This window comes from Argiope bruennichi, chromosome X1 (assembly GCF_947563725.1).
Source record: "Argiope bruennichi chromosome X1, qqArgBrue1.1, whole genome shotgun sequence".
Taxonomy (NCBI): domain Eukaryota; kingdom Metazoa; phylum Arthropoda; class Arachnida; order Araneae; family Araneidae; genus Argiope; species Argiope bruennichi.
The window spans coordinates 102,951,323-103,023,411 of record NC_079162.1 but is presented as its reverse complement, the minus strand read 5'-3'; the positions used below and the strand labels follow the sequence as shown (position 1 = coordinate 103,023,411).

Below are 72,089 nucleotides of genomic sequence, written 5' to 3'. Positions count from 1 at the left end.
ACTTATTTTGTGCATAATATATAAAAAAAGACATCTAACCATTTTGAGTTTCTTAAAAAAATGCTTTATTATTATTATTAATAATAATAATCATTTATTGACACTGACTAAATCGGATATTTCAAGGGTAGGAATTTTTTAGATAATACTCTTTTTTTCTTATTAAATTTAAATAAATTATATTATTAACTCAATTATTATTTTAGTTTGAATAGCTTTTAATTTGTAAGTAATCTTCACAGGAAAATAAATATAGACAATATTAACGCCTGATACTCATCGGATTTATTAAAGTTTTTATATTATACAAGAACCAAATATGAGAATTACTTTCATTATTTAACTGAATTATTAAATTAGGTAGAGAGAGTATAAGACTATCTCATACTTCAGCTGCATTTTGAATTAAATCAACCGTTATTTCAAAAGACGTTTATGCTCTGTTTAGAATACTAAATTAAGTATGATACATAAATATTTGACATTAAGAAAATAATCCATATAATTTTAAAGAGGCTAATTCTCATAAAATAAGAAATAATCGGAAATATAATTTCTTAAGTAATTATAACACTGATGTAAGTTAAAATCGTCCATGACAAAGGTGCATCAAAAATCTTTTGACCACAGAGGTGGCGGCAAACATTTTTCAATAAAGGGCGGAGGCAAGCAAAATTTCTTAAATTTTTTATCAAAATAACACAGAAATAAATTTCATATTTATATCAAGTATTTATAAGCTAATTCAATTATAAAAATTAATTATTTGAAATAATCAACTATTTGCATGGCGTTGTGGAATAAGAATTGAACATGGTCCACACCGCACCGGTAGAGCCAGAAATGTAGAAATCATCCAAAAAACAGGGAAGTTGAAAAATTTCCGTAAAAACCGGAGAAGTAAAGGGAATGCTAATTTTCTTAGTACTTCCCCTCCTCCCCTTTTTTATATTTAAAAAAAGCCGATCTCTCTTGAAGTTTGCAAGGATAATATGTCGCAGCTATAGCTCCAAAAATGAAGCAACATCTATCATTTTAGAAAAAAATGAAAGATGATCTGCTGCTCCTACGCCACGATATTCGTCATCCGTGGTTGACTATGACCTTGTTCACAGATAGTCCTGGTTTGGTCCTCTGAATTTTTATGGGCATCAAAACTTGCTGTGTAACAAATGTCCTTAATGTATTCAGTGATATATCGGTAATACTTTCACATACGTTTACTAATAAGGAAATAGCCAAAAAATGTAAGTTAAATCCTACAAAATTGTGGAGCATTATTTTTTATGATCCATTTTTTTAGCAATCGCTTATTAATCTTTAAACTATAAAAACATTTGTAATATACTTTGCGGAAGCTTTGAACAGCCCTATATAAAAATTCCAAATAAATTTATTGCAGGAAATTAATGTGTTCTCAATACGTTGCTACCAACTAACTCGTAAAATTGGCGAGCTCCCATTCGAGGGTTGCTCGCTTTCCTAACTGCGCGGGTCATTACACACTCAAACACCGTAGAAATGCTGTGCTGTTGGCAGCGGGGTGACTCCAATCCCCTTCTCATAGTCCAATAAACCGCATTTTAAAGCTACACCACAATTTTTAGCATCATTTTCATTAGCTACACAGCAATCATTACTTCATTTTCATTATCTTTTGTAGAGCCATCATTGGCTTCTACAGTATGAATCAACCCAACACAGTTTCCATAAGATATTGGTATTTTTAAAGCATATCTATGATCAAGAAATGTTTGAGAATTTTAAAGAAATTATATCAAGTATGGACGTATAGTTACATTTACGAATTAGCACGGATGTACCAAATATAAATTTAAAAAATTTTTAACATGTCGAAGAAAAACTTTCTTGCGAAAATGACTGTAAAGGTATTGTGAAAAAGAATCTAGGTATTTGTGGACTACACATAATTCATAGAGCGTTCCAGCGTAGACACAAGTCTACTGGATGGAAAGTGGGGGCTACTCTAAGAGCAATGTATAAAATATTTATAATTCAGCTAGACATACCGATTTCCTACAAGTTAAAGATTCTTCTAAATTTTCATTGACGTTTTGTTCTAACCACCGGATAGAAAATTTCAGTGCTCTAAAAGTTTTTGACACATATAGAAATACAGATTTCAATCAAAAACTCTGCCTGGGTCTACCATGAGTGATAATATAATAAATGCATGTCATGATAAATTGATTGTGGCTGAAATTTGCTCTTTCTCTTATATTGCTAATATTCTTCAACCATTTCTTTAAAAATATCACACATATGAACGAATGGTCTCTTTTTTATATGAAAATCTTTTCACTCTTTTTAAGCATTTAATGAAGGAGCATAAACGAAGAAGCAAACACATTAGACAAATTTTTTTATAAATCTTGATGATCCTAAAAATCTAAGACTGAGAAAAAATACAGTTATCGGAATAGTGACTACAAGCTACAGGTGGTTATCAATATAATGGAAACACCTGTGAATACAAGTAACATTTTTCATTGCGCTTCGTAAGCCTTAAAATATAATAATAGCACAATTTTTTTATAAATAACACTATGTATATATTATGGTAGGATATGATAACTTTATTGAAATTCTGCAATTGTTTGATTTTTTTTCAAAAGCGTAAAATGTCGGACCTCTCAGATTTTCAAACAGGCCAAATTGTAGGAGCCCGTCTAGCAGGAAGAAGTGCAACCGAAACATCCCAACTTTTAGGCGTTTCTAGAGGCACAGTATCTAAAGTCATGACATCATACATACAGCACGGTAAAGCAAAATAGTGGGTGGAAAAAGAAGCTCAGTGAAAGAGACAGACTGGTATTGAAGGAGATTGTAATGTCTAAAAAGGGAACTGCAACAACTGACAGCAGAGATCAATCCCCATTTGGATTCTCCATTGTTAATGATTGCAGTTAGAAGGTACCTTCATAAACAGAACATTTATGGCAGAGCAGTAATTTCCAAGTCACTTTTTAAAATTCATGAAGGAACATTTATCATTGGCAATTTATTTAAAACATCATTTATTTTTAAAAGTGCTTAAAAATAAGCAATAATTGTGTTTTTTAAAAAAAACTAAACAATCTTTCTGAGCAGCGGAATTCTCATGCGAACCGGGTGCGGAACAATTCAATTATTTCAATATCAAATCGTTTCAATCAAGGAAAAATATTAAATGTATCATAGTAATTATGGTGTTTAAATCCATTTTAGGATGTTATACTTGAAATCTGCTGAACTTCTTTAAAAAACAAATAAATATTTTTCTGTGGGAACTTGGGTGCGAGAAAAATCTTCTTTTCGTACAATGAAACAAGACACTTAGTGCTTCAAGCGATGGTCATTATCAGGCATGGTTTTAGGAGAGCTTTGGTCTACCTCTTTGCGAAATTTAAAACTCTCTGCGTGTGGCCAGTAAGTGCCGCCTCGACTATTTGTGGGTTTAGTTTTGTTTAGCTTAGTTATTTTAATGTCCTGTTTTAGAGCAACACTAGGGCTATTTTGGGGCAGACCTCATAATTTTGAACCGCGGTAAGATGATGAGGACGTCATTTGAGGTAGCAGACCACCTTTCAACCTTCCACACCAAACTAGCGGGAAGATGTTTGGCTCCGACAGATTTACCGTGCACCGGGCCCTCTTACACGACGGTTCTGCGATAGAATCGGATCTCGAACCTGAAACCCCTCGGTTCCAAATACGAGACCCGACCACCAGGCTACAGCGGCCCAAATATTTGTGAGAGGTCTTTTCCTGAAACGTGTGTAGGGGACTCTCCTTGTGCATGAAGAAATTCTTGTTCGAGAGTTTCAATTGGATAGATCGTATCGATTGGTTCTATCGTGATCCAAGACCTGTAATCGAAATATCACCTGAAAATCATATCAAGGATTTGAATCACACGTCCCTTTAAAAAATATTTATAGCTAGTATTTGTGACTTTTTGGAATTGGTTGCATAATAATTGTTCGTAAAATATTCGTCATCTCTACTGTGCAATACAATACATGCTCAATTGAATTATAGTTTTTAACAAATTAAAAATTAATTACTTAACGATTTGACCTAAAACATTTCTTGTGTTTCGGAATATTTTTGATGAAAGTAACAAATAAATCTATTCGTTACTTTAGATTTCTGAGGAGTGCATAAAAAAAAATCCGTTTTATTTATACTAGATTCTGCTTCATATTTTTAGTTTCTGGCATCAACGCGAATCCGCAATCCGCAGTCCGCATTGGCAGTACCCAAATTAAAATAACCGAAACACTGATTTGGCGGTGCGTTACTGATTTGCAGCTATTTAATATGGATCAAGGTACTTTTATATGAATTTTTTATTACTTTGAGCAGGATCTTTTTGCTACCTTTTATTTTTCGTAAGGTTTTCAACCAGTAACATCCGAAACAGTAAAATTAAAACGTTATGTGGTTTGGTTCAGCTTTAATTCAGAAAGTTGACTCATATAGCTCATTAATATGAAAACGGAATTTGTAATCGATCAATAATGTAATTCTCTCTTTATCAAAAATTTTTTTAATTCACACCGTATGAAAAATTTGCTCGTTTTCGGTTTAAACGGATATTTTCATTCATTCAGTTTTGTAGAAATCGAATCAAACGACTTCTAATATTCTTATATAATACTTTTCCCCTTTTCAGTATTTTCATTTGGTAAAAGGGAGTTTAACGAGATATATATGTTTACTTTTTAGGGGTACTCTTTCGTAAAAGGAATTTTAATATTTATTAGATGAGATAATAAATATTTCTTATGCTTTGCTAAAAAAATGAATTGAAAAGAAGTTACAAAAGTTTGCAATCCTAGCATTTTGAAGATTTTAGTTGTACAACCCATTACAGAAATAATTTCATTATAGAAAGTTTCTTAATGGTGGTAAACCACCATTAAGGTTTGTGATATTTTATGTATAAAATTATATATTGATTTTTATTCATATGCTTATTTTCTTCAAAAACTTGTTGCTACTTGAAGATTTTTATTTTTCATGAATGCAGGTAATTTTTTTTTACTTTTCTCTAGGTTTTAACATAATGATGGTTATTCCTTGGAAATGCAGTGATGTTTTACAATTTCGACGATTATTTGTTTTGAAAAAATGTTTGTTTACTGGAGATCCAATGCAGAATGTAAAATTTAAGCCTCAATTAAGAAAAGTTCTGAGAAAGATTACAGTAAGTATTAAACAAGTGGTATTATGCATGTTTTAGTGTGTTACAGTACATTATAATATTTTGAGATTTTAGAATCCATGTAATTCAAGCGGTTGAATTATATAATATTGTTTCATAATACATATTGACACATGTTATTGTGCACCACTGCTCAATACCTTTGTTTTTCTGATGCTGTAATAATACTATTTTAATGCGGAATAGTCTTAATTTCTAAAATGTTCTTGGGTATATTTTTATTTCCTGGCACAGTAAGTTTTTACATTCTAAAAGAAAGATTGCATATTCTTTGTCAAATTTTTCCTTTCTTCCTGTCTACTGCAATTTTTTAAATGAAACATTTACTATTTGAAGTTAAAAATAAAATATGTTCAGATTTTAAAAGTGCCAAAATGAGGAAAATCATGCAACTGCTTTATTTTTAAAATTTAAAGTAATAATGATTAAGATGACTTTTTATTGTTACTTTTGGCAAAAGATATACTATTTCTGGTAGTTGTTCGTATCACTGGCACAATTCTCACCAAGTAGATTTTATTCTCATACACATACAAAAATGTTAATAAATGCTAGTTCTATGAATTTCTAATTCTAGTATGGCAGTAAAAGGTTACCCGCAGGAATAATTCCGTTTGACGTCAGTTGTATCATTTTTTGCAGCTTTATTGCTTGACAAATAGAGAAAGTATCGAGCTTCACATTTTTTTTTTTTTTTTAATGTTTTTATGTTCATTTACAACTTTTTAATTCTAATGAACAATTTCTATAAAAGGTGTCAACTTGTAATATTGAATTATTTAGGGATGTATTGTATAAATGATGTATTGAATAATTATCATAATATATCTTTCAAAAATTATCTTTTGATTTTGTTTTATTGTGTTTATTTTCTTTGCAGATTGAATGGCAGATTCTGTTTATTACTTCATGGACAAAGAAAATGCGATCTTTAGCTAACAAGTTCTTATCAAGTTATATTCGTGAAAAAATTGGTGTCTTGAAAATTTTTAGAAACCACAATACTAAATTGCAAATAAAATGTGACATTCAAAATACCTTAAACCATCAAGGAGATCATGAACTAAATCATGTGCTAATAGGGGAGGATGTAGAACAATTACATAAGAATGGAAAAGTATGTTTTTTAATCATTTATTAAATAAGTTGTTAAAACAAGAATTTTGTTTTTTGTGCAATTTTTATTGCATAAAATCCCATCCAGACATTTAGCAATATTTAGTAACAGTATTAACATTTTGAGAAAGATTGCAAGTAAATTAATAACTGCATTGTTTTCAATGATTACAGAATTCCTTTGTGTTTAAGATAATTTTGAGCAAAATGTTAGCAAATGATATTGATTTGCCAAAATTATTTGTAATATATATAAATTATATAATATTACTGCATATTTTTAAAATGACTTTATTATGAAAACAGATCAATTTTTGTAAAGATGCATAGCTTATCTTTTGTGGCTTAGACTAGTACATTTAAGTTGCATATTTTCATGAAAACATAAAAGCAAATTATATTCCCAATTAAAAGAGAAATTGAACATCAAGGCCATTTATTTTAATATTTTTCTGTTTTTCATATCATAGAAATTTTTACCAGCTCTTTTTGCGTATCATGGCATTATCATCACTTTAAAAAAATTTATATTGTCTTTCAATGAAAATTCTTGTAATGTTTCCTTTCATTTAACCCATCTAAAAATACAAATTTTATTTAGTGGTTTAAAACTAACTAGTTTAAAATTCTAATAAAATTGTTAGGAAAGGGTTTAGATTATATATTTGAAGTTACTAATGTTAATGCAGGTTCAAAAAATGACTATAAAAAGTATTTCAAATAATGAAACTTGAAATTATTGCATAAATTATCTGAATACAGAATAGTAATAAAAGATAATAATGCTTGTGTCCAGGAATTCTAATAGTGCAAATTTTGAATGTTGCTACTGGAACACTTATTCTTAACTTTTTTGAGAATTTTACTTCAGTTTTTTAGTGTACCATTTTAACTAAAATTTCCTGTATTTTCCTTTTATATCTATGATAGGAACAAAGTTTTTGATTTTAAATTATTACAATCAATTTTTTTTAGAATTGGAACTGATATTTTTCTTTACTCTTAAAATCTTTTGAGGGATTAAATCAACTTTTAACTCACACTAACTTGTATCTTTTCATTTATAAGTCCATATTTTTAATATCTGTTACTCTTGACTTGCTAATTTATTAGCAATTTGTTATTCTCTGTGTCAAAACAACAAACACGCTTTTGCTCATTCACTTTGCATTTTTTCTGGCTGAATTCTCTGCTATATTCACCAAACAGTGAATCACAGAAGTCCTTAAGAAATTCATACTCGAAAGTACTTCTTATTCTGAAGTGCTAGTTCCACGATCTATGTTTGACTCGGTACATCTTTTCATGTTGACTTCAAAGTAGATTTTCGCTGGTTGAAATATCTCATATGATTGACTAATATTCAACAAAAAATCCTTTTCATGTTTGCTGTTTACACTTTAGTTCTAGTTTATAATTGAATTTTAAACTGATTTTAAAACTTTGGATTGAATCGGAACTAAGAAAGAAACAATCTTTCCTTTCTTCATTTATCATATAAGAATTTGTATTTGAAACTATTTGGAAAATTATATCTACTGTAATTTTCTTTACCAGTTCATTCAGCAACAAAAAGGTTTTCTTTTTTTTAAAAAAAATTATTTCTATTTCAAAACAAAAATAGTTTTTATTTTAATTTACAATTCTACTAGTACTTGAATATATTCTTTTCATAGGGTTATTGGGGATCATGTTTATATTTGTTCCTCTGTCTTCTTAATAATTTGTTACTTGTTGAACTCTTAAGTTAATAAATATTATAATCTCAAAATTATTAAACAAAGCATATTTCTTGATTTGGAGAAATAATTTTCAGGAATATTTAGAATATTGTGAGCACTTTAACAAACAATAGAGTAAGAAACTGAATTTAAAATATGAGGGAAGAGAAGTTCTGAATGAAATATTTCTATAAAACAAATAACCTTTTATACTATTAATCTATTTTAACTTAACAAAATATTGTATTAAGAAGTCTATCTCAAATTATTTTTTCCCTGTAGGTTTTCACTTACTATTTTCTTTCAAAGAAAGCATTTTTATCATTATGGATTTTGCCAATTAAATAATTTCTTTTTAAAAGTCTTTTTTTTTTACATAAGTATGAGAATTTTTTGATTTCTAATGAAAGTCCAGTACTATTTAATTTATAATATGAGCTATTAATTAAGCTATATGAAAAACTTTTCTGGGGAAGCTTTTTGCACTGCATTATCTGAACTCAATTGAATTTTTATTATAAAAATAAGCATGTTTCATATTAAAATATTAACACTTATTCCAATATTTTTTTAACTAAACTCCAAAACATATTTCTGCACTTAAAACTCTGTGTTAAGTTCTAGTTTCTTTCATCAGTTAGTGAATCAAAATTTGATTGCAAAAGGATAGCATTGAGAATACTTTTTTCACAGCTGCAATTTAGATCATTTGGGACCTATTTTGTCTGAATATTTTAGTCCAAATATCATGTTTCTAATCATGTAGTCGAAAACCCCCAATTGGTTAAACAATCATCACAGTCATCTTATCCCAGACGAATCAATATTTTAACAGAATGACAATGGAATTTACTTCATTTGTCATTACTTTTATATTGAATGTAGAATCATAGCTCAACATTGTTTCAAATGCATAAAATATGACTGTTAACTGTGTATAGATTGATAAAGAAAATGGTGTAAAACTAACGGCTAAACCACAGCCTTGTGAATTAATTTCCTTGAGTATTGTGGCGGAATTAATTGAATTGGGAATAAACTAAAATCCTGGAATAATGAACTAAATTTACTGCTATTTGTTTCCAGAATTGTTATATTAGTTAAAAAATCATATTTTCAGAAGTTTTGAAAATATGGGTAATAGCTAATGGGCTTCCAGTAATTACGTGAACAAAAGCAGAAGTAATAATCATGAGAATAGTGAGCTGCTAAATGTTCATGAATCATGCACGATATTGATCAAAGAAGGTTTCAAAGAATGACATGGAAAAAAAAAGGTGGGGGGGGGTAAGTTCTAGATCGAAAGCGATAGGTGAATACAACTTTTTGACAATCAGCAACTATGGAATATAACATTTATTTTATCATAGTAAACAATAGTCATATTTTCTCAAAAATTATTTTACTGTGTTTTTGTTGTTGTTGTATTGTTTACAATATATGATGGATGAATTGCTGTCTGTTATTAATCTTTAATCAAACCCAATTAAGGAAAAAAATTGCAGTTTAATTTCATAAAAAAAATTTTCATGGTACGGAATAATATATATTTAACTGGAATTACAACAGCATTTTATCTATGGAAATCATCACATATGCCAGATGCCGTCCTTTTATCTTTGCAAGATGAATCGAACTAATGATTGGAAATTTAGAATTGTACATTATGCCTTGTTCTAGTAAATATATGTATTTTCACATATGTTCACTGAAAGTGCAATAGTTAAAAAATGTTCATTAATCCATACAAAAATGTCTTATCTTGTTTGTTAATTATTAGATCCATGATACTGATGGCTGGAAAATCTGAAGAAATTGATGCCCAGATAAATGAATTAGCAAAAATGAATAAATAAAAATAATCTTGCTTTGTAATGTTTTTTTTGTTAATTATTAATTGATTTGTATCATAACATAAAGATGTTTTGTTTTATTTCACCCATGTCTTTAATCTAGTGCGACTTACAGTTAAAGAGCACGAGAGTGATCAATATCCCCATCCGGTAGTATGTAAATTTTGTCTTGCTAAGATCCAGGCTAAATAAAGAGAAATTTTCTTTCTTTTTTATATATATAAATATAAACCTTCTTTTAATATGCTATTATTTTGAATAATGTTAAACTTTTGCTTCTTTTCGTAGCCCTTTCCACTTCTTAAAATCATATTGCATTATAACTAGCAAATATGTGCTATTCCCTCTTTTTATATATATATCTTGAATTACATACAGGGAAAAAATAGGCAATATTTCTTCCAGATTTGAGTGGCAACCATGAAAGTGTAAGTTCATTACACATATGTATCTCTGATGTAATTTTCATTGCACTTTTTGCATAGTACATCATTTCTACACTTACACTTTCTTCTAGTTAGATGAGAAAAGGAAAACATTTGATGTTCTTGTTTTGACTTATCCATAAATAGATGCATGTTTTGTTGAGTAAATCAAACCTTGATAGATTCGGAAAAGTTTGTCCAAAAATTGTTACTATAACTAACTTGGATGGATCTATGGTATTAATTTTTGAGTTGAAATGCTTATATTTTCTTCATTTCTATTCTAAGGTCATTTGGACTAGTACTCTTTTCAACGTTTTGAAATAAAATTCTTGACTTAAAACACTATGTTTAAATTTAATTAAAATTTTAAATGCCAATTTCATCGCTTCAAAATTACTTTTTGTTGAAAAATTGTTATTCTAAATCCATTGGTCTTGGCTGTTGGGTTCAAACATCCACATCCACATTTGATTTTATTGTTAATAGAGATAATAGCTGCCATTAGCACCTAAAAGATTCAAGTATCATACTAATATGATTAATTTATACATTACTTCAATTAATTATTTCAAATAATTTTTCATTTAGCTGGAAACAGCTAATATAAAATAAGAAAATGCATGGGGTAACTTTATATCATATATAAACAGAAGAAAAATCTCGGTTTGTGGAGAGTGATTAATCTGTAGATTTCAATACATTAATGAAAAATATCATTACAAATTATGTATAAAAATATTTTTAAAACTTTTTTAATTTGTCTCTTGCATGAAAAAAAAGCTTCATATCACAAATTTGATAATTTAAAATTGTGAATAACATCATTTCTGTTTAATAACCTTTGCAGAAGTTACCAGGAAGAAATAAAATTCGGATTAATACTGAATTTCAATTTTTTTATAGGGGGAATTATCTTGCTAATTATATTGGCTGAATTTGATAGCACATGCAATTGCCTACTCTGAAAATAACCAATGTACTAAAGTCCATAAGTGTTCTCAAATTCAGTGTTATTATTAATAAACATTGTGATGAAAAACGATTATATTCTTTATCGTTGGGTCTAATTAAGTAATTTAGTTTCCTCATTTACTTGAAAATTTTCTGAACTAAACTATTCATTGCTGGCGCAGAATTGGTGTATTGCATATTTAAAGAAATTTTTATTTATTGAGCATCTACAAATTTCTGTTGACAAGCTGTTCTAGCACAGATCTATCTCAATCGAGTAGCTGGTATTAAATAGATTATGCATTGCTAATAATGTATGGGCAATTATGTATCATAAAGAAGTCCTAGAAAACATTCCACTTATTTTGTGTAACAGTAATCTACTCCTAAGCTTCCAGAGCTCATGGGAAGTGATGAGATTTATGTATGAAATTTATTTACTTTTCTATCTAATATAGAAAATTTATCGTTTAAAAGTTTATTAATTTTAGTTTAATTATTTTGTAGAAATTAATTTTGTGACAATTTTTTTCAACCTTAGAATACCAGTTCAATTTTAATACTCTCATATCAAAAATTTAAAAATTTTATATAAAAATGGCAAATATTGTACATTCTTTTATTTTATTTTCTTCTGTAGGTTGCTGCTGAGTTTAACTTCGGAGCTTCTGCAGGCCAATGCAAAAACGATCTATTGTATCACTGTTAGGATATTTCTGATAACTATCAGATTCTTTTACATTTGATGGAATTAGGCACCATTATACATAAAAATATAATTATCTTTAGAATCATAACATCGGCTTATATTGTTTTAGATATAACTGTTCGTTTTGTAATCGCCTTCAGTGGGATCGATTCTTCTGAAGTATATCAGATATCTTCTATGGCTGCGCATGTTATCCAAGGTTTCTTCCAACACTGAAATATTTGATTTGTTATCATTTTAATGTTATGTTATTTTCAAATATTTTATGGAAAGAAATCAACTACATTTTAATGGTTATATTTATTATTTATTTTTCTATCATTCTTAATACTTTACCATATTTCTGTGTGAAAGTCTCATTAATAAATAGTTTTATTTCATTAAACGAATTTCCAAATATGCTATTAAACAATTACTTAGTATTAATTTAAGCTGCAGTGTGTTTGTTTGGTTTTACATTGTAGGAGACTTTTTTTTAAATTTAATACACAAAATGACCGTGTGTTTAGACTATATATAATTTTTGTAATAACATAATGTTCATGGAAAATAAATCTCTTCTTCATGTGGAAAATACTTTATTTTAAAACTGTTACTGTTTTTTCACTGCCACCTCCTAGCTTCGTTTATTTTTAAAAAATACAAAAAAAAAAAAATTATTCTATACTTTTCAAATCGCCTGCAGCGCCATCTGTTCTAAATTGTAACTAATTTCGCAAGTTTGTCTGCCTGAAAATTTACTGTTGTCCCTAGCACATTACAACAAACGATGTATTTCTATTGCTGCCCGTTTAGTTTTTATTGATTTTTCAAATATACTGGTCATTTCTGAAACACCCGGTATTTTGTTAATTTATTAATTTTTAATCGAGTTATATTAAAATTCGTTTGCACTAGACTGTAATATATATGTAAACTTCATATATATTTCCAAATCGGTCGTTTTTTTTCAATTAAATTTCTTCCTCCCTTTTTTCCATTCCACGATTATTGTTTAGAATATTATTTTAGTTCTTGATCATGGTCCCCCCCCCTTAATCTCGGGGCCCCGGTTCATAGCATCCGTCACACACCCCAGATGGCCGGTCCTGCACATATACACAAATTTTATTAAATACACCGTTTCTTTGGTTTTTATAAGCAATTAAAATTGTTAAACAAATCTAATCCATCCACACTAAATGGAGGCGACTTATTTACTCTTTCTTTCGGCAAAATTCCCATTATCTGTGATAACAAGATGGGTTTTCAATTGAAGCATGTTCCATAAAGATGGGTTGTTTTTCGTGCCAAATCTCTATCACCTAATGGCCAAAAGTTCAAACGTACAGCATTTAGTAGTCCTTGAGGCCTAATATGCAATAATTTCTTGTGTACACTAGAAAAATAAATTTGATTCCAGTATGAGTGAATTCTAATTTCAGTTTTATTCAGTAGATACTAAAAAATGTATTTTATAATGTTTCGTTCTTCTTTAAATATCAACACCACCAAAACTGTCTTCCGTGACGTGATTATGATGGTATATGAATAAGGCTCATTTCACATTTTCCTCTTTCTTCGGGGATTATTTAAATTAAAGGCATTGTAATCGTTTGTACAACCCCAGAATATCTTGCTTTTCTGTAGCCAACATTTCTAAATTAATATATATTTTAAGTATTAAATTAAAATGATTTTCTGTGAAGGAAATAAAATGAAATTTATATCTGAATAATTTTATTTTTTTCCAGTGGTACAATTGATGGATTTATAAAGATACTATAGTAATAACGCTTCCTTTCCCTCTCGCCATGGATTGTCTGATTAAGCGGTTTGAAATACGAAATTATCAAACATCAAATCATATATAAAACAGGCATAAGGAAATATAAAATAAATTTCATTGTGTTAGAAAGCATTATTCAATGTAAAAAACATTTCATGTCTCAGCTTACATCTATAATCATTGTTCCGAAATGCCACTTTTTGCATAAAAAATTGTATTTTTCTTGGAGTTTAATGTAAAAAAGAATTGTAATATATGTTTTTTGAACTGACGGAGGAGGACTATATTTGTGTTATACTTGGGCCAAATATAGACGACGATGAAAATAATTTTCGAAACAAGCAAAAAGTGTGGAGTGCTCTTTACGAATAGGGTAATGCTAATTTTTGATTAAAAAATAACAAAATATATGTGCAATAAATTTCAGCACTTTAATGTGCCATGAAGAATATATTCAGTTATTTCCAAAAATATATCAGACATCCATGATTATTAACCAATGGAAATGTATATTCAGAAGTAGATGACAATTTATTAAAATTACTGGTTATCGAAAGCGAAAGGAGAATATTTTCATTTTGGTAAATCAATTAAAAATAGAATTCGTAAAGATGCATTAAAATATTTATCATTGAGGAGAAATATTTGGTTTCGTCAAGGAAAAAAAAATTACTCTTTTAAAGCAATTTATTTCTTCTTTATATAAGATTATCTACCGCTATTTTTATAAAGTTTGACCTTATAAATATGACATGAGATAACCCTTTTACGTTGCTACAATATTAGTATATATATATCTCGCATTAAAGCAGTTTTTTGGAAATGCTGCTTTAAAAATGAAGGATATTTATCCTCATGGTTAGTCGTACGCTACTCTCCGCACCACTAAAAACAGCGTCTTCTAATTGGTCGCTGCTTTACCTACTGCGTTTTTTGTATTTAATGTATTTTATATTATTTTTTTTTTGTATTTAATGTATTTTAATTAATGCCAACTTCATAGTTGGCTAAAAATTAGTTCATGTAGGGAGGTGTTCACAGTTAGTGAAAAAAATTCCGATGGTAGTACTGGAACATAGATAGACAACAACAGCGTCACTGCTTTTGGACTTTGGAACTGTCTTAACGTTGAAAATTCGTTGTGCTTACATTAAATTATATAGCCTTATAAATACATCCTGGAATTCGTGTTTTCTTTGAAATTTGTAACTACATACTCCATTCTTCTTATATTGAAATTCAGTTTATGATCTTTTCATGAGATTGATTGTTAAGGAAAGATGTTATTTAGAAGTTTCAACAGTGATTTTTTTTTCTAAGGGAAAAAAATGAATTTCACGTTTGTATATAAAATATTGAAAATTTCATATTTTCCGAATTAACCTATGTAACAATAATAATAAAAACAGCTCTAATTCCTGATCATATATAAGTTTTAAAATGTGGTTACGCTTTTATTTTTGTACTCAGTATGTTATATTCATCTCGTATGATCCTGTTCCATCTTTTAGTGTATTGATTCGTTAATTATAAAGTAATTTATTAATGAATTTACAATTTAACTAAATAATGTGCATTAATCTCGTTAAGTATTTTGGATTGATATTTTTAATCAGTTTTTACAAGATGCATTTCTTAAATTCTCAATGAAAATATTATTTAACAAATCCCTTCATTTTTTTTTCCCTGCAAGATATTATATTTTAAATTTGTCTGATATGTCCAGGTTTTAATCATGAAGCTTGAAAAATTTTAATCATCTGGAAGAAATTATGATTGTAGCATCAGTTTTACATGATATATGTTTTAATTTATCCTATATAAATTTTTCAAGACATTAAAATCAGTGTAATAATCATGCTTTGTTAAATAATATTCTTGTTCAGTAAATTTTGCGATATTGTTTTGAGTAAGTTTATTTTAACTTATTGCTGCAAAATCAAATATAGAACTTTAATTTGCTGCAAAGGTTAAAAGAAATTTAGAAAAATTGTTTTCACAAAGGATTTTGGTCTATAGAATTTTCAGTCTTTCACTTATTTTTCGTGCCCAGAATATGAAATTAAGTATTAATTTATTTATTGTTGATGTTTAAAAATATCCTAAAAGATACAAAATAAAATTGACTTATTCAATTAAAATTTTCTGTTGAACTGAAAAAAAAAATTATGATCTGAAAGAAATTTTCTGGAAAATGCATGCATGCAGTTTAACAATTTGGGAAAATACTTTATATTTCTTAAATTTTTTTAAACATATCTTTGGCATACTTGAATTAATTTTTTGACATTGTGAAAATGTCCTTAATTTTGTCTTAAAGAAACAGATATTTTGGTATGAAAAATGATATTTTAAAATTATATGGTTTTGAATGTTTAAATTAACAAAGCAACTAGTTAACTTTTCTTAAATTTGATGCAAATGAAATAAAAAATGCGGTGTAACGGCGCAGAAGAACTGCTTTCTATAACGTGGACTGTATAATAATGTATAACTAAAAGCACTTTTTTAGTTTCATAGCTTCATTTCGCATGCGATGCTTTGTCGCTCTGCAGCTTTTACTAACTCTCGGGAGGATTTGAATCGTAACCACTGTATGCGTACATTTTGGCAATCGCAGCGCCACTGCAGCATAATCAAAGAATTAACACACTCCCCAAGATTAATAAAATAAATAATAAATTTGTAGACAATCCTGTAAATATGCTGTATTTAATACTTCTTTTTATTGGTATAAAAACTTTAGCAATATACAGAAAATGTTGATGCTACTGATAAAATTAATGATACTGATTAATAATTTTTTTATATTGGATATTTTTATTTTCATAAAAATACATAATCAAAAGATGAAAAAAATGTAAATTTTTTCTGCTGATTCTATGCATATATTTGGCTCCCCCCCCCCCCATTTGTCTGAGTATTTCAGCCTAACTTTCGAAAATACACAAAAATATCATTATAATGAACAAAGGAAGCCTAAGATTACAGATATATAACTGGAACAGGGTTAATGTAAGCTCATTCCTATAGTTTTGCATAATTTCATTTTGTTACTTTTGCAGTACTTTATTCATATAATGTACTTCTTACTAATTTCATATAATGTACTAATTTCATTAGCTTTTCCTCTTTTTTCTATTGTGATGTTTTGCTCATTGCTTCTGTTTATACATAAATTGTGCCTCCCTGGATTCAATAAAACGATTTTTAAAAATTGCAAATGGATTGAAATAATTTGATTATAAAAACAATGAAAAAAATCTTTACCAAAAAAAGCATTTTTTATATTTTAATTGTAATATTCTAACATGATACGAAATTTTTTTTGATATATTAGATTCTGATTTTATTCCCAATATTAAATATACTAATTGCTTCTAAAATCTTTTTTTAGATCATAAAAGGGTTTATTAGAATCATAAAGGGTTAAATATCGTACTATCATTTTGGCAAAGAAAAATTTATTTTATCACTTGTCAAGTTATCTTTAACAGCTTGTAATACAATATTGGAAACTTCCTCCATTCAATACTCTGAGTATGATTTTTGATATCTTAAATTTCTAATGATGTTCCAAGAAATAACTAGTTTGTATTTTTTAAGAAACTTTTTTCTAAAATTAAACATTTTTGAAATTTATGCAGTTACCATAATTTAATATAATATTATTTCATATAGGTTTACAAAATTCTTTTAGTAACAAAGAAAATGTGGAATCGAATTGCATAGTTTCTATTTGCCAAATTTTTTGAAGAACTTACCTATTCTTTAAATAGAGCACTCAATTTACACAAATTATAAATATTTTTTTCCAAGAAATAAATCAAAAATCAGATTTTATAAAGGAATTTTTATTGATACATAAAAGCACAAATATTTATTTGTTTGAACAAAAAATACTATTACTTTGCTATGAAGCAAAATTGAAATTTAAAAAATTTATATTGTGGAACAATAAAATCTTCAAATAAAAATATATCAATCATTTATGATTTTCAAAAATTGTGAACTTTAATCCTACAACATTAGAAGATGCTAAAAAAAAAAAAAAAAATCAAAATATTCAGAATACTTATTAAATATTTTCTAAATTAATATAAATTGTGAATGTTATTAAATTTAACATAAACATTCTGAAGTAGTGTTTTGTCTCTGAAAATTATGAAAGTGTAATGAAACAAATACTGTTCAATATTTTTGTGTAATACATCATGTTATTAATGCCTTTATGAAAAAAAATTGATCTTTTGAGCATATTAAAATAGGAATATTATAAAAATATTAGATATACAGTACGAAAATTTTTTTTTGTTGTTTTTAAAAATAAATAACACGTTGAATTTATTTTATACTACATTAAGAACTCGACAACTATTCTCAAAATTAGAAGCTACAATAAGACTAAAATACTCAGTTTGAATGCACAAAACCAAAGTAATACATTTATAACTGGCTTGTTAGAATAATAAATAGTTTTAGGTTTATTAAATCAAATATATAATTTTAAATTTTTACTATTATAAATGAATTTATTTATTAAAATTATTTAATTTATTAATTAAAAGATAGCATTTCATTTCAGGAACCAGGTGAAAGTGAAAACGAAAGAGAATTATTGATTTGATAAGAATAAATTGAAAAACTAATAATAATGCATTTTTTACTATTTAGAACTATTCACTCTTTTTATTACAATAACAATGAAAAATTTTTATACTCCAAGACAGATTAACTTGATAGTACTGTAAAAGTAATAAGTATCATAACAATTTCCATTCAGTAAAAAAGTCTTCATCTGAAAGAAAAAAAATTTGAAAAGAATTTTGCACATTTGAAATTCTTTAAAATAAAAGTTCCTTTTTAAAGTGTTACTTAATTTCACAGGGAGGGGAGGGGCAGTTATTTCATCATCTCAGAATGCACTATCTGGCAGATTATCTCTATGCTGTTATAATTTATTTTTTTTAAAAAAAGGTTTTGATTTTTAATACTCTTTCTTTTTGTATTATCCTACCAACTTCTTGAATACAACAACTTTAAAATCTGATTCTTTTTTCTTCTGTGTTTGCATTGCAGTTTTTGTATACATATATCACTTAACATTACAATAAGATATGAAAAAGGGATTATAAAACAAATATAACAAACTGGAAAAAAGTAAAATATTTTAATAATATTATGAATGCAACAAAATGCAAAATATTAAAAGGATAAAAACCTGTAATATTTCTTTTCTACAATTTTAAATTATTTCTGAAGCCTTACAATAGGCATAACAAATTTTCTGTAATAACACTTATTGGAAAAATAAATAAAATTAATTTGCTCTTAAGCCATTAAATAAAATTAAACATGCTTGTAAATTTCTTATTTTGTTCAACATGTTTAAAACTCTTTAGTATCCGACAATCAATTCTTCTAGTAAAAAAACCATGCATTAGTGAAAAATAACTCAGAAAGTCTTTTAGTTGGAAAACGTTTTAATCAAAATTTTCTATTTTAAACAAAGCGACTACACATAAAACTAAGAATGCTTGTGGAATGATTATATACACATTGATGAAGCAAACCTTTGACTTCAAACTTGAAAATTTACAACCTTAAATTCAGATTCTCATGCAAAAACTAGAAATATACATGTTAAATTACAAAAGCTTGAATCAGTGTTCAAGGAACAGAAGCTAGAATATTAAAATTGAGAAATCCTGAAGCAGTGTTCACAGTGCAGTTTTAGAAACTACAAGTATACACAATAAATTGTGAAGATTTGAATAAAAAATATGTAATAACCCTTAATGTAATATTTAAAAATCATCTTTTTTTTTTTTTTTTTTGACTTGGAAGACAAATCATTATAAATTTTAAAAATATGCGTGATCTGAGGCTGTATTAGCTCTTGCTACCTCATATGTCTCATATTTTGACAAAATGATATTAATTAAGGTATCACCTTGCTTGTAGTTTGCTTCCAATTTCTTTACAGGTTTTTCTTTTTCAAAGGGAATGTTCTTTGGGGTGCAATTATTTCAAACTACTAGAAGTAGAAGCCACCTAGGAAAGGCATGTTTGAGAATTTTCTGCAGCTTTTATGGCTTTACATTTATGTTTTGATATTGACAAACCTTTAATGAATTCTTTACATTGTTCTTCAGAATATTCCAGAATTTCAGATGTAAAGCTCATTATTAAAGATGTTGCACTGGATTTTAAATTTTCTAGTGTTTCATGTTGAGGCTTCTCTTTAATGATTGCTTGCTTTTCTTTAATTCCCTTTTCAGTACTGGGAAAATTAGAAATCCCATTTTGTTGTAGATTAGAAAAAGGCCTTTCTTTTAAGCAAAATGCACGAATATGTTTACACATGTTATATTTGATAGTATAATTTGGGCATGTGCATGTAATTTTATGCAGGTATTTATTGCAAGCCAAATTGCAATTATGTTCTGCATCAAGATTTTTTTACTGTAATTTTGCAGATTTCTCCCACTTCAAACAATGATGTGATTATCCAAGTATTTTCTGACTGAACAAATGTCTGGAAATGTTCTTTCAGCTTATCAGCAATTTTATGTGTTTTTCTACTTGCACACATTTTTTTAGTTAGTTTCCTCTTTGAATAGAAGTCAATCTATTTAATACTTTTAGCCTTAAATTTTTAAGTAAACCGTGTCCAATCGTCCCCCACATTTTCCTTGCAGATCACTATTGCATTTCAAATCTTTGAGCCATCTTTCCATAGTCATATGGGTATTGATTTTGGCATCAATGCGATAACAAGCTGCCCACTACTCTGTTTGGTTACAGTAATTTTTGATAAAATAACCAAAATTATATGTGTCGCCATCTGAAAGAATTTTAAATATAAATATATTTAATAAAGTTTTGAATGTGGCTTCTTCAGTTTCGTTAATCAGCTCATATAATCTATTTGAAATTTCAGGGATTTTTTTCATTTACTATTTTAGTTGCTCCAGATGTTAAACTTTTCTTTAGTGCTCTTTTTACATGCCAGTCACATAAAGCATAGAAGTTTGGTTTACTAAAAATAGAACACCAAGTATTATAGAAGGCTTTATAATCATCAGACATAAAAGCATTAACTTTTATGTCTAAAACCCGAGCTTTTACTTTTTGAAAAAAATATTTAAAAATTGTTTCATGTTGCCTGTTCTACAAAAAAGCAACAAGAAAGCCTTCCCAATTATCATCTTTAATTAGCAGACTGGTCAGTTGAATGTTGTATTTATTTGTACCATGAGTAGAGTCAATGCACAACACTTCATTTCCATATATTTTAAACAATTCCTCCAGGGCTTCATTCATAAAGCACAAAATAAAATCCTCTTTTTCTAAATCAGGAAATTCAGAAATGCCTTCACCTGGTAATTTATACATTAATATTGGATTCTGATCCAATACTAACATTTCATATATCCATGCTTCATCAGAGAGAACATCATTTTCATTTCTAATGGTGTCTCCATTTATTTGATACTTTTTTACAATGTTTCTAATATCCTGAGCAGTTGTTACTGCCAAATGCTTAGTTGGAGAAGATATGCCTGCAATATTATTTAAAATATTTCAAATTCAGACTCCTGTAATCAATTGACCAGCTATCTTCTCCTTTTCTCTTTCACACAACCGAAAATGTTTTATTTCAAATATGTGTCCTACATACGTAGGAAAATATTTCACATGCAACTGGCCTGACTCTTTACAACTTTTTACAGATATGAAAGCTGGGCAATATGAATTTATTTTACATGATCCAGCCAACTTTATATGGCGAAGATCTTTGCTCTTAGAGCTGAAATCTCCACTATAGTGACATGTATACATTGTAGTGTGAGAAGAATACTGCTTTCGGGTTCTTATATAAGATGTTGAAGTCGTTAGTTCAGTCTCTGTCTTCCAGTTTTTGAAATCACTCTAAGAGTTGAAAGTTAAGCTTTCATTTGTTTTAAATAAATTAGGGTTATTTTATAAATATGCATATATAGTTGACTTTTAATAAAAAAACACATTTTTGCATTCACCACAGGGAAATTTTCTTTGAAATTTGCATGAAAAATTTTCTCATGCCTCCTGCAACATTGAATGGAGGAAAAGGATTTTCTGCAGATGGAACAGAGGATTGGAATTCTGAATGTAACATGGATCTTCTTATGCTTTATAAGAGCAACAAATTCATTAAATATTTCTTCACAATGTGGGCATGAAAATGTTGATGCCGACTGGACTGGCAAAGGATTAGGTTCTGCGAATTCACAACTTGAACATTTATATTTATGATACAAAAATTTGTGAAATTTTTTTTCATGTTTTTAGTGATTACTCTTTGTCAAAAACTTCTTTTTGCAGATTTGACAGAGATATATGGGTGGTAATTGCACTAGCATTCGTTTAGGTACTTCTACTTGGTTTGCTGATGGAGAAACAATTGGCACTGGTGTAGATGCTCCTGTATAGTTTGCTGGTGGAGAAACAATTGGCATTGGAATAGATGCTTCGGCATGGTTTACAACATTATGCTCAACTAGTTCCTATTTTTTTAGCATGATTCACAAACAATACATTTGTATTTCATGTATATTTTTCCATGAAAATTTTTCTCATGCCTTCGACAATTACTAATTGTTTGAAATGTCTTAGCACAAAACTGACACGCGATTTTTTCACCCAGAGATATATTAATTAAATATTTTTTATCATTGTTCTAAATTAAATTTGAAACAATAAATTTGGGATGTTGAGCAACAAAGTCGTTTCCAAATGAAAATTCATCAACTTACATAGAAAAAATACAGCAGGATTAAAATGCTTCAGAAAAATGAGGGAGCAAAGAGTTAAGTTAGTTTAGAGGCATAGTTAAAAAAGCTCACTGAAGTGTTTTTCCTCATTTGTTCCTCAAGTTATGCCAATGATTTGGTTGACAAATCTAAACCATATTCTTTTGTTGGGCTAGAATTTTTCAGAATTTCATATAAAATACCATTATTATTTGATGTTAAATTTAGTTCAATAATACCGTATACTCATTTCACCACCAAATCTGTTGTTTTTCTCGAATTTTTATCTCTTTCTGCCTTCATGATGACGCGCGATTTCGCGTGAATTTCATTGGCTCGGATCAAGAATCATTTTATCCATTCGCGGTCTTCTAGTAAACAAATACACAAGAACCGCTTCACACTTACCGGGATTCGATTCGTTTTTTGATTTGAAAGATATAACGGTCTTTTGTTTATAAAAAAGCGAATTTGCGTTTAAAAATACTTTACGGTGGATTTTGTTTTTGAATCTTACTCTCAAGTTTAGACAAGTTTTTATTTGTTTCTCCTCATATTTCTACTCTGTTTAATTCATTTTGTCCGAGGTAAGATTGTTCCTTTATATTTTGTGAATTTTTTCTTCATTGCAAGCTGAGTCGCACATTTGTATCAGTGCAAGACTTTAGTGATGAGTCCTTTCAATTGAATTCTGAAACTCCCGCCTTCAACACGATGCCTCAAATTACTGACATTTATTTTTTGAATGAAAAACCTGCCAAGGACCTTGTGCTAAATTTAGGTCAGAAACATTACGAGGAAATAAACGTTATTTTTTCTAATGCGAATGCTTCTTCTCAAATACCGCTCACAAACCCCATTCTGATGAAACTTTCATAAAGCAAAATATCGACAGACACTCAAATAGCATGAATATGAGATTTACCCGGCAAGGGAAACTAATTTTTACTACAAAGGATCCGGGATGCGCAAAACAACTTCTTAGCTTAGAGCAGATTAACGATACTAAGGTTACTTCAAACGTTATTTGGGAAGGAGTTACTTCTAGATTTCTGCTTATTGATATGCCCACATGTGTTCCACTCAAAGAAGTTGCAGATGAACTGCGACAGTTTAATGATATTGAAATCAGAGAGATGAGACGTTTTGTCAAACAAAATTCGACACAACAAACTTCTCCAATTCTCGTAACAATTCTGGGTACTTCTCTTCCAGATTCTGTTAAACTTTGGCTTACAATCCAGAAAATTCGACCTTTTATCGATCGGCCTAGACAGTGTTCAAAATGTTACAGTTTCCTACACCCATCTAGGATATGTTCGAAAGACCAAGTTTGCCGATTATGTGGAACAGAACACGTTGGAAATTGTCAAAACCCAGTTAAATGCATTAATTGTCAAGGTTCTCATGCAGCAACATCTAAAGCATGTCCCTTGTACGTCAAAGAACAACAAATTTTGGATCTAAAATGTCGTAACCACCTCACTTCGGGGGAAGCACGACGCATATTTAATGCATCTTCTAATACAACTTATGCGACTGTTACTAGATCGAACACGGAACCCATTGACTTTGAAAAATCTTTAAACGACAAAATGGAATCCATCATCCAAAACATCAACAAAAAGATGGAACAACATTTCAACGACAAAATGGAATCCATCATCCAAAACATCAACAAAAAGATGGAGCAACATTTCAATGCTCTATTGGAAATATTTCAAAAGACGGTCGAGTCTATGGTGCAACAGTTAATTCATGTGATTGACAAAGGTGAAAAAATTAAATCTCCATCCAGGAAGAAAAAAGCTTTACTTAATGCTTCGAAAAACTTCGCTAGTTCTACTAGTCAACCCATGCAATGGGACGCTGGTGGCCCTGCTGGGACTTCGGATTAATAATCTTTTTTTGCGCTTTGTTTCCTTTTTGCTGTTTTATGTTTCCTCTCCCACTTTACTGCTTGTTATTTGTTTCTCTTCTTTGCAAAGCGCTGCTTCAATTTTATCTTTCCCAAATGCTTGGATTTTTTTTTTTTTTTTTTTTTTTGTGTGTGTGTGTGTGTGTGTGTGTACGTCACCCCGGTGTTTGGTTGACCCCTTGCAGAGTTTGCAGATTGCTTTTTCCTTTTCTGTTGGTTTAATTTATTAGGATGCATTTTGTTCAGTGGAATTGCCGCAGTATTAGGAATAAAAAAATCTGGCTTGGTATTCCACCCTTCTCAATTTCAGATTTCTGGATTTTTCAAGAAACTTTTCTTTATGCTGAAGAAGATTTTAGTTTCTATAAAAAAAGGTTTTTTAGATCTCACAGGGAAGGCAGACTGGGAGGGGGCCTTTTAATTGGAATCCCCGATCATTTGTCGGCATACATAATCCCTTACGATGTACCTCAAAATTCGGACGTGGAAATACTCACCGTTAAAATCATTACAGCTTCTCTAAACTTTTGTATAGTGAACATTTACGCTCCTACAGGTTTTGACATTGAAATTTTCGGAAACCTTTTTAACTCACTTTCTGAACCAACGTTCATCTTTGGTGACTTTAATTTACAACACCCTTTTGGGGGCTCAACCACTTCTTCCAGACTCAGCAACAATTTTGTCGATTGGTTAACGGATTCAAATTTTGTCATTTTAAATACTTCGAACCCGACGCACATTACTCCTGCAGGTAACCAATCACTTCTGGATCTTACCCTTTGTTCCAAATCACTCTTCTGTAGCTCAAAAGATTGTCCTTTAGCCTTTGAGGATAAACTAAAATGTGCTAACTGTGCAGGTGACCATGCGGCGAACTGGCGCCAGTGTCCACGATTCCCTAAATCAGGTGGACGAAATCCCGCCACCAGTAATTTCCTTAAAAACCACCCTACCAATCGATCCATCTGGGATCCCCCCAGGACGCATCGACCTCTAAAAAATCACAGAAAAGTCGAAGAAAAAGTGTCGTTCTCAAATATCTTAACAAACCAAGAAGATTTTCCCTCTTTAGATGTATCAGTGGAGCGAGAACCCGCTTCCCCAGTTGTCGTAGAGCCTATTCAAAAACAGTCGGTCCCAGCGGATGCAAATAAATCCAAAATTTTTACCGACATCTTTTCTGGCCTAGCTACAGTAATGAGAGAAGAATGGTGTGAACCACCTCTTCTACTCGAAGCCTTTAGAAAGGCATTACCAGCAATTCGTGCTGCATCCCACGGTGCTGATATGGCGTATTTTCTCTTCCAAGAGTACGTCAAACTTAGTTGCGGTCCCCAAAAATAAAATTCAATCGTTACAACTCAGTAAACTTGCATAATCTTAAGGTCTGCACTTGGAACGCAAATAGCTTGCATAACAAGATCGCTGAAGTTAGAGACTTTGTTCTAGAGCAAAATCTTGATGTGTTTTTGGTACAAGAGACCCAACTCCCACCGGAGTGCACACCCCTAATCGCTAATTACCGGATTTATAAAACAAATAGATCCGGAGATAGTATTAATCGTCAGCGCATATACGGAGGCACCTGTATTTATGTGAAATCAATAATTGAACATCACGTCATCCCCACTCCCGTTTTAGAGAGGATGGACGCGACAATTATTGAGGTTAAGTTAGGAAATCTCCCCCCTCTCAAAATTGTGTCAGCATATGTACGATCTGGGAGTTCGTACAGATTCCCTCTGGAGGATTTGAAAAAACTTTTAAATTTAGGCCCTAACGTCATCATTGCGGGCGATATGAACGCAGGTCATATCGCTTGGAACAACTATAAATCAACTAGATATGGTATGCAGTTGTATAATTATCTTGCAACGCAGGACGGAATCAATGTTTTGGCGCCCCACTCTCCAACCCACATTAATCAAGTTAGCTCTAATGATTCCGTCATAGATTTCGCAATATTAAAGCGAATTCCTTTCCACTCTCAAATTAGAGTGCTAAATTGTCTAGAATCAGATCATCTTCCAGTAGTTTTGACTTTTAATACTGGAACCTTTTCTCTAAATTCACCAGCACAATTCTCCACCAACTGGGAGAACTTTCGGCATATTTTAAATTCAAAACCCCTTCCTCCCTTCAAAATTGATAGCAATGATGACGCTGAATTTGCAGTTGGAAGTCTAGGAAAAATTCTCACGGAGGCGCTCGCAGAAGCCTCAAAACCAAAATTTAACAAACCTCCAGAAAAGCTTCCTTTCGAAATCCAAACCAAAATTAAACTGCGAAATTACCTGCGAAGAATTTGGCAACGTTCTCGCGATCCTCAAGTGAGAACGGAACTTTGCAGAATCCAGGATGAGATCAAAGGGTTAAAAGTAGGTCACTTCGAGCACCTGCGAGCGAGTCAATTAGAAGACCTTGACACACGCGACCTCTGGCGCCGCTCCTCCTTCCTTAGAAAACCATTCTCCCCGATCCCCCCCTAAGAGGGGGGACGGGGGAACTCGCACTTGCTCCCATTGAGAAGGCGGAAACTTTGGCAGATAGCCTACAGGACCAGTTCGCCCCCCGCGCGGACGCGTGGCTGGCGAACCCCCCACTGACTCAATTCGTCACAGATCAGCTGGAGAGCTTCTTATCGCAACAACACGTAAACGACCTTCACCCCGTTCGGCCCACGGAAATCATGGAATTCATGAATAACCTCAAGCCGAATAAATCGCCAGGATTGGATTTAATTACAAATCGCATGATTAAAAACCTCCCTTTTAGATTTATTTTATATTTAACTTTTTTAATAAATAAATTAATGGAACTTTGTTATTTCCCCGATTGCTGGAAAACAGCTGTGGTTGTCCCTATTCCAAAACCAAACTCTGATTTGACTTTACCTCAAAATTTCCGTCCCATCTCGCTACTTAGTAGCTTGAGCAAAGTGTACGAATCTGTGCTTCTCAAACGCCTGAATCAATTTCTCAGCGACAATAATATTTTAATTTCCGAGCAATTCGGATTTCGTAAAAATCTGTCGACGAATCACCAGCTAATTCGTGTTACAGAATTGATTCACAGCGGCTTTGTGAAGTCCCAAACCACAGGTGCACTTTTTCTGGACGTAGCCAAAGCCTTTGATAAAATTTGGCACGAAGGGCTTTTATTCAAGTGCATGCGACTTGGATTTTCGGCGCAATTTGTCAAAATTTTACGCTCGTACCTACTTTCTCGTAATTTTCGGGTACGAGTTAATGATGTAATTTCTTCCCCCAGACCAATCCGAAGCGGTTGTGCGCAAGGAAGTTTACTCTCTCCAACTCTTTTTAACATTTATGTTAACGATCTACCTAGAGCTAGCAATTGTCACTTAGCAATTTTTGCAGACGATACCGCCATTCTTACACAGCATAGAGATCCAAACATAGTCATAGCAAACATTCAACAGTACATGACCATTTTGCAGTGCTGGCTCATCGGCTGGAAAATAAAAGTCAACCCAAGTAAATGCGCGTGCCTCCTATTTACTAAAAAAGTGAATATGCCTGACCTAGCCCCAATCCAAATATTCGGCCAACCCGTCCCCTTTGTAAATGAATACAAATACTTAGGGTTAGTTTTAGACGCAAAATTAAGCTTTAATAGTCATATTAAAGCAGCCCTCTCCAAAGCTACCAAAATGAGTTGTAAACTCAACAGCTTAATTGCTCCATGGAGCCAGCTATCGATTAGGCTCAAGCTTCTGCTCTACAAAGCCATTTTAAGACCAATACTGATGTACGGCTCCCAAATATGGGGGGCGACATCAGCCACTAACATCAAGAGGTTGCAAGTTTTTCAAAACAGACAACTGAGGAAAATAGTTAACGCACCCTGGTACGTCAGAGGAAAAATAATACATAACGACCTCAAAATTGAACCTGTTTCGGAATTTATTAAAAGAACGTCAATTAAGTTCTTTGAAAAATTACCCCAGATTCGCAACGAGTTACTAAATCTACCTGCATACGATCCTGCTTTACCCAGCTCTAGGAAAAGACCTAGAGCTGCAATTGATAATATTTACATTAATTTCCCAGCCGTAAAAAAGCTGAGGACATCGTAACTCTGTTGCCAATTTGGTGGCTTAAAATTCTCAAAATTATTACTGTTTAGGCCCTAGATAGCTACGATGTGCTACACGCGTGAAAATTTTCTGTAATTTTTATTCAGCCCAGTTATGATCAGTCCCCCATAGAAAAAAGGCACGTGCAACGTAAATCCATTAAAATTATCTATTTACCCCATAAATAATCTTTTTATTATTTTAATTAATTAAATGAGATCAAATATTGGAAAATATGTATAAATTAAATTAATTACCAAATTTCATGACGTTAGAGCTTTACTGCGCTCGTCTAAACTAGTTCAATTAAATTTAACTTTCCCTAAACTAACAAATTAAAGTATCTATTCCAAATTATGATGTGGAGGTGCTCGTGACCACTTTGTCACATCGCGGAACTCCGAAACATCACGACGTTGCCGTTGCCGTTCTGTAGCTCAGATTGTTTTGTTGCTGAATCATCTTTTGACAGCGACCATTTCCCCATAATTTCCACCTGCAAAGTTTTACACAACAAACAAAGGTTCCTCACAGAAATTAAATGGCAATCTATTCTTTTTCAATCGGAAAAAATTTTTGAAGATACAAATCTTAACCTAGACTCAGTTTCATCAAACATTTCAGAAATCATATCCAATAATACTAGAAAAATACCTTTGAATAACAAACAATACCCACCCTGGTGGGATAAAACCTGTCACAAACTTTGCAACCTTAAAATCATATATCGGAATAAAGCATTAAAATGCATATCAACTAAATTTTGGATACTTCACAAAAAATTCGCAAGCAGATTCAAATTTTATAGTAAACAAGCAAAACAAAAATTTTGGGATAACTTATGTAATAGTGCAAGAAATCCTCGTTTATTTTATTCTACCTTTAGAAAACTGAATCAGCAATATGAAGATAATAACTCCTTCAACACCATTTCTGTTAACAATTCTTTTATCACAAACCCATTCGTGCAAAGTAATCTGTTCGCAGAATTTTATGCCAACAATTCCAGTACTCACGAACCATTACCAATCCAGTTTATGGACAATCAGGAAAGCGAATTAAACGGAGCACTTCAAATGGAAGAATTACAATTCGCAATTAAAAAATCAAAAACAACAACCCCAGGTCCAGACAATATTCCCGCCTCCTTTTTCAAAAAACTTAACAAAAATGCAAATTATTACATCCTTCAATTATTTCAACATATTTTTAACACAGCATATGTTCCCAAAACATGGAAACATGCACTTATTATTCCCATTCCAAAACCAAATAAAGACAAGCTTAAGATAACATCATATAGGCCAATAGCTCTAACATCTGTTTTTTCCAAAATCTTTGAACGTATCTTATGTAAAAGAATTACTGATTTTCTTACAAAGAACAAAAAACTTCATCCAAAACAATTTGGTTTTTTACCATACAAGGACAATAGGGCAGCCACTTACTCATTATATTACAGCATTTCAAAAGCAAAGAGGGGAAAAAAAACCATTTCATTGGTGTTCAGTCAGTGCATGACAATTCCATAAATGACGAAGCAGGAGTTGAACTTTCATAGGTTTATTTTCACACATATATGGACACGGACATTTCTAAGCTACCACACAAACACATCACAACATAAAAGACGGGAGGGAGAGTATGTACATGTCGCCGCGTCGGCGTCTCGAATACATCTGGTTAGGGGAACAGAATTTCCCCTTTTCTCCACCGGAGGGAGTCAAAACTCTAACATCCACCCCCGGATGAAGACCTTCATAAAACTGCATACAATAGTTACAAAAAAACAATAAATTGACAAAAATACAAATTATACAATCAGTATAAATACAAATACAATTCTGATACTTAAATTCCATTATATATACATTATAAACTAAAACAAATAACAATAACATTAATACACTTCATTTCCAGAGGGTAAAATAGCTACATCACGAACATTTCGTTTTATTATATTGCCATTTGGTAATTTAATATTGACTACTCTAATTTGGTTGTCATTACCTGGGAAAACTTCAGTAATTCTTCCTAACAACCATTTTGTTCCAGGTAAATTTTCATTTTTTATCAGAACAAGTGTTCCGAGTTTTACATCATTCTTATTGAATTTCCATTTGTAACGTTGTTGTAAACTGCAAAGATAATCACGTTTCCATATTTTCCATATGCTTTGAGAAAATTTTGTAATTTTTTGCCATTTTGATAATCGATTTTCATTTAAGTTAATTAACAATGGTTCGGCAATTCCATTAATTGGTCTGCCAATCAAAAAATGACTAGGTGACAAAGTTTCAAAATTGTCGAATTCTGGAGATAGTGGAGTAAGGGGTCTAGAATTTAGGACACCTTCAATTTCAGCCAAAATTGTTAGGAATTCTTCCAGAGTTAATTTTTGATTTCCTAGTACGCGTTTTAAATGAAATTTAAAGGATTTTACTCCGGGTCCCCAAATACCTCCGAAATTCGGGGATTTAGGTGGAATGAACTGCCATTCAATAGATTCTGAAATTAAAAATTCACTTAAACATTGATCAGGAGAGTTGACAAGATTATACAGCCTTTTAAGTTCTTTGTTTGCACCGACAAATGTTTTGGAATTGTCGGTAAGAATTTTTGCACATTTACCTCTCCTTCCAAAGAAACGCTTTAAACTTGCAATAAAACAGTCAGATGTTTGATCAGTAACGAAATCAAGATGCAAAGCTTTAGTACATAAGCACACATAAATTACAACATAAACTTTGTTCAATATACCTTTTCTCTGATTTTTGAATTTTAAGAAGAATGGGCCAGCAAAGTCAATACCAGTAATGTTGAATACATGATTAGGGGTTACGCGATCAGCTGGTAAATCACCCATTAATTGGGATGTTAAAACAGGTTTGTTTTTCACACAAGTAATGCAATTAAATATCACCCTTTTACAATTATGGTTACCATTGATTGGCCAAAATTTCTGACGTACTTGATACAACAAAGCTTGTGCTCCCAAATGTAACTATTTCTTATGATAATGCACTAAAATATTGTAAGTTAAAATATGATTCGATGGTAACACAATAGGATATTTTGAATAAACATTTAATTTGGAATTTTTTAACCTGCCTCCCACTCTGAGAATATCATTTTCGTCCAAAAATACATTTAAAGTTGACAGTTTACTTTTCCTTGAAACATTCTTACCTCTTTTCAAATCTCTAATTTCCTCCTTAAACTTACCAAGTTGAACCATTCGGATTAATTGGTTTTCTGCTTGAATTCTTTCATCAGCCGTAATGGGCCCTGCAGTCCTTGACTGAGAGTACCTGCAATTAGCTGAAAATCTTAAAATATATGAAATAATACAAATCAGTTTTACATAGTCATTTGTGATTTTGAGAAGTTTATCGAGAAAATCATCACAATTAGTTCCGGTTACAGTCATTACTAGGTTGCTCGCTGGAACATAGCCTTTCTTTAATTCGTTGGCTACTTCAATTTCGTTGAATTCGCTGCTCACTGTGTCGTCAAGGCATAGATCTGGGTTAAACAACCAGTCTGGACCATGCCACCAAACATCATCTTGCGCTAACACTCGGATAGACAGTCCTCGGGTTAACTTGTCTGCTGGGTTCGTCTTTCCTCTGCAGTAATTCCACTGGTCTCGATTGGTTTTCTCCTGGATCTCACGTACGCGATTTCTCACAAACTCCTTCCATCGTAGAGGGTCTCCTTTTATCCTATGAAGGCTGATTTGCGAATCCGACCAGAAGAAGATGTGGTCAGATGTAATCCAGGGAAATGCTCGTTTTAAGTATTCTGCTAATCTGGCAGAAACAAGGGCTCCCATGAGTTCGAGTCTGGGCAGACTCAATTTTTTCAATGGAGCTAGGCGGCATTTCGCCACTATGAAACTGGAGTTCACCTTCCCGTTGATCACTTTCCTGAAGTAGGCCACACAACCATAAGCCTTTGGGCTTGCATCGGAGAAAATGTGAATTTCAGCCATTGGAGTCTCTGCATCAAGGAAGTAAGGACGAGGCAAAGAAATCTGAGGGATAGTTTTTACCTCATCCAGCCATGACAGAAATGTCTCTTGAATGTCCGGTGGTAGTGGTTCATCCCATTTCAGCTCCCGTTCCCAGGTGTTCTGCAGTAACAATTTCATTCTGACAGTAAAAGGGGTTATCATCCCCAATGGATCAAACAGCATCCCACAGATGCTCAGAATCAAACGCTTCGAAAGATTACTGTCCTTCATCTTAGAAATTTGATGAATGTCTATGGTAAATTTATCGTTGATATTGTCCCAAATGAGTCCAAGAATTTTTAATGGCACACCTAATTCTTCGGATGTTTCACGACGGTCAACATTAGCTTGTTTCCAAGCTTCATTTAGAATTGAGGAGTTCGTAGCCCATCTTCGAAGATTCATGCTTGCCTGACTTAGAATGTAAATCATTTCTTTGCTCAATTTTATAGCTTCGGAAGCGCTTGACGTGCCAGCTGCTAGGTCATCTACGTACAAATAGCTCAACATTTTACATGCTTCTTCATATTCACTTTCGAATTTTTCTAAATGCAGTTTAATAACTGCGGCAAGTAAGAATGGGCTGCATTTCACTCCAAAGGTGACTCTTTTATATTGGAATGTTTCAATATTGTGAGGGCTGAAACCGGGATTAGGACAATCCTCTTTTATCCATAAGAATTTTAAAAACTGCCTATCTTCCTCGGCTATCCTTACTTCTAAAAAAGCGAGCTGAATATCTGCACTAAATGCAATTTTGTTTAACCTAAACCGTAACAAGATTTCAAGTAAATCAGGATTTAAGTTCGGTCCGCTCTCTAAACAATCGTTTAATGATAACGCGCCTTTTCCCTTTGATGATGCGTCAAAGACAATCCTAACCTTTGTACTATCCTTCCGTTCTCGCACTACAGCATGATGTGGAAGAAAATAACCTGTGTTTATATTTTGGTCTAAATTCAAATCTACTCGTTCTATAATACCTTCTCTTAAGTGTTCTTTAATGATGCCATCGTATTTAACAAATAATTCTTTGTTTTTATTCAATGTTTTGCTTAAACCGAATAAACGACGTTTCGCAATTTCATAATTACTGCGTAATGCCTTATTATCCTCCTTCCATAACAAACGAGTTTCGTATCTTTTGTCTTTATACGTCGTATTTTGTTGAAACGATTTAAATGTTTCTTTATCTGAAAGAGACACTTCTTTATCCATATTTATCCCAATCGTTTCTAATAACCACAAATCTTTTACCCTATCAAAGCTCGATTCCTCACCCTCGGCGATCAAATGGTTAGCAGATATCTCCTTACAATCAATTCCCATCTCCTTTCCCAGTAGCAAATATCCGAAAATACTATCAGCTGCAATCAATCTTTTACTAATCCTTATATTCCTTTCGCCTAAAATCTCTGAAATATAATCCGAACCAATCAAAACATCAATCCCCTCAGAAGTACTAACATCTGCTAACTCAATTCCCTTTTCTAACGCTATGTTTCTAACAAACTGCGATGGAGTATGAATTTTCGCCGACGTAATCGGGTCATTAACAACCGCTTGTATTTTAACACACCGAGTCGGGTGTTGTACATTCCTTAACGTAATCTCCACTATATTGTAAGCACGACGCTCAGCGGTTTTACTTCCGAAAGTGTGAATAGCTAGAACTTCCCTGCCCACTGTTTTCAATCCCAATTCCTCTACCACCCCTCTCAAGATGAAGGATTTATTGGCCCCGCAATCCAACATGCAACGCAGGTGCGTCCTACTCCCCCTTCGTCCGGTTACCACAGCTGAAAATGTTTGTAATAAAACCGATCCAAGGACCCTATTTTTTCTTTTATTTTGTTCGGTGCTGAAAGATACCATGGTAGAAGCGGTATTATTTTCTTTGGGGATAGAAGTCCCTTCTTCGACTGGAGGGGAAATATTCTTAGTTACGGTATCGGGTTGCTGTCCTTCGCAAATTAAGGAATTATGCGAAAAAGAACCACAGAGCTTACATTGATAGTTACTATTGCAGGATTTTCTTATGTGATTCTGAAAACATACAAAGCATTTTCCCTTAGCCATTAACGATTTTTTCTTTTCATTAATATTTACTGAGCAATCATGGCTCATGTGTTTTTCAGTGCAAAAGATACATTTTTGATTACTCATTCTGTCATCGGAAGAAGGATAATAGTTTCTTTTTGGATTAAATTTACGATTCGATTCAGATTTATGGTGAAATGAATTAGCGCGTGTCGTTAAGGCATTCGTATGCGAAGAATATCTATTTTTGTAACCTTGATCAGGTTTACTTTTAAATGAATACTCCTTTACATTAGAAATTTTAGGGTTTGCTAATAATAAAGAAGCTTCCCTGCACTCTACTTCTATTCTTAAGAATTCTACTAAATTAGTGATATCAAATAATTCACCTGCCCTACGGTGACGATTATAGTTTAAATTTAATTCTTCGGGTAGCTTTTGTAATATTACAGGGCACAATAGGTTACTATAGGTACCTGTAGCTACATTTAATGATTGCAACGATCTAATTTGGATTTCTATTGCATCATACATTTTTCTTAAGCCTGTTACATTTGAGCAAGTTTTTACTGGATCAATCAATAAAAGTTTATGCATGTGAGAAGATATGATTATATGTGTTCGGCCAAATCTTTCTTTTGATAACTGTATCGACGCTTCATAATTTTGCTCGGTTAATGAAAATCCCGATACAGCATTTAAGGCAATTCCACGAAGATACGTTTTTAGATAAGTAAATTTCTCAATTTTTGTTAATGAATCATTTTTATGAATTGCGACTTCAAAGGAATTCCAAAAATCTATAAATTGACTGCAATCGCCCTCAAAAGTTTGTATATTTAATTTCGGTAAATTAACACTTTGATTTCTTAAGGGGATAACATTTTCCGCATTATTTGTAACTGGACTGTTTGTCCTTACTTGTGGAATATCCCTCAAATTTTCAATTTGTCTTTCTAGTTTAGATGTTAGTTCGATTGCTTTGTCTTTGTAATCTTCGCCTAACTCAATTTCTCCTTCCATTTCGCTTAAATCTATAATTAATTGAATACTCTCATCCAAGCTAATTAAATCCTTCAATTTTTCCGTGAGCTGAGCTTTTAAGCTCACAAGCTCGTTAAGTTTTGTTTCTTTCGTATATTCATTACAAATTTCTTTGCTTAAGGAATTTTTTATTTTAGTTAAATGTTTCGTGAAGATAGTACGTAATCCTTTCCTTTTTTCCTTTAATTTATTAATATCCATTTTAAACTTAATAATTCAAAAAAGCTTAGAACAAATAATAAATGTGCCCACCTCTGGTTTCAGCTCCTCACTGTGCTTCCTCCAAATCGTCACGCTTTCCAAAAAAATTTCAATTTCCAAATTTCAACGTATCACGTCCAGGGTACACCACGATGTTCAGTCAGTGCATGACAATTCCATAAATGACGAAGCAGGAGTTGAACTTTCATAGGTTTATTTTCACACATATATGGACACGGACATTTCTAAGCTACCACACAAACACATCACAACACAAAAGACGGGAGGGAGAGTATGTACATGTCGCCGCGTCGGCGTCTCGAATACATCTGGTTAGGGGAACAGAATTTCCCCTTTTCTCCACCGGAGGGAGTCAAAACTCTAACAATTGGTATTAGTCTCGACATCGCAAAAGCTTATGATTCGGTTTATATTGACGGATTGATATATAAATGCTTGGAATTGGGCATCTGCGGGAAGATATGCGCTTGGTTGCATCAATTCCTTAGTCACCGTTCGTTTCAAGTGCGATGGAGACAAACACTCTCCAAACATAAGAATTACAAACAAAGGATTAGCACAAGGTAGTGTCCTCTCGCCAATCTTATGGGCAAATTTTATATCGGATTTTTTTGAAACTCTTGAAAATGAAGTTGATTGTTTGATCTTTGCGGACGACATATTTATATTTTGCTCGCCCCAGTCTATTGAACTTATTGCTAAGAAATTACAAAAAACAATGGAAAACGTACATCAATGGTGTACGTATTGGAAGCTTTCAGTTAATCCAGAGAAAAGTTACATAGCCGATCTTTCAAAGAAATTTAATTTTACCCACCCAAATATCTCACTAGCAGGAACGAACATCCAATGGAAAAACTCAATTACATTCCTCGGAATTCCTTTTTCAAAAAGAAATCAAAACGGATCGATCTTAAATAAAATTAAAAATAAAGCTTTAAAAAAAATCAACGCATTAAAGGGTTTTGCATATAAACATTATAGCCCAAGAACAAAAGATTTAATCACAATCACAGACAATAGCATTTGCAGCTTATTCTTTTACGCCAGTCCCATTATCAACAAATTTCCAGAAACTCACATGAAAGCATGTAATATTATTCAGACCAAAGCACTTCGCATTGCACTTGGTGTTCCACAGTGGACACCAAATAAAGCTCTCCTTTACATCTCCAATCAGGAAATTCTCAGTGAAAAAAATCAAACGTTTATCCTTACAATTTCTCATTAAGCAGATTTCTATCAGTTCCTTCTCCGCCATCTACAAATTAGATTTAGAACATTTAAATCTTGCTCTTATTGAACAGGACAAAATTTTTCTGGATAAAATTTTTTCTGATCTAAACATTAATTGGAATCGCATTATTTCTGATCAACATTTTTTGCAACTTCCAAGAGAAAATTGCAGTATTATTATTTCAAAATACCCTTTTCAAAACAAATCTCTCCCACACTCAGCTATTAATGGCAGTTTTCAAGAAACGCTTCAAAAGGACTTCAAACAATGTTTCATTATCGCAACTGATGCATCGAAATCGCAAAACTTAACTTCAATCGCCGGCATTTCGGATCTGTCTCAATTTGCTTTTCGAACCCACAACATCAATTCAAATTTTACAGCTGAAGCTCTTGCAATTTGCCAGGCTCTGGACTATCTTTCCGTTCCTGAGAAACATTTACTTCTTCTTACAGATAGTCTTTCAGTTCTTACAGCACTTCAAAAATTTTCATATAAATCCCCATCCATTATTCATAAAATTGTGGAAAAATCTCAGATTAACCAACATATTACTTTTCTATGGATCCCAGGGCATTCGACAATTTTATGGAATGAAAAAGCGGACTTGATCGCAAAATCAGTTACAGAAATCAGCCCATGCATTGAATGGATCGCATCGGAAGACATCATCTCAAGCATCAAACAAATATCAAAAAGAAAAACAACAGACAGCTATAGACAGAGCAAACATTATGAAATTCTTGGTGAAATTCCAGACATAAAAAATATTGCTAAATGGACAAGAAATAGAAGAGAAGATATCATTTGCGCTAGAATATCTACCAAAACACTCATTACACCTGGCCTTCTACATCGTTTTAACCTGTCGAATCAACCAAATTGCGAAACATGCCACTCTTTGAATAATTTGGATCATATCTTACTGCACTGCCGAAAATACTCAAGCGTAAGACGTCGCTTGTGGTCGAAGTTGGGCCTCAACTCTCTTTCAAACTGTAATTTCAAACAACTCACGAGCAAAGCATTTGCAGATAAACTCTCTCTCCATATTTTCCTTCAACACTTGAAATTTTTTGACATTTATTGATTGAAAATATTGTTGAACGCTGGGATGACAGCCTTTGTAGCTAAAAATCCCTAAATCCCCCTCATTCAAACAAACAAACACACTTACAGATCAATGGATCATAACACTCGCAGGAAAGAACGAATGGAACAGTGTGCTATTACTCGCTTTGTTTACTACTCGCTAACCATCCACAGTAAGGTAAGAAACCTCGATTTTTCTTTCCAAATTAATGCTAACTATCATTGAGCTATCACTAAGTTCTCAATTCTTGAAAGCTGAAGTTCTAGAAGTTCACTAGATTATTTAGTTTAATTATAATACATGAACCAAAATATAGGATGTAACATTTAACTAAATAATGGACAGAGTTGCTAGTCATCTGTAGTATTTATGAAAATATATTTCTTTGCTTCATCTAATCCATAAAAAGAACTCTTAGTGATAGTTAATAAATATTTTATATTTTTTTATTTACTAAACTTTAATAATAACAATAACATTCTATTATATATCTATCGCAATCAACTTTTCTATTATCATTATTTAATACAGCATTAGAACATGAATACTTTTAAAACTTAATTTACAAACAAATCTGAATTTTTCAGGGGAAAAAAAAATCTCAATGACAATTCAGTTTCTCCATTGGTGTATTGTATCTAATTATTAAAAAAATTTAGTATTGCAGCTTTATTAGAAACAAAACATATATTTCATCACTTCAAAAAATTTATTTGACTTTAAGAGGCAGAATAAACTTACGTAATGCAATGTATTAAAAGAATACAATGAAAATAGTTATTTCCATTTTTTATCAGTATTTATACAAAAATGTATTCTTTTATATGAGAAGAAATATTATATTTCAATAATTTTATATTATTGTCTAGTAAAAAAATGAACACATAATAAGTTTGGATGGACACTCTAGACACAAAGTTGTAGCAAGTCTGAAAAGTCAAGGAAACAAAGTAACCACGAATGAAAGTATTTTCATGAAAATTTGTTTTAAATATTTATATATAAGTTGATTTTTGTGAGGTTAAGAAAATGATATATTTGTTTTATTAGGTTTGCTTGGAAATCATAAAGGAAACCAAGGTATGAATGGCTGCTAAGCACAGGGCCGGCAATCTGGGGTGTGTGGCAGATGCTATGCACTGGGGCCAGTCAATTGAAGGGTTCCAACATGATCAAGAACTAAAATAATGTTCTGAATGGTAACAGCGGGATGGAAACAATAGAGAAAGAAATTTAACTGGAACAATCGATAGTTTTTGAATTGTACAAAGTTTACAGGTACATTATAGTCTAGTGTCAGTGTGTAAAATATTATAAAGTTCTGTCATTTACCACAGCTACTAAGTTAAATTGCATATATTACTTGGATAATAAATATTATAAAATATTTAATATTTTTAGATCTAATTATATCCATGCCAAGGAAGTATCCCTCTGGGTGTTGGTTTCAAAAAAGAAGAATAGCTAAATTTAAAAAAGTCATGTGTAGGCCTGTTTTCATGTCTGCAGAGTAATTCTGGCAATGAAATTGCTTCGAATTCAGAAGTTACAATTTAAGCTTCAACTGGCGAAGAAAGTTCTTGCAATCAAAGTGTAGAAACTGCGAAAATCTTTGAAGAACCATATTTTTGTGCAAATATGATTGAATCGGAAAGTAAAGATGAAAATGGCAATAACAAATGTGATCAAGGGTATATAAGTAATTCATTTTATGACCAAGCATTATAACTAATAAGTTTAAAATGTTTTTTGTTAAAAAAGACCTGTGCAACACAAAAGAGTTCTTGCTAAGAATGCTGAAAGTAGATCATTTTCCACTACTTACTACTTTTTTAAAAAGTACCAAATGGTGAAATACAACTTCACAGCTGGTTGATTTTATTCAAAATCTAAGACTTAGTATTTTGTTTTTATCAAACTTAAAAACTCGCCCTCATCTCTCTGATATAGATCCTTAATATTCTGAATTTTTCTTTTATAGGCCAACCAGATAACTGAATAGAATGGTAAATTATCTATATTATGCGAGACTAAAAATTTTACCATTGATAACCTTTTTTCAAAAATTGTTTTAAGCATGGGTATTTTCTGGTTTATGCTCAACTTCTTTAATCTTTAGTAGCAAACAAAAGCAAATCAAATTTGCTCATTATATATGTAAATTTATTCATATTTGTTATGATTTCATTTGTTTCTCATATGATCTTTGATTTAAATTGTTTTATTAAGAAGTACTATTTTTCTTTTCACTTACTGAAAAATTTAATAAAATTTAAAATTGATTATATGAATCTGCTATTTTTACTAATTGCATATGAATCTGCTATTTTTAGAAATGAAAATTAATTTAGTTTGGAATCTGGAGGTTTACTGTTTAAAGTTTATTTATTTATTTTTGCAAGGCAATTCTTGAAGGCTGACATTCATAAGCCTTGTTAAGATTTTTTTTGTCTTTATTTTTATTATATTTGTATTTCCTAAAAAGCTCACATTCATTTTTGTTTCTGAGGGTTTATTTGCATTGAAATGGAGACATTATTCTAAATCCTTTGTTGTTGTAATGAAAACTGTTAAATTTATGATACTTGCCACTAATTTCCCACCTGAAATTTGATGGATTGTGTTCTGTAATCAAAAGTAAACTTTCTGAATTTTTCTCTATTTTGAACATTGTAGAATTTATTAAGCATATTGCAGCTTATCTGAAATTAGTTGATAGACATTCCTGCTTGCATTTTTGTGATGATTAAAGCCGTTCACACACACATACACACAAAGCCCATCGATTGAAATGATTAACAGAAATTCAATTCCACACTGCAAAGCTTCTTTTATTTATTTTTCTATTTTTGTCAAAGAGTTTACTAATATTTCACTTGAATATTTTCTGCCCATTGTTAGATATATGGATAAGTTGAATATTACTGGAAAATCTATAAAAATTAACAGCATGCATTAATGGCTGCCGATGCCATTGCATATTTAGAGAATTCAGTGTTTTAAAATTGAGCGCTTATTTGACAAAATTAACACTGGTTTTACAATCAAAAGCCTCAAGACACCCTAAAAATTAATTCTTCCTTGACAACAAAATTTGTTTTTGAACAGTATTATCAACATTAGATTTCTTTGAGCATTTAGTGTAACAAAATTTCATTTTTTTTTTAGATTTAACTGAATGCATACTGTCGTTTTCCATAGTAAGACTAAAATATCTACCTGTGATAAACTTTTGAGACATCCTAATTTTTGGTTTATTCTGGAATCTATGGCAGCCAAATAATTCCACTGCCTATTGTTTCTAAATTATTTATGTTTTAAAATGTCTTCTTTCTGCTGCTTGTAAAATCAGTTATTTAGCCTGTAGTTTTTATGTTATCACTGATTCAAATTGCGATGTTTAAGAGTTTTTTTTTTCTGTTATTTTAATTGCCTTTAAATATTAAAATAATTGTTATGAATTATTATTATTTTGAGTTGGGAAAATTAGTAATCCTTAAATTTACCATTTAAAATTAGGATATGTTGTTATTTATGTTAATATTTTAAGTTTGTTATGTTATGTTTGATATGTTAATATTTTAAGTTTGCACCTGATATTCTAATTGTGATAATTAAATTATATGAATTTTTTTAAATATGTTATAAATATTGCAACTGATTATTTTTTTAAAACTAAAATGAAAACTTTCCATTTTTGAGACATTAATAATACTACAATTTAAAACATATGTATAGTGAAAATCTTTTTGAATATTTTTTTTTGTTGGTTATTTTTAAGATTTGCTGAATTAACTGTCATGTTAATTATGCCATGAAACCCCCAAATTTTAATGACTATATAGTTGTGAAGTCTTGTCATTGTGTGTAGAATTAGAAGTATGAAATTAATAGGAAATTAAATACCCAAGTTGGTATTCTAGCCCATATATGTTTTTTTTAATTCTTATTTTGCTTGTAAAATTTTTTTATAATCCTTATTATAAATTGTGATGTTTTTTGCTACTCAACAATTCATTAAAAACTGTGATTGGCTTATCTGCGAGCAGTAATTTGTTTGAATTTTTCTGTTTTTCTCATGCTGAAATTGTCAGAAGTAAGACATTCAAAATCTTTCTCTGTAATTGAAACTATTGACCTCAAATTTTTGATGCATGCCACTTAATTGTCTTTTTTTTTTTTTTTTGGCAATACATTTTATATTTGTGAGAAATTTTTATTCCTTGTTTGACCCAGTTTTGTATTACTACTTCTGATGATATTCATATACTTTTACAGTAAGATTTATGCAGTATATTTCCAGATATCTCACATTTAGCAATAATTAAACTTTTTGTTTAAATTTTTAAATTTTTTTAAATATAATGTTATAGATATTGCAACTGATTATTTTTTTAAAAATAAAATGAAAAGTTTCCATTTTTAAAATGTTAATAATATTACAATTTAAAATATAATAATAGTGATAATCTGTTTGAATATTTTTTGTTTGTTTGTTGTTTTTAAGATTTGATGAATTAACTCGCGTGTTTATTGTGCCATGAACCTAATTGTGTCTATATTTTTATGACTAAATGGTTGTGAAGACTTTATATATTTCAAAAATGCTTCACTATATTATAGTTGATACACATAAACATGCATCATATACAAAAACAGTTATTTAGCATTGTAAATATGATTAATTTATTTTTAAAAATTAAATCTGAGCTTAGATGTTTCCACTGTTTAAACGATAATGATATTGAATAGATTGAAACTGTTTAGTTGTTTAATTAACTTATGAAAGAATTCAATGTTTTCTTAATTATATTTTTTGTCTAGAAAAAAAAAAGTGTGTGCACTTTAATTTATTTATATTTACTTTCAGAATAAAATGCTTCATATTTCTATCCTTGCAGGCCTAATGATATTGAAATTGTGCATTCTCTACATGATTTGAGGCTAAAATATGCAAAAATGGTAAGCATTTTAGAAATTTTTTTAGGCATATTATATATTTTTTTTTCTACACCAGAAAGTATATCCATTGCTTAATTACATCATAAAATTATTTTTTGTTTAAAATTATTTGTTTTAAAAAAATGTTTTCCCACTTATATATCATGCTCGGATAGGGGGAGGATTTATCGCATTGCTCTTAGTTGAGCTATTTAAACGATAAGAAAATGAATTGTTATATTAACCAATTTATTCTTTCTAACCTGGGCATAAAAAATGTGAAATTTAAGCATCTCTTTTGTATTTTTGAAAATTGCATCCTTGTTTGATGATACTGAACATTTTAGTGAATAGTTTATTAAAATTCTTACTTCCAAATATTAAAAATTCCGAACTGCTTGAGTAAGCTTTTTAAGTTAAGCTAAATAAAATAATTGTGTAAATCATTTTTTTTAATGCCTATTACTACATACATGAATTATAATTTTTTTTTCATAAAAGAAATTTTAAACATATTTTTTCTTTAAAAAAAATGTGAATAACTTATTCTTTATTTATTTTTCTGAGTAATTTATTATAAAGAATGATTCTAAATTGAGTTGAATGTTATGTGTTTGCATTATTTGAAAATTAAAGTTCAATTTTTTGTATGTATTCATCTGTTTTTCACCATATTGATTTTTCATATTTTAGTGCATATAATATATTTTAAGATATATTTATCTGTATATTTTATGTTCCATTGAATTGATTTGTATGTATTTATTTTATTGTGATGACTTTTAAATAATTTTACATTTCAAGCAGGATTCTTAATTATTTGCCTAGAGCTATTATTTTGCCTTTTCCATTATATAAGAGAGTTCTAATTCCTGTTTTATATACCAGAGTTTAGATTATGCACCTCAGTTCTTATAATTGTACTGTCTATTTATTATGATTACAGTGTTTGTAATTTTACTTAAAAAAACATATATCTTTAGTTTATGCAGGTTTTGTTGTCAGTACTCAGTAGAATAAATTCTGTGTATGAACTATTGCACATTAACATCTTTAAAGTGTACTTATTTTGTAAAAATAATTTAGCATCCTATGAAAGCATTCTTTACTTATATATATTGCCACATGGTTCACTCTTTAGATCTGTAATCTTAAAAAGAAATGTAAAAATTTAGTTTTTGTATTGTAGAATTATTTTTAATAAAATATCATAAATAACAGAATCAGTTCTCAGACTACACTTCTTATTGTTGCAATTTCCTTTTGCATGAAGAGTTTTAGTTTTATATCTACTCTGTTTTGAAAATTTAGTAAAAATGGCAACAAATTTCTACTTTGAAATCGGGGATTCTCTTAGAAAAAAAAATTATAAAATATTTTATTCTTTGCAAAGTTTTAAATTTTATTGTGAAGCCTTTTTCCATAAGTGTGCAGGATTGTTTATGAAAAATTCCTTATTTGATGCAATTATAATTCCTTCTGCAATCCTATGTCATTACTTGGTAGAAATGTTTTACACTTGGGTTTTTGAATTAATACAGTTAACTTAATACACATTTAATTGAATGTTACACGTGCATTGGCACGTAACAATGAAACATTAGCAAAGAATAGTAGAACTTTATTAACTGCTGGCATGCATATGCTTCACCATCTCAGAAGACATGAATGTCCATTTCAGTGACATATATTTGTTATAGAAATTATCCGAAACCGATTCTTATTCAGATGGAAAATCTGGTTTCTCTCAAAATGAATTCCTGACTGTGAAGAGGAGCTCAAAACCAAATGTACTTAATATCTATCTTCCAAAACGAGTGAGGTCAAAAAGATGCAAAAAATAGGAAAGTGTAGGCTGCAGTTTCCTTCTGATATTCTTTAGAAAGGCGACAACAAAACAATATGTTGAAAGAAATGCCTGAACTGCATTCATCTGAATTTAGGCATGTAACTTTTTAGAATTTTCCAAGTTCACGAATACTCTGCATTAATGAAAATATTCTGCATTTCATATAACATTGTGCAGACACAAAAGCTTGTCAACTCTTGCATGCTATACAGCTTTGGGATGAATTAAAAGCTCTTTTTTTCCTAAAAGTATTTAAAAAAAATTTATGTTGCATGACGAACTTTTTTTCACGAAATAGTTATTCAGAGTAGAATGAGAAAAATCTTAAAATATTTACTGTTTGATCTGAAGTTAACAAAATCTAAAGTACTTCAGACAGATCGATTTGTACTGATATTAGAGATTTTGAGCATGCTTATTCAATTTTCTTTCTTTCTTTTTTTTAAGAGCAGTTTAAAGCATAATTGTAGATGAGCAAACATTTAAAGCATTGGTGAACAATACATGTAGGGAAACCCTAATGAATTCTCGATTAAATTTTGGATGGTAGCTGATGTTCATTCAAAATATGTGTTGATTGTCTTTCTGTAATCAGAAAAAATAAATCAGACATTAGTGAGTTTGTGATTTGGCAGATCTGTTTCTTATTATTGAATAAAACATTACAATTGACATTTTTTTCTAACCAAAGCACTGCAAATTAAAGGTTTTATTTTTACTGTGAAGCTTAGAATATAAGAAGTACTGAGATTATTTTTGATTGAAAAAGGAGAACTGCACTTAATTAATATTCTCAAACATGATAATTTAGCTCTAACAGCATAACAAAGAAAAAAAAATGCAATACAAATATAAAAATTAATAGCTAAATATAATTTAAAATCATATTTTAGCAAACTAGTCTTGAAAAAAGTTTGGTTTTGGATAATTTAATGAGAGCTATCAAAATGATTACTGCTAGTCTTTTTAGATATACAGATTATACTGCCTTTGTAGTGTTAGATTTTGTTTTATTCCTTGTTCTTTATATTTGTCTAAAATAATTTTTTCTGGAGTTTTAAAATGAGGCATCTTGCGACTTCTGTTTATTCTAGCGCCATCCTTAAACACTAACTTCTTCCATACTATTAAATAATTCATCTGCATAATGCTGACAAATTACAAGTACTCTGCTCAAACCATACATTAATCTCTTATAAATATTTAATCCATTATGCATTCTTATTGTCAGAACTTCCTGACAGCCAAAATTTCTTTTGCAAATCTGAATGGTGAAAATCTGATTTTGAGATTTGTTTCCTTCCTTTTAAACTAAGAAGAATTCTCTCTAATCTCTTGACATAGTGTGTTGTGGCTCAATTAAATTGCAACTTAAAGTTACTGAATTATTCTCAAATAAACTTATACAACCACCTTGTACTACATGTACTTCCGTGATTCCCATGCAGAGTTCTGAACGTATCTTTTGTTTCTAATCTGTGAATCTCGTTTTCGACTCTGCATTTTAAAATAAAGTGTACTGTTTGGACTCTGCAAAAGCTTGTTTTAACTGGGCTTTAAATTTGAATGTACTTCAAAATTATTTATTTCACAGCTTTATCACAACGTCTTTACATTCCTCTAAAAGTTCATTTAAGTTTCTCTTGATTTTAATTCTATTTGCCTTAATTGTGCACCATTCCAAATTGGTTTTATAGAGCCTTGAATTGTATCCTGATTTTTCCTTAACATTGTACAGATTCAAATAAAAAATTTATTCTTGTATTCAGTACGGACACCTACTCCACAGGCTTTTATGAGTCTTCCTTAAAAGTCTTAAAAATTACATTGGTAGGTGGAATTTTTTTATTCGAAATTTTCTATAAGTAGGGAGTTGTATTAATCTTTGTTATAGTACTATGCAATAGTAGTATTCTAAATGTTTTCCTTATGTTTTAATATCATCATAGTGTGTTGAAATAAAAAATGAAATGTTGTAATTATTCTTTACCCTCTGTTTAAGGCCCCTCCCCCTTTTTGAGCATAATTCCTTGAATCTTAAATTTTAATTTTTTAATGAATTGTAGTTTCCCCCCCCCCTCCTTCTTTTCCTACTAAACAGAGGATTTTGTCCTATTTAAATAATGGTCACAGATGGGCACTATTGTAATGTAAACTGTTGAATTTGCTGAAATTTTCATTCTTGCTGTTGGTTTCATGTGTATTATTTTAAAACAGTATATTTTATATAAGCTTTCTCTTCTTATTTGATCTGATATTTGTTTCTCACCTTCATACAATGCTTGTATTCAACAATTTTAAAACTTTATTAAGCATATTATGATGCATCTGAAATTTGTTGATAGAATTTTCTATAATGAATAATGTAACAATTTTTAATCCATTTTTATGCACCATTTTCATAATTCTATATTTCTGATACAGAAAAATTTTGTTCGCATCAACTTTATTTCCATGAGTACACTGCAAGAAAATTTCATTTTCTTCAATTCTTTTTTAGACTGAAATCAAAAATCTAAAGATGATCCGGGATCGAAAAATCTACCAGTAGTAAGGTTTTTGAAATGATGTTATGCATGTTGTATTTTTTTTGGGGGGGGGGGGTTTCCATTAACTTCTGGTTTTAATAATTACAAAATAAATTAGTTGTATTTCTTGCTTTCTGAAATATTTTCATGTTTGTCCATTATTTAGTTCTTTGTTGTTTGCAAAAGTAGCTACTGTTTCTGATGCTAGTATTGTAATTTTGTCATTGATCTTGACTGAAATTGTTATAACGTGAAACTAATTTCCTGTTTTCTTATAATGAAATTAAATAAATGGCTTTCTAATTTAAAATAAATGCTATCTATAGTTACCATTTAACTTTTAGGAAATATAAAGCAAAAGGATTAATTTATTATACTGTAATAATATTTAAAGTGTTTCCTTTATGCTCTAATTTCTTCATTTTTTTGTTCAATAAGATGCCTGAAACTAATAGAACTACAGAAGTTGCTTTGTTAATCCTCTTAGTAATTATTTTTCAAAATGATAGTTGTTCAAATGTGAAATTTTTATAAACTTTTTTTATGTTTTTTGAATATTTTTCTATTCAGGTATCCATTTAAAATGTAATTGAATTTAATCATTAAAAGACATTGATTTTAGGTTGTTACCTTATTTATATTAAATTGGTCACAGGGAGGCATAGTAAATCTCATTAAATATTTAAGTTTAGAATTTTCTTAAATTTTAAATACATACCACTGATTTTTTAAATGCAGTATATTTTATAATTTGCAAAAACTTTCTCTTCTTACTTAGTCAACTTGTGATTAACTTTGGCTATTCAAGAAATGTTCATATTCCGTGTCAGTAAAATTTATTATTATTATAAGATGCAACTTTATTTATTGATTTTGGTATGTGAATATTGTTAATTTTTATTCTGCTGGTTTATACCTATATTTGTCTTTATTCAAAGCTTTTTATGCTGTAATTTTCTAAAAACAAACGTAGCAAATAATGTCCCCAGACATTTTATTGCTTGTTATATAATATTTAATATGATTTCAGCAAATTCAAAATATACCAGACTGTAGCTATTTGTATAATGAATGAGTATAAATAAACCATGAGATAAATTTTTAAAATGCAAGTAATTTATTCTCTCTGGATTAAATTTTATTATTTTGAATTCTCTTTAGATTAAATTTTATTAACGCATACATGTATTAAATCAAACTAGAATGGACTGACCTAGATCTTATATTTATAATGCATTACAGTAAAATTTTCATGACATCCTAAGACATAATTTTATCCCAGAAATGTCCATTCATTCTTAGGATTCATTTTTATGTTACATTTCGTAAAAACTTTTAATGTCTTTAATCTTGCTGATTATATTATTTTACTAAGGACTTTGAAATCATGCATAGCATTAGGCATTAACAAGAAACCCTTATGTGTGTTTAAAACATATCAGCAGGGTCTTGAATCCAAAATTTGTTTCTCCCTATCTTTCTACTACCATGCCTAATTTAATGCTACATCAATGATTGCACTAAATACCATTTTTGCATTTTCCTGAAACAATATAGTTAGCACACATCTATAACTCTGTATAACATATTAACTACTTTCAAATTATTGATTTTTCCAAATTTTTATATAATACGTAATAATTTATAATGCTGCTAATAGTTAAAAAATACTACTATTATTTAATGGCTTTTACCAATTTTATGTTCTAAAATACACTTTAAACATTTACGCAGGTGATTTTGACTGGATATTTAGAATGTACCATTGCTGCTTAATTGGTTTGCTTCAGCGTTTATTTTGAGGGGATGCTTCCATTAGGAAGCCATTGCTAATGCTTTAAAGAACTTTAATAGGATTTTTAATTTCATAAAATGATTTTTTTTTAAATTTTAAACCTTGTAACCTTCTTCTTTCTTTCTAGGAAATAAATATTTTGCGGAATTGTCCTTATAAACATGTAAAGAAGGATTATAAGCCTTTTTGCCACTTCCTTGAAAGACTTGGTATTTTACTATTTATTTATTTATTTTTGGAAGTTGAGAATTTTTTTCTCTTTGGCAAATTCTTCATGTGGAGGAAAGTTATATGTAATATAATATACTGTTAATTTGTTATCAGGAGGGGCATGTAAACTGGATTATTTTTGTTATGAAGCATTCATGACTTTGTTGCTTCTGCTACCGGAATTGCAAGGTATATGCATAAACTATCTATATTTGAACTAAATTATGTATAATTTAGTATGGTAATTCATCATACTATTATCTTTCTCTTAGATACGTCTTAATTGCATCTGGGAAACAATTTTAATATTCTACAACTTTTTTAAAATAGAAGAATGACTTTCTTTATGCCTCCTCTCTTTATTCTTGCGTTTTAACTCACATTCTATAACTCATTACTAATTTTTGAAATCCATATTACATCATTGAAAGTCTTCTTAACCCAAAAAAACCTTAGTAACAATCATAGTTTTATTCCACTGTACCTAGAAGTGTCAAAATATTCCTTTATTTAATAGCTGCTGAGCAGGTTCTTGATATTTCTCTGTATAATTTTAATCTTTATATTTATGAGACTAAATGTATTATAAAATGTTTCTATTTCAGATTGTGCTTTTGGATGTAACTTAATCACTTTTTAATGTATTCTTAATGTTGGAACAGAGGTAATTAATAAATTAAATTTTGCCTGAAACACTTGATGGTAGCTTGCATTAAATGTGCTTTTTCTCTATATTTTGTAAAAGCCCAAACAGTATATATACATTCTTGTTATTTTAATTCTTAAATATCTTTCTTCATTCTGCCAAATTTTTTAGGCTACAAAAAAATTATTTCTTTTATTCTTACTTTGAATGAAATTAGTGAATTATATTTTAAAATATATCAAAATAGTTATCTTCAGAAATTTCTGATATCTTTTGTTTTTTATTTGGCACATACTTAATTTTTTTTTGTAGTTCAATAATAATAGTGTCTATTAAAAATATTTTTGTGAAGTTCAAATTAAAATATTGCACTTTTAATGGATTCCCTTTATGATGATCAAAAAGTTCTGGTATTTATTGTATGATGAGAGACTGAGTGCAAATTGAACTTTTTTGGTGATATTCTTTCAAAGTGAATAAATACCTTGTGAAATCACCATTATGGAGATGCAAATGAGGATTACAAGCTACATAGAAACTTTCATTAATTATATTCTTCTTCCATGTTCTTTTAAAGCCTAAATATTGTATATAAATTCTTAATGGGCAATAAGTTTTGGATGCTGTGTATGGCATTTCATAATTTTGTGTATATTTAAATTAAGTATTCATGATGAGAAAATTAAGAAAGGTATGGTCAGATTGTTGAGATTGGTGCATTTTTCTGACATATGCACTTATTAAAATGATTGTGAAAAATTAAATTTTTTTTCTATATATATTATATAATCTATTTTCATTATTTAATAAATATTTTTATTAATAAATTCTTCTATGATCTGTTTTAATATCATTTCTAGATTACATGTTTGGGACATTAAACAACTAATCTAAATATTTAATGCTGTAGAGTTTTTGTGATTCTTGTTGGCAGTATTGATTTCAAGTAAATATCTGGTTGAACCCTGGTTGTTTTTTTAATAATACTGTATTTTAAATGTTTCATATTTATTTCATATTCAGACTTTGCAAATATTTTCGGCATTTTTAAGTTGGGAAGAAATGTCATTTATCAAATCTTAATTATTTTTTATAAAAAAGTAGCTAAGCACTAAGAAAATAGATTTCATAATTTTTTCTCTTTTTTGTTTCAATATTATTTTTCTTTAGTGAGAAACTCATGTATGCTTGAAAATTTGTAAATGAGGTTTGCGTTCTTGAGATTTTTCAGAATTCCTCTTTTTCACTATTCATCATATTATTTACTTTTTCAATCATTCGAAGTTGGTGGCTTAAACGTGTAAAGTTTGATCACAAATTTGTATGAATTGTTTATATAGTTTCATTTTTCCCTTCTCAAAATATGAAATTTTGTAGTCATGCCACTGATTATTAATGTGTGATGATTTTGATAAATTATAAATCAGATAAAAAAAATGTAAAAGTATTTTTTAAATTTCATCATGTTTATGCATGTCAAAACACTTTTATTACAAGAATAATTACACATTTAGAAATGAAAGTACTTTATAAAATTGTTCATTGCCCATTACTTATCCAAGATGGAGCAAAAATGCAAGTCAGTATTAACTGTATAGCAGCTTTATATTTTTGATCTAATGGCATTGTGGAAAAATGATCAAAAATTAAATTGTTGTTAGAAATTGCATATATAAATTGCAGTCCCAGTGTGATTGGTATTATTTTCAATATATATTATAAAAAATAATATATATTGAAGACTAATTTCCTTCATATAACGTGTCTGAGCTCAAAAAAATTCACTACAGTGCCTTCCAGATAAATTGTATTGTGTCACTACTCATTCTATGATGGAGTGAAGAATTTGTGTTAATTTTTAAAATCTATATAATAAATTTGACAGCACTTTTGATAAATACAAAGAAGAAAATTCATTTGACATGAACAAGGAATAATAAATATGAATAATATAATATTTTTAACATAAAGGCTTAATAAATCTGTTGTCAATTTTTAAAATTAGTAAAGCAAAATAGCATTGTTAATATGTAAAACATTTCTCAATGATGAATCAGAAAGAAACTATTCATGTATATATTGCTTCGGTTTTTTAATTTAACCCTTTGCACTCCTATATCAAGTATAACTTACGATATTCTGAAAAATACGTCGTTTTCATTTCTTGTTAGATAATGATTAAAATAGAAGTCTTTTAATAGCAAAAACTTTGACATTACTTTTTTGGAATAATAACAAACATATAACTATATTTTTCAATGTCCAAAACACATAAAAAAAATTATCGCACTCATATGCATAATTATGTACCTCATTACTTTTTGGCGTGTAAAGGGTTGATTCTGACTACATTCAGTGTATCAGAATTTTAATTTCACATTAAAAAGCTAGCTCCATACTAGTTAGGACTGATATTAAATTTTTATCAATATTTTTATTTTTAAGTATTATTTAGATGCTATTTGTGATGCATTCTTAATCATATTTAAATTGAGGGGTCCATTATTTTGATGAATGCTAGTTAACTTGTATTAAAGTTATTTAAATATTTGTTTTCATTATCAGAGTGTGTGCATGTCATTTTATTAAGTCATCAGAATTCAGACCAAATAAAGGAAGATGTACTTTGGGATAGTTATTTATTTATTAACTTGACTATGCTTTAAAGTTTTGCCTTTCATTTGAGAAATGCATTGTATTATTCAAGGGCATAATAAAGTTTTTAGTTTACATATTTGGAAGTGTAACCTAGCACAATACTATGTACTTTGCTGCTAAGGAGATATACAAAAATAAACACTTTAAAAAGAAAAATCAAGAGAAAATACTTATTTTAGAACTTCACTAATAACTAAATATCATAATTATTATTATCTGCAGGTTTGTTATTTTTGACAATCTGAAGAATATATTGTCTTCTTTCTTTCTGAAGCAAAATTATTTTAGAAATATATATAATATAGTGTTTGTGATCAAATGGATCAACTTATGTGTTTTTATAACAAAATTCTGCATTTTTTACGAACACTGTTGTATCTATGTAAATCTTGAGTAACAATATGTTAGTTCTTCCAAAGAATTGCAGTGATCCTTCCAACAAAAAGTAGTATTGAAATGCTTTTGGGGGTCCACTGCATTCACCTTTATTAAAGCCGTGTTTCAAAGATAAAATTCACACCTTTACATTAACTTTGATCAGTAACATTAAAGATATAATGATCAGGATGATGCTGACTAAATATTTACTTGTCATACAATAGTTGTTAATTTTCTTATTGGTAGAAATAAAACATGCAATTACTACACCAGACTTCCTGAATTGTTGTGCTGGTTAGAACCAGCTATACATGTCATTCTGATATATTTCTTGCACTTTATTATTATTTTTTATTTTCCTATTTGTTTCCTGTTCTTTTATAGCCATTAATGCTTTCAACTCACCAAAACTGCTTATAGACTTGAAAGTTGTTTATCACATAAGTATTTATTCATTTAATATGATGAGCAAATAAGCCCATCACTGAAACAGCCTTGTATTGCATAATGTAAACAAAAATTGCACATTTATAAATGAATGATAATTTCATTATTCTTGACTTATTATTTAAAACTTTTATTTTGTTTTATGGATGTGTGTGGCATTTCTCATTTAGTAGCCATACATAATTAGTGTGAATTCTTTTTTAAATTTTGGGTAACATTCTGAATTTTAAAAATATTTTTCAAAGTTTTTACTATCAGACTACAGACTGGTATTTTTGTTTCAGCTTATTTTATACTTCTTAAATATAAGCAGTTTTTTTTTTTTTTTTTTCCCTTCCAAAGGGACTTGGTAAATTTTTTTAAAACCATTTAAAAATTATTTAGCTCATCACACTTTTATATATTCTGTATTTGAAAGAATCTTTGCTTTCTCTGAAAAATCACAAAATATGTTCCAAAAATTGCACTTGGACAAGTTTTTTTTAAATTTTTATTTTAAATAATATTTTAATTTCAGTCTGATTATATTCATTTGTCACGAAGCTGTATACAGTAAGTCATATGAATATATTGGGAAAATTAGTGCAAAAATTAATTTTGCTTCCCACTGAAATTCTTTTATATTTCAATGTATAAAGTATTCAGTATTTCTTTCTAGAATTATGCATGTTGAAATATTTATCCTGATATTTGGAGAATTTCTTATCTTCTTCCTAACATAATTCTACACCAGTAAGGTAACTTATTATTTGATTTTAAACTGTAGTATAATGTAAATTCATATTTATGCTGAATAATATTTTTATAAATAAAAATGCCCATTTATTTAAGATGCTGCATGTCAGTACATAATGAAGGGCTGTATTTCCACCCCACCGCCCCTGGAAATAAATTTTTAAAGGAAAGAATTTTATTTAATTTTAATGAAGGAAATTAATGTTTGTTGATTATTTTAATTACAATTATGCAATGCTAACAGATTAATATGTACAAATGTAATTAAAATCTGACTTATTTTTTATTTCGTAAAGAAAAATGTATGTTTCAATATTTTATTTTTAATTAGTAACATAAATATATGGGAAAATTTGTGTAAACTTTAAGCCTTATGCAATAACTTTGTATGTGTGTGTTTAATATAAGTTGAACTATGTTCTGTATAGTCTTTGAGAAAATACAGCCATGAAAAAAGCCACAATTATTTATTTTAACTAAAGACTTAGATGAATCTTAGATGTAGTATTTACATATTATTGTCAGCTATCCATGACCATTGTGAGAAACATGGTGAAGTTTCACCAAAAACCATATCAAAACAAAAAAGAAAATGAAATTTTTTAATTTCAATTTTCAACAATTTTTAGCATTACAGAAAAAGGGCTCCATGTTTTGGAATTGAACCAGGAGTTAAATTAAAGAATTGATGAGACAGCAGTTTAAGAAAAAGTTACACCTATTATATCCCAAGAAGTTTGTTAAACTTGTGCAATTATTAAAATTAAAGTGTTTTTCAATGTTAAATTTAAATGGATAAAAAATAATTAATTTTTCAAAATGCAAATAATTTATGCATGTATGTATGTGCATACATCCATTTAGACACAGTCTTTAACCTCCACCCTGCTACCATTGCCTGTGGTAGGCATAAAAGAAACAAAGCTTTATGAAATGTTTGGTGCATTGAGATGCTTTTAGGTTTTAAAATAATTATTAAAATATAAAATTTAAATTTGCTATTTAATACAACATAAGACCAAATGTCTTCATTAGAGTTATTAATTTTTTTCAGAAAGCTTAAATATTTTTCAGCATTTTGTTAATACATTGATATTTTTGTAACTAATTAGACTAAATGAACGTAAAGAGAAAAAGGTAACGAAATTTGTTTTAGAGAAGGTTGGTTTCACATCTGAAAAGGTTAAAAGCAGCTAAGAGAAGTTAGTAATGAAAGAATGAGGAATTAAATGCTAATGAAATTTTCATGAAAATAAATTAAACAGTAGAAGAAAAGCTGCTTCTTTTTAGCATTAAGAATTAAACTTTAAAAATAGAATGAAAAATCGCATTTATTTTTAGAAGTCTACATTAAAAACTTTTTCTGCCTTTTTCCATCTCACAAAGAGGTGGAACGACTCGTGTCTTTTTCCTCAAAGGGTCTGAGTATTCTAGGAGACTCTTGTCTTTGTTATTTCCATTTCACATTGGGAGCATAAACTTGGTTACTTAAACAATTTTCTTGAAATGCCTGGAGCATGTACTTGTTTGCAAATTGTAATAAAAAAAATTCCCATAATCAGCACTGCACTCAAATCAGATATTGTTTTATAGTATTTTCATGAATGTTCTCCTTTTTAGTAGATTCAGAACAACCAGAGATATATTATTAATATTTATTATTAATATAATATTCAATTCAAAGCATAAGCATTAATGCATACATTTAAGTGCTGCCTCTTATTGGCTGACAAATCTATAAGGACCAGAGAAGTACATTTACTCACATTTTTCGAATATAATAATAGATAAAGAAATTGCATTTTCGAAAACTAAATTTGTTTTGAATATATTCATTGAATATTAAAGATTTCTTTGGCGAGAAATATTTACTCAAAAAATTTTCTTGTGCTACAAATGAAAAAAAAAACAAAAAAAACATCTTAAAGAAGTATGAATTTAAAAATATTTTTAGAAATTCTACTACATTTTAGTACAGTTTTCTTAAAATATAAGAAACATTTTAATATACATCAAAATAATTTTGCATGAAAATAACTAGACCTCATTAAAATAATCTTATAAAGGGTGGGACAGATATTCTCCCACCACCCTCAAAAGGTTATGACTTTTAAACTTGAAAAGTAGAAATCGGACAATGAGAAAATAAGTTTACAAAATTGAATGTTATTTTGAACAGACATTTGATAAGTATATAATTTTATTATCAGAACTTCAATCATTCATGCGAGGTAAAACATTATTCTTTTGAAATTAATTTTAATGAAGCTGTATTCAATTGGTAATGTGCAGTAAGATTTTTCAAAAAAAGCAAATATATAAATGAATGTTGATAAGAAGGAGTGTGTTTTACAAAAGTTATCCCAGTTTCTGGTTTCTCATGTATTTGAAAATTGCTCTGACGTCGAGTAAAATTGCTTGTTTTGACCATTTTTTTTTTTTTTTTATTTAAATTGTGGCATAAAATTTTTTATGGTTATCTCAATTTAATTTTTTTAAAGTAGTGTCAGATTTGAATCGGACCAATTTTCATCACACATAAATATACTGACCTTGCATTAGTAAATAATGGTTCGTTCGGGATTGTAAATCTTTTATACATTATTATTATTTTCAGTGTAGGCATCTACTACCATTAGTGTCATTGAGGAAGAATGGAGTAAGATTATTCAGAGTTCATAGATCGTCAAATATAACACTATTCTACTGAAAAATATTGAAAAAAAAAAGAATAGTTAATAGAGAACAAAATTATCTCGTAATTATATTGAAATAAACATACTATTGATTTATGATAAATTTTAAAATTTCATTTTTATGAGAAGGAAACTCTTCTTCCTCAGATACATATTAAATTATGTTTAGACAAGTTTTTGTTGGTGGTTATCTGCTAGATTGACCAGGCATCACTAAATATTCAGGAAGATTTGGGTTTTGAATCCTTGCCTTCATGACCGCAGATCTAGATCATTAAGAAAAAAGAAAAAAAGGCCATTTACGTGTATGCATAAATATGGCAATTTCTGACAGGAAAGTTCCAAGTTCTAAATTATTTTAATTTTATTACCCATGTCATAATTACTATAATTGAAAAAATTTCTTATTTCTGTTACGCAGTTATATTTTTTATGATCCGTCCATGTTTGGCTAATTTAGTTTCAGATAATATTTTGAAGTTGCATAAGTGCTATATTATATAAGTGAGAATGGGCCTCATGTAATTTTGAATCAAGTTTTTGTGCTTGCTCATCTATCAAGATTTCGGAATCGCATAAAATGAAAACTATTTTAAAATCTTTATTTATTTATTTTTAAACCTATTTGGTTTAATTTTTCTCATTAAAAGTTTGGTGAACTAAGCAAAAAGTTAAGTGCGTGTTTTCATTTTAAAAATATTTTTAAATGGTGTTTTGCATATATTTTCAACGACATATTTCTTTATTGCAGTGAAACTGAAACCATTTCATTGCTTCATCAAATAATTAATCATGAAATTTGTTCAATTTTTCAAAGCGAAGAAATATGCTGTTTAATATCTTTATTTATAGTTGACATAATTAATAAGAAAGTGAAACTACGATACCGCAAAAGTTAGAAAACTGGTGTACTGAGCCATGCTATTAAAATAACAAATTTCTAATGTATGTTTTAATCTAATGCTTGAAAATACTTTTTTGAGGAAATCATGAGCTAGATTGAATGGAATTTAAACATAATGATTATTTCTGGTGAACCAGTTGATCGCCAATGTGGCTAGTAATAATAATAATGATAGAGAGACAAAAAAGAGTCTATAAATAAGAGATGTGCTTGCTCAGAAGACATCAAAATTCGCTCTATTCAGTACAGCATAAGACTTAAATCAGTTGTTTCTCCTTTTGAGTTGGCCTTCTGTGTGGGCTGGGCTACGATGGTTGCATACCAGGCTTCACACACATTCAACTGTCTCCCTCTCCTTTCCTTATACTTTCTTGATTAATTTCCCTCTAGTTTTTATTGTTAGCTGTTGTTTAGTTCTCGTTTCTTTTATACATTGCCCAACGGAAACGAATTTGTTTTGGAATATATTCGTATTTTTTTATTAGCAATCATTCATCTCCTCCCCCAAGAAAAATCAGTAATTTTCTAAAATATAAGTAAACTAATTGCATTTAAAATTTTGAACTCGAGTCCTCCAGTCTCAAGGCCGAAACTTTACCATCAGCCCATGTATTAATATGTAATAAACACTTGTTTTATGATTTCATTTTAACGTATGCCTGAAAAATCTGCAGTTTGCTTATCCGAACTGAGTCTATCCTAATTATTTTATATTCTGTCTCCGCCGATCCCCTGTCATATTCCCTAAAATACAGCCGTATTCAGTTGTGACATCCTCTTTTTCCGCATGCTCCGAACAAGAGAAACTAACCAGTACCTTTCAGATTGGGAGATGAATCATGATTGGTCTCCGTGTGTGCCCCATCCTCCACCCACTCCAACTTACTGGAAGCAGGAGTTCCGCTCGCTAAAGGCTGTTCTGTCGTATTCATCGGCGATTTTTATCTGATCAGCAATAGATGGCGTTGGTATTTCAGCTGCAACCGGAGAGCAACCCAAAATTGCTCTTCTTGATGTCACGTGATTGAAAAATAATCATGACTAAGTATACCAAATTTTGCTAAAACTTGCAATTTGTAAATTCATATATAAACTAAATTTATTCATTAGATAGATTACAACAAAAGTTTATAGCAACTTCATTTCTCAATTCTAAAATTGAATATGCTTTAAAAATCCAAAATAATTTTGATTAATTCAGAATATTTTGTGCAATACAAAGATGTTTATTTTTAAAAATTACTAGATTTCGACTAATTTACTCACAACCAGAAGCTTGATTATTTCATTGAACTTTATACTGTCTAAAAGTTTTACATTTTTTCAATATCTTATATATATATACTAGCTGACCCGGCAAACGTTGTTTTGCCATATAAATAATTTCCTAGTAATTTCTAGTGTAGACAAAAAATAGCTTACTTATTGTAAGTATGTATGTATGTTAGAATGTGTATATTGTATGTATGTAAGAATGTGGTATATGCGTGAAATAAGCATGGAGCGCTGTGAACGATGAGGGAATATAAAAATAACAAAAGGCAAACATTATTTTTAAGTTATTATAATTTATTCCTTAAAATTATATATCATTAATTAAACAATTACGACAGTAACACTATTAAACAATATCAATCTCTTAATGCTATAGCGTGAACAATATTTTTTGTTAGTCCATCTTTAGCTAACGCAAACAAACTGGATGGTTTACCCACTCGAGAGCATGCCACGTATAATTGTCCGTGTGAAAAACATGGTGTTCTCAAATCTAATCCACAAACAGACATCGTTTGACCTTGGGATTTGTTGATAGTCATTGCAAATGCCAATCTAATCGGAAACTGAATACGTTTGAATTGAATTGGCACATCTGTAGGTATAATAGGAATCCGTGGTATGAGTATATTTTCACCTCTGAACTTGCCATTTAAAATCCTGGCTTCGATCACGTTTTTCATTAATTTTTGAATGACTAATCGCGTACCGTTGCACAGCCGGGGCGGGTTCAAATTACGAAGCAAGATAATTGGAGATCCAACCTTTAATTGTAAATTATGCGGTGGCATGCCTGGCAAATCCAGTGAGTTCAAAAACTCTGTGGGAAAATTTACTGCTTCGCTGTCGTCGCAAACTGTATCAATAGATTTATATGATACCAAGTTCCCTGGCAACAACATTTGTATCTTCAGATTTAAATTGTCAACGTCTACATTTTTTGCCGCTAAAATCGCTCTTTCTGCAAGCCACTCATGATTTATGTACTGTGTGTGTACATCGGGAAATATTTGTTCAATGAGAGTATCTTGCGAATCAGCGATTGTGCAGAAATCGGTCGGTAATTTTACGTATCCAGTTTCATCTATAGCAACTTTTCCATCACCGATATCTAAGAGTTGTTTTGAAAATGTTTCAGCGGATGGATCTTGAAGCATTTGAACGCGCATATTTATTTTTAGCTGTAATTTTTCAACATTACGCCACAATGGAGATGATTTTAAGCAAGCGTTGATCTCATCAGCGTATGTTGAACGTGGAATGACTGGAAGTGTTTGCCTGAAATCACCTGAAAGGACCAACAGAGTTCCGCCAAATAGTTTGTCACTGTTTTTAATATCTTTCAATGTCCTGTTCAACGCCTCAAGTGAATGTTTGTGTGCCATAGTACATTCATCCCAAATAATAATTTTAAACCGTTTCAGCACAGTGGCCATGGACGATTGTTTCTTAATGTTGCATACTGCGTCAGGGTTATTCTGAATATTTAGTGGCAGCTTAAATACTGAATGAGCTGTTCTACCTCCATCCAATAAAGTTGCTTCAATGCCCGATGATGCAACGGCCAATGCGATGCCATTATTTGATCGTATTTCAGCAAGAATTAGCGAAATAACGAATGTTTTGCCAGTTCCACCCGGTGCATCCAAAAAGAAGAACCCACCTTGTCCAGCTGAAACTGCGAGCATAATGCGATCATAAATGGTTCTTTGTTCCTCATTCATTAGTGGGACATTGCGGGCAACAATCGCTGCCATTTCTACAGTACTGTACTGCAGTTCACGATTCATTTCAGTATTCATTAAATCAGATGCAGTTCGATTTGGCGAATTCATATCGAAATTACTAAGTGGTAAGTTGGCAATGACAATGCAAAGATCCTCAATAGCAATCAATGCTTCATTGTACATTTCGTCGCTGAATGTTATGGTTAGATCGTTGCACCGTATACGATGTTGATGCAATATATCATCAGTCATTGAATCTTTGTGATTTTCCCATAATATCTGTGCTCGGGCTGGGAAACATGTAGTCAACACTATAGCGAATAGTAGACGAATTTGTATTGCTGTACAGTTCAATGCAGCTTCATCAAGCATGCATTCCCATTGGTTGTCGTCTTCCAGCAAGCCGAGTGCAAGGCATGCATCTTTATACGTTGGATATTGTTGCCCATTCACTTTACGTATATCTTGAAATGATAATGGGCCAGTAACATTAACCAACAACAGTCGAAGATAAAAGCACTCCGTGTGTCTTGGATTGACTGTAAATAATCGCCCCAAGGCGGTTGATTTAAATAAATTGAGACATGCAGCAACTGGTGAGCCTTGCTTGCGGGGCATCCATGTTTTTGTTTGAGTCCATGTGAAATAGCGTGGTACTTGTGAATAGAGTAATGTTCGTGCAAAGGCACCAAAATCATCCGCACGATTACACATTTCAAAAAATGCAGTGAGTGTAGTTTTAGGTGGATTTATTGCACGATCAATCGCTGTCTTGTTCGTGAAAAATACACGCTGACCGTTTTCAAGATGGATGGCTAACTGAACAACTGCTGGATCCCGTTCATGAATTGGAAAACCAAAGATACGCCAAGCAGCTTCATTGGAGCTGATGTACCGACCAATTTGGTAGAGCGTTATTTCATCGTTTTTATTCACTGGAGGAGCATTCACATTAGTATTTTCCACTCTAAACACAGCCATATCACTGCCTTTATGGACATACTTGCAAATGTATTTGATGCTCTTCACAGAACTGCAGAACTCAACATTAATATGAGCATTATATGTCTTCCTCAGCAGAGGCGAATATGGCACCACCCAACGATTGTCAATATCAATGTCTGTGTTGATGATATTTTTAATAAATGACTGTCCGCCATTTTCAGGATTTCTTCGACGATATATTGGGTATCCGTCGACATTTGTGACCGTATCATTGGTAAAATCTTTAGGGAAATTTTTAGTACATTTTCCATCAGCCATGCAAGGCGATGAACTATTAAGAGTACCACATGGACCATGAATCATGTTTGTTGTAACAATATCAAACAGCAGTTGGTCAGTGGATGGATCTGGAATTTCCGCAGAAATGATACTATCGATTTCTTCAGGACGGATTTTGTCGATGAACCAAACCAAAATGTGTGCATGAGGTAATCCTCGCTTTTGCCACTCAACCGAATACATCCATCAACGTGTGGGACCAAATACATGTGATTTAGTAATGAAACTTATTAAAGACTTCAACTTTTGTCTGAACACACGTGCTGTAATGTCATGGCGATGTATTGCATTTTGGCCAGGCAGTAGCAAAGATGTAATCTCTGGCCATTTTGGATTACATGTGAACGTGATAAATAAACATGGTCGTCCATATTCGCGCACGAAAGTCAGAGCATCCTGTATATATTCTTGCATATGACGTGGACTGCCTACGTACGATGATGGTAAAATGACATGGTTACCAATTTCGGCGACGTCGGCGTTGTTGTTGATAGCGTCTCGCAAATGAATGTACTCTTCCGCGCGCAGCTTTTGTTGATTATATCGTAAGTATCGTAGTCGTTCGCTCTCAATCTTCGCGTACATGTCGACCATGAATTGTTGACAAAGCTCACGACATCGTAAAATGACGTTGTCCAGGCCACGTCTAATCATTAATCGGTACGCATAATAATCCTTTGAGCTAACGTTCTTGTTTGTTTCAGCTCCTGTAATATTTGTTCATAAAAATTAATTTAAATTTATTACGTTCAATAATTTAATTGTTTTGTTAAATGATTAATGATCAAATTAATAATCAATGAAGTACCTGATACGGGATCTCGTTGTTTTATGTTTATGCAATATCCGTCTTGTCCCTTCCAGAATATTAGCGGATATTGGAGAGCGTCATATGAACGATGTGTGTCAGCAATGAACTGAAGATTATTATTTCTTCTACGAATCAGAATTTCTCGTGCAGCTGTACAATCGCCAACCATGATTCCAGCAACATCATCAACAACGGGTGCATTGAATCTACGAATATGCTCTCCAGCTGGTGTTTTATCAGGATTAATGACGATAGCGTGATTATCGCTTTGTAATTAGTGCATATGTGATTTGAATATTTTCAACAACTCGTTGTGCTCGTTCAAAAGAGCATCTAGCTCGCTGACGATGCACCTGGCATAAAGTGAATCAAGGTTATTATAATCACAACGTGCATTCACGCGATTGGCAAGTGCGCTTCCGGAATCCTCGCCGCCCATAAAGTAGATTTGTAAGAATTGATGTGGTTCGTTTGGCATTGGCAGCAGTGAGCCCATTTTATGATAAACTTGGCCTCTGATTTTGAATGTAGAATTGAATTGTTGACCATTTGCATTAGTATTTCGAACTATTTCTGTTGCTCCGAACGATGTCATTTGAAAGCATGAATTGAATCTTCGAATTGACTTCAGGAACACGTTAGAATCTGAATCCGTGCCGATAAGTAAGCCGTTCAATGGTTCAGGTGGTGTTTCAATTTCAGGTAGTTGCACTTTTCCTGACGCGCAACACATCCCAGCTGGCTCATTTTTGAATTTCAGAGCATGACAATGCGGACATTCCTTGTCCATAGCACCAATTACCACTTTTGAATGAGCATAATATTCAATATCGGGCTCATACTGGAATGCTAGACGCAGGAATGAATCAGATATAAATGCTCGATGTACCTGTTGTTGTTGGTCATTTGTTCTTCGTCTATTGTGAAACGGCGTGATTGTCGTTGTTCTAATCTTCTGACTTCATTGCGTTCAGCTCGTGTATCTTCTGGCTCTTCTTGATGCAATTGCGCCATTCTGACACGTGCATCAGTATTTTGTTGCTGGATTTGTTCTTCTGTTCTTTCGGATCTGCTATTTCGCAAGTTTCGAGCTTTACTTGTACTGCGGCTCAAATCAGCCCCTTTGCGTTTTCTTGGCATTGCTCACTGTAAAAATTGAAACTATGAAAATCTTAATTGTTCAATTACATTTTTTTAATAAAATTAAATTAAAATTACATTTTTATAAGATCAACAACATTTTCGATATAAATAAAAAAAAGTATACTTACAACACAAAATCCGTTGTTATTGGAAGCTCGTGTCACGTGTTGAGTACTTTTGAGGTTATAAAATCACTTGATTAACTAATCGTGCAAAATACACTCAAAATTGATAATTTAATTATTATTGATAAAATAGGAATGATTAAAAGTTAATATGAGAGTTACACTGAGATAGCAAAATAATAATTGTCAACGTTACTACTACACTTGATGCATAAACAATAATGATGGCCGACAACTGTGTAGGGAGTGAGAAAGAAAGGAGACCGGCTTCGTTCTCATCCCTACTCCGTGCTGTTTACTGGGTCAGAAGTGACACCTGTAGACATCTGGCGGGGATAACTAATTAAATGACGATTGATCAGTTTTCGACCGGAGAGGAAAAATGATTAAATTACTAAAATGGCTATTAAAAAATAAGGGTTGATCGTAGAAGGGTGAAAATTGAGGATTGTATGTATTTTTGTATGTTGTATCATAAAAAAATAGAAATTAAAAATTTTGTCTAAAAAATAAAAAAAAAAATTTAGGGGTGGACTACCCCTAACATTTAGGGGGATGAAAAATAGATGTTGGCCGATTCTCATAGATACCGGATAAGCACAAAAAATTTCATCAAAATCGGTCAAGCCGTTTCGGAGGAGTATGGCAACGAAAACTGTGACACGAGAATTTTATATATTAGATTTGCATATTATACAGGATGAGCGCAAATGATAGATCCGATTTTAAAAAATCTTATTTTCGAAACTACTGCACATATTAAAATAAGTTATACATGAATTTAAAGAGAAATATACCAAGTTATTTTTTTTTCAGTTATAAATATTCGATGTGTGACTCTCTTGTTACAGGGTATACGTCCAATCTGCAATCCAGTTCGTTCCAAACATTTTGTAGCATCCCTCTGTCAATTTTTCTGAATGCTGTACAAACGCGTTCTTTAAATTCTGAATTTTCTTTTGTGGGATTATGTCAAAGACATTGTTTATGCACTACCAATGCCGAAAACACTGTCAGAATTTAAAGAACGCATTTGTGCAGCATTCAGAACCATTGACAGAGGGATGCTACAAAATGTTTGGAACGAACTGGATTACAGATTGGACGTATACCCTGTAACAAGAGAGTCACACATCGAACATTTATAACTGAAAAAAAAAAAAACATGGAATATTTCTCTTTAAATTCATGTATTACTTATTGTAATATGTGCAGTAGTTTCAAAAATATGATTTTTTAAAATCGGGTGCATCATTTGTGCTCACCCTGTATTTCTATGTACCTTCCATTCAATTCTGTTATTCCGTTTTCCTTGATTTGAAACAAATAATTTTTTTAAAGGTTGCTTTTATTTATTTAAAATTTTTAATAATTAATATGTGTGATCACTTTGTGTTTGTGCAATTAGTATATGTTTGTCGGTAGTATGTGTTTATATATTTTGTATATGTCATTAAAGCAAAGACATTATTATTTTGCAATTTTTGTCATCCATTCTAATTTGTATTTTTCAGTTTGGGTATAAAGTATTTTTTTTTTTTTTTTCATTTTCTTGTGCTTTGTAAAATTTACTTAAAATGTTGTTTCTTTTTATGATACAATTTTACCTATCTTTCAAGGCAATATGAAAACAAAAATGAAACCAAAATGAGTTGGATGAAAAAGCGAGACAGTTAAAGCAAACCTTTTATGTGAATAAGGAGGTAGGGATAAGAAAATCATTTTTTTTTTCTTTCTGCTTTTTCTCTTCGCCTGATGTGTCACTTAGTTGTGCACATTGCAGTGGTGGATTTAAGTACTTTGCGAATCTAGGAAATGCACATTATGAGGCACCTCTTTTCTGGACAACTTAGTTTCACGTTTCAACATATTTTTAACTTGTTAATGATTTTTTTGAGGTGGATGGTTTTTTAAAAATTTTATTAACTTTGTAAAAATGAATTTGTTTTTATTTATCTATTATGATTTTAAACTGTCCACTGTGTCAAATTAGCACACACTATTATGGAAATGGAGGTTCCGTATTCATAAATATTCTAATAACTAAGTGGATGTAATAAAACATAAAGGGCCAGTTATACTGATTAAATCTTCGAGTACACGGTTATTTGATTTTTTGCTTTCATTTGGAGCACATTTAATGTTAAGTGCCTGTAGATTTTAGCAATAATTCATTTATTTCCTATTATTATTTTATACCTATTCAAGGTATGTATGCCTGCATGATATGGAGATAAATTAAGGCAATTAGTATAGAAAAAAATTAAAAGATAAATCCAAAGAAATGTATGACTTTCTGATACTTCAAGTGTATCACAACCTTCAAATCGAGTATAATTAGCCAAAGGGTTTTCATATTCGATAAATTGTACTTAATAAAGTATTAAAATCATCCTAATATTTTATAATTCATAGAATTTGTATTTTTTACAAAATTATTTATTTGGCAACCAGGAAGATTAAGTATTTTTTTGTACAACTTATCCTACGTCTCTCTTACTAGTCTATTTTTTTCTTAGATATCGAATATGTTATTAAAAATTCTAATTAAATTATATTCATTTTCTCACAACTGTCTCTCCTTTTAGTTCGAGACGTAATAATAAGAGTCCCGAATTGGAAACAGCAGCAATATCGCCATCTTGGAGAGGAGATCAATCAGTGACAAGATTAGAGGCAAAATTGTGCTTGCACCGCCATCTGTCGTGGCTGAAGATAACTCGTCGGTAGAATGCAGAGAGAAGGGAAAGCTCAGCTCTCTTCCTCAACTAGAAAGGGGGAAACGGTGTAAAGGTTGAGGTAGAAATGGAGACCAATGAATGAGCTTCAAGATGCCTTCAGAAATCGATAAGAGGCAAGAGGAGCAGCCCTGCCCCTTTTTCCATGCTGTCAAAATTTGGAAGGATATTTTAAAATGAAATTTTATATGTGAAGTCAGTAATTTTTTTCCGAATATTTACTGACATTCAGTTGAAGAAATTAAGTTATTGAAGGAAAAACTTCGTTTCTACGGAATCAGCAAAATTATTGCTCGCCTGTGGCGTTTTTTAACTATTCAGCTGCCTAAGGTCGCATAGCTAATTAAAATTTAACTAAAGTTTATTTTGATGAATTCTAGTCATTTATTTCACGTAAAATTATTTTCATGTATATTTAAATGTGTTTTATATTTTAAGAAAACTCTACTAAAATGTACTTAGAATTTCTAAAAATATTTTTAAATTCATACCTTTTTCAGATGATGACTTTTTTTTCATTTGTAGCACAAGAAAATTTTTTGAGTAAATATTTCTCGCCATAGAGATCTTTAATATTCAATTAATATATTTAAACAAATTTAGTGATCAAAAATGCAATTTCCTTATCATTTACTGTATTTTAAAACGGAGTGATAAATGTCTCTCTGGTCTTGATAAATTTGTCAGCCAGTAAGAGATAACACTTAAATTTATGCATTAGTTGCTTATGCTTTGAATTGGATGTTATGTTAATAATAAATTTAGATTAGTTCTTAAATTTTAAAATTGATTTCATATAAATTGGTATTCACTAGTATTTTAAAATGAAGGCATTTACAATGAAAATAATATATTTATTTCAAAGCGCTGCGAAATAAAGGATTATCATGAGAAAAAATTAATTCTTTAAAAATACAAGCAGATTTAAAAAAAAAAAATGTTTTACCAGAATTTATTTTCAGCAGTAGCAGAACTGCTAAAATAAAGATATTCCTGTTTTAGTTTTTTTTAATTTTACAACTCAAGGAAAACTAAATTATTAGCTTCCATTCATTATTTTTTTTTCAAAATGAAATGTACTGGGGTTTTTTGGAATGCCCCAGGGTCTCTTTTAGTTTACTAACGGGCTTTCGTGTTCAGTTTCTTCATCGGAACAAAATAATTGGAAATATTCACTTAAAACGAATTTCTAGTAATTCCCAATAGAAAGACAAAATTCTATTGGTATCAAAATTCAACCAAGATAGCCGAAGTTCTGATTATTCTGAATCCATTAAAAAGGACAAAATTCATGACAATACTATAAAACAATGAATGATTTGAAAGCAGTGCTGATTGTGGGAAATTTTTTTATTACAATTTGCAGATATACACACGCTTCAGGTATTTGAAGAAAATGGTCTCAGTAACGAAGTTCATGCCCCCAATGTGAAATGGAAATAACAAACGAAGACATGATTCTCCAGGAATATTCAAGCCCTTTGAAGCAAAAAGACATGAGTAGTCCCACCTCCTTGTGAGATGAAAAAAAAAGGCAGAAATATTACTTAGATATAAAATATTTTATTTTACAGCTACAGAACTCCAACCATGCAATTTTCAAAGATGAAAAGAAAAGTTTTGTAATGTAGACCTCTCAAAATAAATGCAATTGTTCATTCTTTTAAAAAAAATTTAATTCTTGATGCTAAGAAAAGTTGCTTTTCTTCTGTTGTTTAATTTATTTTAAGAAAAACTTCCTTAGCATTTAATTCATCATTCTTTCATTACTAACTTCTCTTAGTTGCTTTTAACCTTTTCAGACCTGAAATCAATCTTCTCTAAAACAAATTTCATTATCTTTTCTTCTCTACATTTATTTATTGTAATTAGTTACAAAAAAGACTCAAAACGTATAAACAAAATGCTGAAAAAATATTTCTATTTTCTGAAAAAGTTAATAATTCTAATGAAGACATTTGGTCTTATGTTGTATTAAATAGCAAATTTAAATTTATTTTATATTTTAATAATTATTTTAAAACCTAAAAGCATCTCAATGCACCAAACATTTCATAAAGCTTTGTTTCTTTTATGCCTACCACAGGCAATGGTAGCAGGGGGAACGTTCAAGATTGTGTCTAATTGGATGTATGTATGTATGTATGCACATACATACATACATACATACATAATAAATTATTTGCATTTTAAAAATTAATTATTTTCTATCCATTTAAATTTAACATTGAAAAACACTTTAATTTTAATAATTGCACAAGTTTCCCAAACTTCTTGGGATATAAGAGCTGTGACTTTTTCTAAAAGTGCTGACTCAGCCATTCTTTAGTTTAACTCCAGGTTAATTTCATAACAGGGAATATTCTTTTCTGAGATGTTAAAAATTGTGTACTTATTTCATTTTCTTTTTTGTTTGATATTCTTTTTGGTGAAGCTTCATAGTATTTCTCTCCAATAGTCATGGTTAGCTGACAATAATATGTAAACACTACATCCAAGATTCCTCTTTAATTCTTCGAATTTAAAATAAACTGAGTTGTGGCTTTCTTTTTTTTCTTCTTCTTTTTTTTTCATGGCCGTATTTTCTCTAAGACTTTACAGAAAAGCACTGTTCGTCTTATATTAAACACATACATATAAAATTATTGCATAAGACTTACAGTCTACAAAATTTCCCATACATTTATGTTACTAATTAAAAATAAAATAATGAAACATACATGCATACGAAATAAAAAATGAGCCAGATTCTAATTACATTTTTATATATTAATCTGTTAGTATTGCAAAATTGTTATTAAAATAATTAACAAAAATTAATTTCCTTTACAAAAATTAAATAAAATTCTTTACTTTAAAATTTATTTCCAGGAGGAAAAAATACAATCCGTCATTATGTACTGACATGGAACATCGCAAATAAATGGGGTATTTTCATTTATATAAATATTATTCAGCATTAGTATGAATTTACATTATACTATATACTCCAGTTTAAAATCGAATAATAAGTAACCTATACTGATGTAGAGTTATGCTGAAGAAGAAAATAAAAAATCCTTCAACTATCAGAATAAATATTTCAACATATATCTTTCTAGAAAGGAATACTGAATACTTTATAAATTGAAATATAAATTAGTTTCAGAGGGAAGTGAAATTAATTTTTTCACTAATTTTCCTAATATATTCATAAGACTTAGTGAATATAGCTTAGTGAAAAAACAATATAATCAGGCTGACAATAAAATATTATTTAAAATAAAAAAGTTGTCCAAGTCAAATTTTTTGAACATATCTTGTGATTTTTCAGAGGAGGCAAGGATCCTTTGTCTAAAAATGTGATGAGCTAAATAATTTTTTAATGGCGCAAGTCATGAAAGGCATTCACCAAATCTCTTAAAAAATACTGCTTATAATTAAGAAGTAAAATATGCTGGAATAAAAATACCAGTCTGTATTCTGATAGTAAAACCATTGAAAGATATTTTTAAAAGTCATAATGTTATACAAAATTAATAAAAGAATTCACACTAATTATGTATGACTATTTATTGAGAAATGCCACACACATCTATAATACAAAATAAAAAAATTAAATAGTAAGTCAGGAATTATGAAATTATTATTCATTTACAAATATGTAAGTTTTGCTTACATTATGTAATACAAGTCTCCTTCAGTGATGGGCTTATTTGCTCATCATATTCATGAATAAATATGTATGTGAAAAACAACTTTAAAATCTATAAGTAGTTTTGGTAAGTTGAAAGCATAAATGGCTATAAAAGAAAAAAAGCAAATAGAAAAATAAAAAAAAAAAATAGTAAAGAGTAGGAAATATATCAGAATGACATACTGTAGTTGTTCTAAATAGCACAGCAGTTCAGGAAGCCTAGCGTTGTAATTACATGTTTTATTGCTATCAATAAGAACATTAAAAAACTACTTTGTGAAAAGTAAATATTTAGTCAGCATCATCCTGATTATTATATATCTAATGCTACTACTCATGTTCAATATAAAGATGTGAATTTTATCTTAGAATTATGACTTTTATAAAGGTGAAATGCAGTGGACTCCAAAAAGTATTTCAATACTACTTTTTGTTCAATACAACTTTTTGAAAACTCTCTGTAATACTTTGGAAGAAGAAACACATTGTTCCTCAGGATACCCCCCCCCCAGATACAACAGTGTTCGTAAGAAATATAGAATTTTGTTATAAAACACATAAGTTCATCCACTTTATTTAATGCAGGTACATATTATATATATATTCTTAAATAATTTTGTTTAGGAAAGAAAAGTAATGTATTCTTCAGATTGTCAAAAATGATAAAAATTCAGATAATAATAATAATGATATTTAGTTATTAATGAAGTTGTAAAATAAATATTTCCTCCAAATTTTTCTTTTTAAAGTGTTTATTTTAATATCTTTCCTTAGCAGAAAGGTACATAGTATTGTGCTGGGATATGCTAACAAAGAAGTAAATAAATAAATAAAAACCCACACTTTATTATGCCCTTGAACAATTATAATGCATTTCTTAAATGACTAAGTTTAACATAGTTTGAACGGCAAAACTTTAAAGCCAAGCTAATAAATAAATAAAAAAAACTATCCCAAAGTACAACATCTTTCTTTATTTGGTCTAAATTTTGATGCATTAATAAAATGACATGTACTTAACTCTTATAATGAAAACAGATTTAATATTTAAATAACTTCAATGCTAACATTCATCAAAATAATGGATCCTGCAATTTAAATATGATCACAATGATTAAGAATGCATCACAAATAGCATCTGACTAATACTTAAAAATAATAATGATAAAACATTAATATCAGACATCAATAGTACATGGCTAGTTTTTAATGTGAAATTAAAATTTTGATGCACAGAATGTTGTCAGAATCAACCTTTTGCATGCCGAAAAGTAATGAGGT

General features: G+C 30.3%; 4 protein-coding genes across 5 annotated transcripts; 2 read left to right on the top strand and 2 right to left on the bottom strand.

The window, feature by feature from the left end:
• Positions 1 to 4,207: 4,207 nt before the first annotated feature.
• On the top strand, positions 4,208 to 15,221 carry LOC129958317 (uncharacterized). 2 transcript variants are annotated; one of them, XM_056070714.1, is made up of 4 exons: positions 4,208 to 4,333; positions 5,061 to 5,212; positions 6,111 to 6,347; positions 11,940 to 15,221. In XM_056070714.1, exons 1-4 carry the CDS (start codon positions 4,324 to 4,326, stop codon positions 12,006 to 12,008), a joined length of 468 nt encoding a protein of 155 aa, XP_055926689.1. In that variant the 5' UTR covers positions 4,208 to 4,323; the 3' UTR covers positions 12,009 to 15,221. The 2 variants fall into 2 exon arrangements, with proteins under 2 accessions (XP_055926689.1, XP_055926690.1); XM_056070715.1 differs by lacking the exon at positions 11,940 to 15,221 and adding an exon at positions 9,848 to 11,842.
• Positions 15,222 to 29,049: 13,828 nt separating this feature from the next.
• Positions 29,050 to 35,669, bottom strand: LOC129959341 (uncharacterized). Its single transcript, XM_056072160.1, has 4 exons — positions 35,568 to 35,669; positions 31,781 to 34,652; positions 31,052 to 31,300; positions 29,050 to 29,087 (listed from the first exon to the last, which is right to left on the bottom strand). Exons 1-4 carry the CDS (start codon positions 35,667 to 35,669, stop codon positions 29,050 to 29,052), a joined length of 3,261 nt encoding a protein of 1,086 aa, XP_055928135.1.
• A 374-nt stretch (positions 35,670 to 36,043) lies between these two features.
• LOC129959340 (uncharacterized) lies at positions 36,044 to 68,703 on the top strand. Its single transcript, XM_056072158.1, has 9 exons — positions 36,044 to 36,050; positions 37,185 to 38,419; positions 39,293 to 39,520; positions 43,144 to 43,204; positions 47,533 to 47,582; positions 49,483 to 49,754; positions 66,014 to 66,097; positions 66,983 to 67,462; positions 68,499 to 68,703. The coding sequence occupies exons 1-2, from the start codon at positions 36,044 to 36,046 to the stop codon at positions 38,237 to 38,239; spliced, it is 1,062 nt and encodes a 353-aa protein (XP_055928133.1). The 3' UTR covers positions 38,240 to 38,419; positions 39,293 to 39,520; positions 43,144 to 43,204; positions 47,533 to 47,582; positions 49,483 to 49,754; positions 66,014 to 66,097; positions 66,983 to 67,462; positions 68,499 to 68,703.
• Positions 59,449 to 62,498, bottom strand: LOC129958316 (uncharacterized). The gene has a single exon (XM_056070713.1). It carries the CDS (start codon positions 62,496 to 62,498, stop codon positions 59,661 to 59,663), a length of 2,838 nt encoding a protein of 945 aa, XP_055926688.1. The 3' UTR covers positions 59,449 to 59,660.
• Positions 68,704 to 72,089: the final 3,386 nt, after the last annotated feature.

Excerpts from the sequence above, each read along its gene's own strand:
- LOC129958317 (XM_056070714.1), top strand. Across the intron at positions 5,213-6,110 it reads AAGTTCTGAGAAAGATTACA|ATTGAATGGCAGATTCTGTT; the intron begins GTAAGTATTAAA and ends TTTTCTTTGCAG. Across the intron at positions 6,348-11,939 it reads AATTACATAAGAATGGAAAA|GTTGCTGCTGAGTTTAACTT; the intron begins GTATGTTTTTTA and ends TTTCTTCTGTAG.
- LOC129959341 (XM_056072160.1), bottom strand. The coding sequence starts at position 35,669 with ATGGAAGGAGAAATTGAGTTAGGCGAAGATTACAAAGACAAAGCAATC. Across the intron at positions 34,653-35,567 it reads ATTTGAGGGATATTCCACAA|AATCACATAAGAAAATCCTG; the intron begins GTAAGGACAAAC and ends GTATGTTTTCAG. Across the intron at positions 29,088-31,051 it reads TAAATCCCCGAATTTCGGAG|GTGGAAATTATGGGGAAATG; the intron begins GTATTTGGGGAC and ends AAAACTTTGCAG.
- LOC129958316 (XM_056070713.1), bottom strand. The coding sequence starts at position 62,498 with ATGTATTCGGTTGAGTGGCAAAAGCGAGGATTACCTCATGCACACATT.